Source organism: Equus przewalskii, chromosome 10 (genome assembly GCF_037783145.1).
Source record: "Equus przewalskii isolate Varuska chromosome 10, EquPr2, whole genome shotgun sequence".
NCBI lineage: Eukaryota > Metazoa > Chordata > Mammalia > Perissodactyla > Equidae > Equus > Equus przewalskii.
Window position 1 is genome coordinate 38,070,982 of NC_091840.1, and position 70,502 is coordinate 38,141,483.

The following is a 70,502-nucleotide window of genomic DNA, read 5'->3' on the forward strand; positions in this document are numbered from 1 at the left end:
TGTAGGCAGCAAGCCTGGGCCAAGAATCAGGTCTCTTGACCCCCATGCAGAGCTGTTTCTGGTCTCACTGCTGGGCACGCCCAGGCGGTACTCCGATTGTGGTTGTTCTAGATGGACCCTGGGCCCCCATGACCTTGGCACCCCATCTCTCTGAGAGAGGCAGGCCAGGTGCCAGGGTGCATGGAGCAGGAGTGCTATCAGAGTAGACCAGCCAGACCCACATAGGGGTTATATACAAGAGAGGAATAAGAAGTGGACCAAACCTTCGAGACTCACGCCCAGTGGAAGAGCAACAGAGCAGGCAATGGTCGGAAAGCAGGTGAAGAGCGGCCTAGCCTGAGAGGGCGAGGGCCTGGGGCCTGAGGGACGGAGGTTGGCTGACACCTGGGAAGCCCCCGGCCTGCGGAAGGCAGCAGTGGCCAGCCGAGAAGAGGCGAGGAGGCGTGGAGCTCCTCAGGGGTCCACCAGCTCTCTCCCCCTCGCTGCAGACGGACGCGCCTTGTGCTCACAGCAGAGCGGATGGCCCTGGTTCTCCCTGGCCTCGGTCACCAGCCAGCCCTGAGGCCTAGGGCCAGTGCTTCCTCGCTGGTCCCTGAGGTCCTGCAGGGTGGCCTCACTCTTGTCCCTTTGCCTCCCCACCCTGCCCGCTGGGGTGAATGGCGCAGGCCCGGCGCTGGCCGGTTTGACTCAGCAATTTCTCCATCTTCGCTTCTGGTTATTCCACTGCCCTAAATTGTCTTCCACTTTAGGAACTGTCTTTCTGTGAGCTCAGAAAGGCAGACTCATTTTGATCGTGGTTGGATTAAACTTTAATCCCGATTTAAAAAAATCTGCTGGTTCTAGGAAAATACCATCCCAGGCACCCAAGAGTGGAACGGCTTATGAATTATTCAGAGACTGCATTTCTTTCCTACAGACGAGAAACTCCTCGCGGGCAGGGCTGCGTCGGTGTCCAGAAGGCAGGGAAGAGGCCAGGAGCCCACATGCATCCAGGGCCCATTTGTGCCGGGCACGTGGCAGCTTTGAGTGTGGTCAGATGCCCCTGGTGCGATACAGTTTCCGTCTCCAGTCCAGAGCCAAGGAGCCTGAAGACCAGAGACAGGAGGCGTTTGCTGAAGGTCGCACAGCCTGTGTGTGGCAGTGGATTTGGAAGCTGGGCTTGTTGTGATGCCAAAGTCTAGGGGTTTTTCGGGCACTGCACAGGCAGGCGGGGTCCCCTGCTCCCTCAAGCTCTGCAGTTGTCAGCCTTGCCAAGATCCTCAAGGAGCTGGTGAGGAGTGAGGCCCCCAAGGCAGCCAGATTTGCCACCCGCAGGGGCTGGGGTACAGAGCAGCTCTGACACTAATTGGGGAGCAGGAGCCCCGACCTCTTTATTTCCCGTCTCGTCTGCTTGGCCCAACCAAAGGGCTTTGTCTTGGTTGGCCCACTGACAGCATCTTATCATGCTCTTCCTGCCTCCTTCAGTCTGCTCCTTCTCAGGGCTTTTAGCACTCCCCCCACTGCCTGTCACCATTTCATACAGAGTCACAGACAGGAGACCTGGGGGACGGCCCAGCCAGCCACCAACTAGCTGTGTGATCTTGAGCTAGTTGCTTAACCTCTCTGGGTCTCAGGTTCTCCACCTGTAAATTGGGGGTAGAGGATGGATCAGAAGGTTGCTAAGTTTCTGTGATGACTTCCTTCCCCTTTGGATGATTGGCATTTGGGAGGGCAATGGGGCTTTAAGGGCGGGGAAGAGGCGTCTTTATCCAGTCATGTTATTGTTAGAGAGAGACGCTATTTGTATATAATTTGCACTTTCTTTTAATGTCAAAATGCTCTGGAATACCCACCCCAATTTCTCCCTCCTCCCTCTCCCACCTCTTCCTCTCACCACCTGCTTTCTCCCCTTCCGCATCCCATCTCCCCCCCAACCCCGTCATGTCAGCCCCGACACTGTCTGGCTGGGTTGCCTTGCTCCAGAAGGATGACTGAGCTGGCTGGAGGGCTGTGCCTCAGCTGCAGCCCAGGCCTGACTTTCCTGTGTGACCGGGCCTGAGAGCATCCATGATATTCCTGGAACTGTGCAGGGGGGCCCTCATATTCAGCTCAGAGATGCTGAGCAACTGGTCCAAAATGCCACAGGGAAGTGGCAGCATCAGCATTCCACCCCCCCTGCCCGACTCTGGGCCGTGCTCTCCTTGCTGCTCCAGGCTGTTTGCCTGCTTGAGGACTTGTGACAGGGCAAGAGCGATGGCCTGGCTGTGGGTGATGCCACGGTGATAAAGTTGACATTAAGACTGCTGCTCAAAGTGTGGTCCATGCACCAGGAGCACAGGCATCACGGGGAGCTTGTTAGAAACCAGGTCCCCTGTGAGCCCACTGAATCGGGATCCACATTTTATCAGGGTCCCCAGGGTTCCAGCCCACTAAAGATGGGGAGGCACTGCTCTGAGCCACATCGGCGTCTGGGCTCCAGAGCCACTTGATGTTCCTGGAAGCAGAACCACGTGATCTCAGAGCCGGCGACCCCTTGGTCATCTTTCAGCCTGACTGTTTCGCAAGCCGCGCTCTTTGAAGCACCGAGGGTCTCAGAGGTGTTCTTGTGGCTTCTCTGGGGTGGGGTGGGACGACACCCAGCAGGCAGGACTCCCATGCTCGCTTGAACACCTCCCCTTGGACTAGGTTTATAAACTCATGGAACACAGTCTCACTGGAGTGGCTGGGATTGGTAGAATGTATTGACCAAAAAAAAAGTTTTAAGCAAGGTTTATTCCGTCCTTCTATTTTCTAAGTCAGGACATTGATACTCAGAGAGATGCAGGGACCTGCCCAAAGTCACACAGAATCTGGGACCAGAATCCAGCTATATCACTTAGGATTGTTTTTGGCTGCAAATAACAGCACTGTAAACTAACAGAGACTTACGCAAGTCAGGAGTTTGTTTTCTGTAACAAGAAGCTCAGGCACAGACTGCTGAGGACTGCCTCCATGATGCAGCAGTGGCCCAGGCTCTTCCTGTTTGCCGTTTGCACCTCCTTTCCCCAAGCATGGGGCTTTTATCCTCATGGCAGAAGATGGCTGCTACTACTCCATACCTTGCATCCATGTTCCAGGTGGGAAGAAGAGGGAAGGATGAATGGGCAGAGGGCATTCTTCTAGTTAGTTTTGTCTTTTTATTCAGTGAAGGATGCCCTCCCCTGAGGCTTCTGCCTATTTGGTTAAGGCCCGAACTGGGTTACATGGCCACCCCTATCTGGAAGATAGCCAGGAGAAGGGGAGTGGGGCATGAGCTTGGGTCCAACCATCTGACGGTGAGTGCCTCCCTCTCTAGGGTTCCTGTCCTGGTAGCCTGAGACTCTTCGGGGTCCCAGAACAGCCTTTGGGGTGGGGTGGGGTAGGATGAATCAGAGAGGCACCTGCTCAGGCTTCGGAGCTTGAACTGCCCACCATCGTAACGATCTCTGGTGGGCACCATTTGGGGTAGGGGGTGGAAGCTTTGCCAAATAAAGACTCACTTCCTTGGGGGCTTGGGGACAGAGACCCTGGATGAGAGTGAAGCCCGCCAGGGCGAGTGCTAATTCTCTGACTGTCTCCACCGCTCACAGCCCCTAATGAAAACATGTGTAGGAAAGCCGCGGGGTTAATTCTGCCGAAAACAATTCCAATAAGGCTCCATTAGATTTTTGCGTTAAATTAATGTAATGGATGCTTAAAAGGCATGCTAATTAGACTTTGTTATTAGCAGGAATGTCAGGTGGAGGGATCTGGCCTGGAGCTGACATTTTTTTTGGGCCGCCTCTGGGAGATGGATTTGTCAGGGGTCGGGAGGGACCACCCCATCTGGCCCCAGCAACCCAGCTCCCACCCCTGCCTGGGAAGGTCTTTAGTCCTTTAAGTTCACTTACCTGGAATGTTCTCTTCACCAAGATGACAGACAATAGACTCCATTTTCTGTTGGGTTTTATTTTTATGTTCTTGAACATTTCCAAATTTTCCCTTCTATGAGCCATCCTAATGGCTCTGATGGGTCCCTCCTGTGCGCAGAAACCTTTGATAGCTCCCTATTGGCTATCAGATAAGTCCAGAGTCCCTGACTTGGCATTCAAAGCCTTCTAGGACTTGGCCCCAGCCCACCTTCCTCGGCCCCCCATTCCTCCATGGGTGCCGAGGGATGGCTCCTCCCTGAGCCGGGCCCTCCCGATTCCCCTTGACTTCGGCTATAAGCCCCGAATCCCATCATCTCAGCCTCCCCACACTTGTTATTCTTGTCATTTCACAGCTGAGGAAACAGGTCCCAGGCTGCAGGCCCCCTGACCACGCAGACTTCCTTACACAAAGCACCTGGCCTATTTTGGGTGCTCAAAAGACTCCCGTCTCCCCCTTTTCTTGCTCTCCCTCAACCTCTCTGCTGGGCCAGGTAGGACATCTTCGGGGCGGCTGCCTGTCTGGCGCCAGGGCTTGGGAATTCTAAACACCACGTGGCGTTTGGGAAGAGGCTCTGTTTGGGAAGGAGAGATGCAGTACAAAGCCAGGATGAGCAGGAGAAGGGAGGGAGGCCCTGCTGCTCCCATCATCCGAGGCCGTCTGCACCCGGGCTACGTGTGGGACCCTGGAGGGGGTTTGAATCCCTTAGGGAGATATCGACCCCCCCACCCCAGGCTTGTCTACCTGCTTCTGGAGGAGAGAACCTAGACTGCTCGGCTCCAGGCAGTCTGGACGTGGGCACCCGCTGTTGGCAGGAGCCGGCCATGAAAGAGCTGCACTCCACCTGGGGCCTGGGGCCCATGGCATGTTGCAGGTCAGAGGTGGGCTGGGGGAGCCGCAGCCCTGCGGGAAGCTGAGCCTGCACGCAGCCGCCCCTGGGAAGAAGGGGGCCCAGCGTCACTCCCCAACAGTCCTATTCTTGCACCATGTCCACGCCCCGCCGCAGGCTCAAAGACATAAACCTCTTCTCCAGGGGCACTGGCCTCTCCAAATCCGGACTAGGACAAGCGAGAGCTCATTAAACCTCTTCTTTCTCTGTTCTTCGGGATCTGTCATGTTTATGTTCAGTCCACCGGGTTGGCCATTCCCCCTTGGGGGTGAGTTAGATCTTCCCTTTGGGGTCCCCACCTGCCAGGCCCCCGGGTTTGGGGTGAATCCTATGGCATCCGACAGAGGGCTGGGGAGCGCCTCTGTTGGGAGGGGTGAGTCTCTGTGGCTGGGAGCGGCAGGAAGGGAGAGGGCACGGATCTCGGGGGCCTCCTCAATCATCCAAATGCCTGTTTTTTGAGCCCTGAGAACTCGGAGCAAGGAGGAAGGGACAGAAGAGCCCCACACTCCCCAGGAGGCTGCTGGAGAAGCTTAAGCTTCAGAAACACCCAGAGGCTTTTCAAGGAAAATCCAGCCGTGATAGGGATGTGACAGCACAGGGGAAGGAGACGGGCCTCGTCTGGGCCAGCCAACATGACCAGGGGAGCGGCTGGAGGCTGAGACGTCCATTTCCATCCAGGCAGCCGAGGGAAACCCAAGGGCCAGCAGGCCGTGTGTGTGCACCTGCTGTGCGCGTGTCGTTATGGCAGGGCCTCCCGCTGTAGAGCAAAGTGCTGGACCGACCCAGGGCGGGAGGCAACCTGCCTCCCTTCCCTTGCACGGTGGAGGGGTCCCCAGGACCGAGCCGTCAGCAGCACTGCCTGAAATGCAAAGCCACACTGGCCATCCGTCGGTGGCCTGGGTCCAGTGCCCTGTCAGCTGAGGCGACAGGAGCAGAGACCCAGACCTTCCCCCCTGAGTCCATGTGTCGTCCCCCCCACGCACCCCAGAACTCTTCTTCTCTAACGAAGGCCACGTGGCCTTGTGGAATTCGCCGCTGAGCCTTTGTAGGACAGGTGGCACCCAGATGGGACCCACCTTGCCTGACACTCTTCTTCCTCGAACCTTCTTTAAACGCCTGGGTAACCTCTCTGCCTCACACATCCTGCCCAGATGGCAGGAAGGAAGTCCTGGCAAAGGTGCATGAACCCAGACGCCCAGGGTCTAAAAGAAATGAAGAGCGTGCGTGCATGTGCGTGTGTGTGTGTGTGTGTGTGTGTGTATGTGAGAGAGAGAGAGAGCGCGAATGTGCGGGGAACCTGGAAGCAGAGGGGGTGAATGGCCAGCCGGGCAGGGATGGAGGAGAGGGAGGGGCTCTGGGCACCAGGCCATGCCCTGCCCAGCCTGGCCCAGGCCGTCTGCACTGCCGCTTTAGTGCTGGCGTTGGCGCGGGGGGCAGGGCTCTGAGCACCTCTCTGAAAGTGGGGCATGTGGTCCAGCCACTGCCCGGGCACTCAGGCCACTGAACAGGAAGGAGAGAGAATGAGAACTGAGGAGGCCACACTGCAGGGTGTGCCCGGGCTGGCATATGGGTAAGGGGAAGAGAGCTCCAGAAGCGGAAGGGTGCCGGGGGTGGGGGTGCGCCTGCACTGTGTGTGAGTTAGAGGCCAGGCCACTGGGGAGACGAACCCTTCCCCTGGCTTTTCCTGGCCCCTGCAGCAAGGACAGGCAACAGGGCATTGAGAAGAGGGATGAGGAAGGTGGACTGTGCCTACTTCTCGGACCTCAGGGTGGCCAGTGGACTAAGAGTCCTAAAGTTCCATCCGTTGTCTTCCCAACAGCCACCCCTTTTCCCTACTTCTTTCTTGCTGTCAGAACTCAGATATTAGCAGCCCAGTTTTTCAGGGGAGGCTGGGACTCTCCCTCCCCAGGGATGAACCTGATTGATAAGTTAAACATGGTAATTCCATTTCGTTTGCTGGTGATCATGCATGGGCATGTCATGCAAATCTGGCCAATGACAGCTAAGGGGAAGAATGTTGGTGGAGAAAGGGTGCCTTCTGGGAAAGGCTTTCTGAGATATGAAAAACTGACTTGCCAGAAGCAGCAGCTACCCCTGCCCACCACCGTTGGATGTTGTTGGGTGAGGATGTGATGCCTGGAGCTTTGGCAGCCATGTTGAGATCACGAGGGAAGTAGTTCCAATGCTGAGGAAGGGAAAATGGAAAGAGAGAAAGAACCTGGGTCCTGAGTGGTATCCCAGGATCTAGCTGAATTAACCAAATGTGGAATTGCCTTACCTCTGGATTTCTTGTTATAAGAAATAACAAACTCATTTTTAAAACCACTCATAATTGAATTTTCTATTGATTGTTGCTTAAGGCAGCCAACCTGATTAAATTTCTGAAGTCAGTATGAAATAATTCGGATTATTTGCTATGATTCTCTGCTTGGGGGCAATGAAGGGATCTTGAGGTCACTGGAAGCCCAGCTTAGCTGGAACTGCTCCTTTCCCCTCTGGGCAAAACTTGCTGCTGAGTCCAGGTTTAGGGGCCAGAAAAACTGGGTTCAAATTCCACCCCTTTCTGTGTGCACTATGACTTTATGCTAATTATTTAAATGAGGGGTTGGCAAACTTTCCCTGTAAAGGGCCAGATAATAATTATTTTGGACCTGGTGGGCCACATAGTCACTGTCGAACTCTTCAACTCTTGTTTTAGTTCGAAAGCAGCCACGGACAACACACAAACGAACAGGCATGGCTGTGTCGCAGCAAAACTTTATTTTCAGAAACAGGTGGTAGGCTGGATTTGGCGCGCAGGCCATGGTAAACCAACCCCCAATTAAACTCCCAGTCTCAGCTTCCACACGAGAAAAATGAGGCTAATAATTTCTGTTTTCCTCCTGGGGCAAATCTGAGCATCAGATGAGTTGACTAAAAACTATCACCGCATAAAGGACAACGTCCAGGTGGCCCCATTTCCCCATGAGAACCAAAGATCCTGGCACTCAGGAGTGGCGAAGTGCTTGACTCTGCCACCTCCTATAGCTGTATGACTTTGGGAAAGTCACCTGACTTCTCTGAGTGTAACTTTTCTCCTCTCAAAGTGGGGATGCTAAGACCTACTTCATACAGTGTTGCAAGGGATTATGGGAATAGTGCGTGTAAAGTGCTGCACAGACCGAGCACAGTGAATGGCAGTGAGTGTTATTAAGGAGTAAAGCCCCTTCTTCTGACCCGGCAGCGTCCATTCTGTCTCACCCCACCTGTGTCCTGACATTCGGTAAATCCTGGTTTCCTCCCCCACTTCCCGTGGGCCCGGAGGCCCTTGGGGGGCTGCAAATCTCCCCAGGCCACGCACTCTCGCCCCCTCTCACCCACCCAATGCCCTCCCCACCACACCCGCTTCCCCATTTAACCGAAGGAGTAATTAGCAATGTTAATTCTAATCTCATTTGCTAATGAAGGCAGTCTAATTGCACCATAATTGGCAGCAGCAGCAGCAGAAAAACACAAAATAAACCCTGCGTGGGTAATTCGGTTTAACTCCTTTATAATTACCTTGCAGGCTGGGCCCCCGTGGTTGGGGGTGGGGTGGGGAGGTTGGGGACTCAAGAGAGATGGGAGCCAAGCCCTCAGGGTGGGAGAGAGGGTCCCACTGCCCTCCTTATCCCAAGACCCCCCAGACAAACTTCCTCCTCCTCTCTTGCCATCTCCCCCTTGGGTGGCGTCCGGGCAGACCTAGTCTGCAGGCCCACCTGCAGACATGCTCCGGTGAGGACATCCTGGCCCCCCGGGATCTTTATCCGCTCACCCTTCCCCAGCGACGCCTCTGTGAGATGGGAGTGAGGGCCAAGATCTGGTCCAGCCTATGCATCCTCAACGCACAGCTCTGACCTCAGGTTCCAGCCAAACACAACTGTTGCTCCTGCTTTTGCACAGGCCGGGTCCGGCCCTTGGTTTGGAATGCCTCCCACCCCCTCATCCGGCTGGAAACCCACCCATTTAAGGCCCTGGGAGGGAAGTCTCTCCTGCTCCCTAGGGGCTGGTTGCACCCCTCGTCCACTTCACGGGTAGGAACCCGCGTCATACCGCACACCCTGTTATTTTATGTGTGCCTGTTTACTGTTTACAAGCTTTCTCTGTCACTCGAGTGTGTCTTTTTCTAAGTACCCTCCGTGCCTGGCACAGAATAGGTGCTTGATTCTATTTTTGTAGAATGCTTGAATGAAAGCGAGGTGACCCTGCAGAAGGTTCTGGAAGCACGTGGTGAGGAGTGTGAGGAGCTTGCGTTCTGGTCTGGCTCACCTGCTGTGTAAAGTTGGGCAGCTTTCTGTCCAGCGGGAAGGCTCACGGTCCTTAATCTCCCCTTGTCCACCTGTTTTCAAAGTCGATGACTGCTTGAATTTTCATGGTGAAAATTCTTTCTCCCTTCCCCCAAATAAATACAATAAAAATACAACAAAAATAAAACAAGAAAAAGGCAGCCAACCTGGTCACATCAGTTCCAGGCCCTCTTTCTCGCTGGACGTCAAGTTCCCACCTGAACTTCTTGTACAACCTTCTGCCTCTCCAGCAGGTGACCTCAACCCTCATGATGAGTCCGTGTGAATAAGGAAGCATCTCCTCAGAACCCTAACAGAAGGTCTCCCGCATCTCACCCTAGGAAGCAATACTTCAATAGCTTCCCTTGCCTCGCTTTGTAGAGAACCAAGTGCCCAAGGTATTTGTTCTGCTTATACAGACAATCGTTTCCATAGCAACCGGCTGTGATGGAGGCTGAGCCACTGCCTTTGGTTAAGGGGTGCTAGGTGAGGAAATTTGGCATCTCAGAGTCTAAAGGAAGTGTGTGAGAAGAAGAGTCCTTCTTCGGAGCCTGGAGGCCCCACACGCCGTATCACATGTGGACATCCGCTCTCGGGGGAGCCTGTGGTCTCTTGGTTTCATTTTTCCCTTGGAGACTTCCCCCGGGGAGCCCTCCATCCTTCTCCTCCCGCCCTGGTGGATGCAGCTGCAATCCTGGGGCTCCTTCACCGCCACCCGGAAATCCCCTTGGCTTCTCCCCTGTCGGGATGTCACATTTCCTGGATGCCACACCTTCCTTCTTTCTTGGTTTATGCCCTGGTTTTGGTGGAGCGCAGGGGACAAAATTTCTGAGACTGTTTCTGGGGAGTTTGATGCCATGCAGCTTCTTGATCTTTTGTATGTCACCACATTCTTTTCTTTTCTCTCTGGTGGCTATAACACCTTTTCTTCATCCTTAGTGTTCTGAAATTTCCCCATGGAGTGCCTTGGTCTCAGGGGGCCCATTAATCTGGAAACTCAGATCCTTCAGTGTGAAGACGTTTGCTTCTGAGATAAGTGTCTCACTTCCAATTTCTCTCTTTCTGGATCCCCTATTAGTTACACGTTATACCTCCTGGACTGATTTTCTGAAATTTTAAAATCACTTTTCTTCTATTTTTCATTCTTATTCTTTTGGTTCTGCTTTCTAAGAGATTTCTTCAATGTTATCCACCAACCCTCCAGTGGAATTGCGTCTCTCTCTTTTTAATTCCAATGATTCTCTTTATTTATTTCCTGAATGTTCTTTTTCGTTCTTTTAATAGGAGACTGTTCTTTTTTCATGATGCAGCATCTTCTCTTATTTCTCCAAGGATAATTGTAGAGTTTTGGGATATCCTGCTCTTTCCTGCATTGCTTCTGTTTGATCTGAGCCCCTTTCTCTCAGTTTTTTGGGGGAGGTCTCCGTCTTGTGTATTGGATGCCCTGGCTGCCCGGAGGCCCCGTGTCTGGGGGCCTGGTGCGTGGCTAGAGGGTGGAGGGTGAACAGGGCGGGGGCCGTCTGGGGGACACAATCTCGGTGTGTTCTTGAGCGGACCTGTTCCATCAGGGAGGGACCGTCTGAGCTGCAGCCTGGGTGGTGGCAGCTGGGCTGCCAGAGTTCAGGAAAGTGAGCGGGACTAGGAGGCGTGTAGACCTCTGTTTTGTGCCAGCATCTTGCCCTCGGTGAGGCCTTGGGTTCTGGAGTCTGACGCCCTCCAGATCCACGGCTCTTCTCTCACGCCGGGGAAGCGGGTAGTATCTGGGGGGGCTGATGCTTCAGATGCAGACTTTCCGTGGGTGCCTCTCTTCGCAGCCTGACTTGAAGCCCCGCTCTGAGAAGCAGCTGCTCTCCCCTGCACTTGAGACTTTCTGGGCTTTTGCACCCGGAACCCGCCGGGTCCTGGCTTCTGCAGCTGCCAACTTCGATTTCGGCCTTCTCTGGCCCCCCAGCCAGTTATCCCTGCTCCGCTTCTCAGCGGGGACATTTCGTTGCTGTTGCCTTCTTCCTCTCCTCTGCTCCTGTCTTGTTTATGGCTTCAAACCCCTTCGTCATTTTTGTGCCATGTTGGGAGGAAGCGAGGTAAAGAGTGGTTCCTCACGTGTGCACAGCACTTTAGAGTTTCCAGAGCCCGTCCACATCCCTCCTCTCACTTTATCGGCACGAGAGCCTGGGGGGACCAGGCCGGGAAGGCGGTTTTCTCTGCTACATTTAACCAGAAATCTGAGCATAACTCCTCGAGCAGCATTTAGACAGAAGTGAAAGAGACTTGGAAACGGAGCTGAGGGGTGGTTTCACTGCTGTCGCCCTTGCGTCCCGTGCTCCCCACGTGGAATTTAATGAGAAGTGAAATGCCATTGGCGACACGGGCCCAGTGGGAAGAGGAATTTGGAATCAGAGCTGCCTGAAACAGCCTGGGTCCAGGGCACCTGCAGTAAAATTGCTTTGATGTAGTAGCTGATGATGTGAAAATTAAAAGGTGAAAATCAAAGGCAGAGCCTGGCGGTGATGGAAGGCATTGAGGGGGCCCTTCGGGACTTCTGCCCTCTCTGCTCAACTCCTGGTTTTCTTTTCAGGCCTATCGTTTCTGCTGGTTGGCATGGGGGTGTGTGTGTGTGTGCATATGTGCATGTATTTGCATGCATCCGTGTATGTGCATGCGTGCATCCATGTGCGTGAGCATACACCCACATGGATATGTGTACATGCACCCACGGGTGGGCATATGTGTATGTGTGTATCCATCAGTGTGAAAACATGTATGTGCGCGTGCATGCATTTGTGTGTGTGCAGGCATTTGTGCACTGGGAAAGAGTGACAGTTTGTGAATTTCAACTAGGTACAGTGGAGAGCAAAGGACGTAGACCTGAATTCAAGGACACCCAGACTCGTTTTATCTTAGGCAACTCTTTTGCTTTCTGAGTCTCCATTTTCTTATTTGTAAAATGAGGTTTATGATGTCGAAGCTGGATACCACATGGGAGGGAGGTTGCAAGAGTTCTTGGAGAGATATATGGGGACGTTGTAAAGGGTCAAGGATCAGGCAAATGTCATTCATCCATCCATCCATCCATCCATCCATCCATCCACCCATCCATTCATTCATTCATCTGAGACACACTCATTGAGCATTTCCTAACAGGACTCCTGATGTGAGGAATACAGTTTCTCTAGGGGGAAACAAAGACACAGGCACCTACGACACCCCGTGCAGAGAGCCTGGAGGAGCAGCAACCCCAGTGAGAGGAGGAGGGGACCCCTTAGAGGTGAAGGCAGGAAGTGGAGCAAGAGAAATTGACACTGCACAGGCAAAAGAAGGCAGGAGCCTGGGTTAAAACCCCTTTGGATGGAAGAACAGAAGCTCAAGTGGGTGGAGGTGGAGGGAGTGTGAGCTATCTGGTGATTTGTGGAGGTGGTCCTTAATGGGCTGGACACCATGATCCTCCGGTCCCCTGCCCGCCCTCCCAGAGGGCAAGATCTGGGAGTGCTCGCTCCTCTGCTTATTCTTTTATTCATAGTCAACTTTAACAAGCATTTATTAAGCTCCCACTCTGCTAACCCGGCTGCAGGCTCTGGGGATGTAGCGACGGCCCCACCCGGTGGCACTCAAAGCTGAGACCCCTGTTAGCAGCCCCACCTCCAGGTGCACCCTCCGGACTCAGGCTGTCTGCAAGGGTTCTCCCGGAACAATGTCACTGCGGAATTTTATGCTGTTTGTTCCCCTTCCAGGGGAACGTCTGCCAATGGTTTTTATGACGCCGAATAAAAAGGTTTTTTTTCCCCCTTTGGATATTTTTATTTCACCTTTAAAGGATGTACAGTAAGGGTGAGAACATCTCGATGAAATCTCTGCAGTAAATAACTCTTGGATCGCTTTCTCATGCAGGTGGAAGGACAAAAGGACAGGGCAAGCTGGAGATGGCCTCCTCACCTTCCTCTTCCTCACAGCAGGTGGGTGGCGGGGCTCAGCTGGGCGGGTCTGACCCCCACTGCTCTAGAGGAGGGGTGGAGGGCCCTCCCTGTGGCCCCCGGGGTCCCTGTGTCCTAGCCCCTCTCTTTCCTCGATGGGAAGGGGCCGAGGCTCCTTGGCCACCTACTGTGTGCGCCACAGGCTGTGCTAAGCACTTCGTTGGTGTGAGGGGCAGAGTGGTCGGGATGGACCCGGTCTGCTTGGCTTTGGCTCCTGCCTGCTCCACATGCCAGCTGTGAGACCTCGCCAAGTTGTTTGACCCCTCTGTGCCTTAGTTTCCTCATCTGCAAAATGGGAATGACAACAGTACCTACCTACTAGAGTTGTAGGGGTGAAGAAATACATTCATGCAGGTGAAACACATAGAAGAGACGTGGGATATAGAAAAATGGCAAGAAGTGTTAGCTATTTTATTATCATTATTTCATCCTTTTTGTCAGCTGAACTGGCCCTGGCTGTGTGCCTGTCTCATTTCTCAGCTGAAGGGTGTCCGTGCTCTCGTTTGAGCCTGTGAGGAAGGTGGAGTTGAGTGTCCTGCCATGGCCACGCAGTGGGAGATCAGGGGACAACGGATCTCAGGGGGAAGTCCCCTTCTAGAAAAAAGCAGCCCCCCGAGGCTTGTGCAGCCCCAACAAGTTCTATTCCTGAGGCATCTTTCTGAGATTTTCCTCTTGGAGCTGGGAGGCAGAAGACCCAGAAGGGGGATGACTTCTCCGAGGCCGACGTCACCCCAGCACGGAGCCAGGGTCTGCACTCAGCTATCTCCGTGGACTCCTGGGCCCAGTCTCCTTCTTCCCTCTGGGGAATCTAGAGACGTGGATCCATCCCTATGGGGGCCTCAGACTTAAGAGGTTGCCCCCTGCCGCCACGCCCAGGAGAGGAGGGGTCCATGGTTGTAACTGGTGGAGATTCAAACACTTGACTCTAAGCTGGGCTGTCCCATGCATTGTTGGTGGCTGGGCTGGGGAGGTGGCCAGGGGACGTGGGGTCAGCGATGACATGCCCACGGGCCCTGCTGAACTGAGAGGCACCGACCACAACCGTTTTTAATGAAGCTGTCAGCTGGGCCTCTGGGGCACGGGGAGCCGACTGGGCAGAAAATCATCAATTTACATAGATAATGAGTCAGAGGCTTGCGGGGGTCGAGGGCAGCAGGGTCAGGAGGGCAGCGCGGGAGGAGCTCTGTGGGGAGACCACGGCACAGACAAGGCTCAGCTCGGGTGGTCCCAACCAGCTCCCTGCAGGGGCTTCTTCGTGGCCTTAAGGTCAGTTCTGCAAACCTGTCCTCAGCATCGGCTCTGTGCCAGGGGCTGAGCTAGTGCTGGGAACAGAGACGGGAGCGATGCGCATCCGTGTCCTCAGGAAGCCGGTCCGAAGGTGGAGACAGACGCCAGGTGGTCAATTACACCATGCTGTGATATTGGCTTCAGAAACGCAGATAAGGGGCTGACTCGGGCACTGGGTCGCCTGAGTTTTCATCTTGGCTGGGCTCCCTCCTAGCTTCAGGACCTCGTGTGGGTTACCTCACCTCTCCTTGCCTCAGTTTTCTCGTCTGTAAAATGGGGTGGACTATAACAGAGCTGTGACTATTATTGCTGTGTGACAAACTCCCCAGACTCAGTGGCATAGAACAACCCCCATTTTGTTGCGTGTTGACGGGTTCTGAGGGTAGGAATCTGGCCAGGGCACAGTGGGGATGCCCTGTTCCTGCTCCACAACTGCTGGGGCCTCAGCTGGAAGACTTGAATGTCCAGGGGTGATGACTGTGGCCAGGGCTGCAACGGTCTGGAGGCATCTCCCTCACATATGACTCTAAGGCTGGCCTCAGCTGGCACTGTAGACCAGAGCCACTGGCGGCCGGTGTGCCGGGCTTGGACTTCTCATAGCATGGTGGGTTCTGCAAGGGAGCATCCTGAGGGGAAGTGCCCAGAGATGGGGAGACCATGGCAGAAGCCACAGGGTCTTCATCACCTGGCCTGGGAAGGCACATGCCTCGCTGCTGCTGCCCTCTATTGGCTGAGGCCATCACAAACCCACCTAGGTTGAAGGGGAGGGGAGGGTTTTTAAACTGTCACTCTACTCATAGCATTGGATAGTTAAATATGAGACGTGCAGTCAGTCTCGGACAATGCCCATAAGCACCCAATACATGTTAAGTGTTATTGTAATTAGTGTTGTTGGGGGAGGAGGTGGTTAGGAAAGGCTCCAGAGTGAAGGGATATCTGAGCAGGGTTTTGAAGGATGAATAGGAGTTTGCTATGCACCACCTAGGAACACAGTTCAGGTAGAGGAAACAGCTTAGGCAAAGTCAAAGAAGGCTTGAAGCAATGACGTGTTCAGGGAAACCATCATTTGGTGTTGTTGTAGCATTGAGGGCAAGAAGGGCACAGCTGAGGTTATGTTTGAGGGGTGGCAGGGTAACAGGAGCCAAAGCAGTGCCTGTGGGCCCAGCCGAGAAGCCCAGATTGTGTCCCAAGGGTATCAGGGAGCCATGGAGGAGTTCACGCAGGGGAGCGACACGGCCCTGTTTGTCAGAAAGATCATTCTCTCTTCTCTTTTTTTTAAAGAGCAGCACCTGAGCTAACATCTGTTGCCAATCTTTTTCTTTATCTTCTTCTCCTCAAAGCCCCCGGGTACATAGTTGTATATTTTTACTTATGGGTCCTTCTAGTTGTGGCATGTGGGACACTGCCTCAGCATGGCCTGATGAGCAGTGCCATGTCCACGCCCAGGATCCGAACCAGTGAAACCCTGGGCCACCAAAGCGGAGCACATGAACTTAACCACTCAGCCACGGGGCTGGCCCCCAGAAAGATCATTCTGGCAGCATTGTGGCGGGGTTGGAGGAGTGGGGAGGCATTACAGGAGGAGATGAAGAGGGCCTGACCTAAGTGGGCAGCGGTAAGGAGGAAGGGCGGGAGCTGGATGCAGAGCCATTTAAGCTGCCACCTCAGCTGGATGAGGGATGACCGGAGGTGGGAGGAGAGAGAGCGGTCCAGGGGAGGCGCAGCCCTGTGGCAGGAGCGTCAGGCTGTGTGCGGGTGGGTGGTCATAAACATCCACCTTGTTCCTGAGCAGGGCCGGGGCACGTGGCCGGCACTCAGTCCCCTCAGGGCCGGGCCTGATCCCGCTGTCTCGCTGGAGGATGGCTTCAGCTCACCTCCAAATCCTTCCACATTGACGTGGGCCACGCCACTTGGGGTCCTGTTGGCTGTGGAGGTGAGGAGAAGAGGAGTTGAGAATACCCTCCTTGAGAACAAGGGCAATATCTTTTCCCTCCAGAAGCCCAAAGTTTGGGAACAGAGGGGTCTCCATCCTCAGAGCCTTTCCCCAGGCTGAGGACCACGTGTTGGTGATCTTGGCTAGGGGGGCTGGGGGCCACAGAATGTCAGGATTCTAGAATGTTGGGATGGGAGAGCCCTGGGAGGAAGCCCTGAGCCCTCCCTGTGCCTCTTCCTGGCTGTGTCATCAGGACACTGCGCAGGACTCCTTGGGGGGTTGCTTACGGGGTTCGGGGGAACCGCAGACGGAAACAAATGAGGAACGATGTCTGTATCCATATCTATATCCGTCTCCTATTGTAAGGAATTGGCTCACACCATCACAGAGGCTGAGCAGTCCAAAATCAGCAGGTGGCAAACTGAAGACCCAGGAGAGTTGAGGGTGTAAGTTCCAGAGGGATGTGCCAGCTCAACAGGCAGGCAGAGGGAGCGCATTCTCCCGACTCCGCCTTTTTGTTCTACTCAAGCCTCCAACACAGTGGACGAGGCCCACTCATGCTGGGGAGGGCGCTCTGCTTTACTCAGTCTGCTGATCGACTCGATCTTGTCCAGAAACACACTCACAACACATCCAGAACGACGTCTAACCAAATATCTGGGCGCCCGGTGGCGCCGTCAAGCTGACACAAAACATTAACCGTCACACAAGAGATTGCTTAGGGCCACCCAGCCAGTGAGCGGGAGACCCAGAGCTCAGTCTATCCCAGGCAGAGGTGGGACGGCCAAGAGCAGAAGTTGCTGCCAGTGCCCCTAAACCACAGCAGGAGGCCAGAAGTGGCCTCCTCCCCAGAGAGAGGGCTGCGTCTGCGGCAGTGGACGTGGGTTCTGGTTCTGGCTCTGCTCCTTTCTAGCTGAGCGGCCCTGGGCAGTCACTTCTCGGGAGCCCCGGTCTCCTTCTTTGTGCAGAGAAGGTGTTGTGTGAGTCTAGGATTTGTCGAGTGCCCATGTTGCCGTGTGACAACATGAGGGGGTTTGGGGCAGGAGACTAACATTTAGCAGAGAGGACAGCAGAGGGGTCCAGATGTGGGTGCTGGAGCCAGCATCCCAGAGCCACCAACTCTGTGACCTTGCAGGAGTTGCTTACCTCCTTGTGCCTCAGTTTCCTCACCAGCAAGTACGGATCCAATGAGATAATGCATTCTAAGTGCAGAGCATCGTCTGGAGCTTGTGCAAACCCTCCAAGAATATCAGTCGTGAGTATTTGTCAAGGGCCCACCATATGCCTGCTGTGTTGGTTACATAAAATCCTCAGCTCATCAGATCATCCCAACGGCCCCAAGAGGTGGGGTGGCAGAGGCAAGACGATGTGCTCCACAGACCTTGACTCCTTTTCCTCCTGCACACACAGTGGACTACACTTCCCAGCCTGCCCTGCAGTGGGGCCACGTGACTCGATCTGGCCAAGGGAATGTGAGCAATGTAATGCACGCTGCCACCTCCAGGCTGGCCTCTCAGATCTCCTGCATGAGGCTCTGCATGTTCCCTCCTTCCTCCTCGGTTGGTTAACTGTGGAGGGTCTAAAGCAGTGGTTCCCAACCAGGGCGATTTTGCTCTCCCTCCCGCTGGGGAGACTTGACAACACCTAGAGACATTTTTCGTTGTCACAAGTTGGGGGAATGCTACTGGGGTCTAGTGGGTAGAGGCCAGGGATATTGCTGAAAATCTCAGAATGCACAGGACAGCCCCCACACTGAGGATTATCCAGCCCAGATGTCAGTAGAACTGACTGAGACTCCCTGGTCTGGAGGGTCCCTGGGCCCGGGGATGGTCTAGAAAGATGAGCCTGGGCCTCGAATGACTGTGCGGAGCACAGCCTCCTTGCCCCCAGGGTGTTAGACTGGAAGTAAGAAACATGTCTTTAAACCACGGAGATTTGGCGGATTATCTGCGAGAACAGTTGGCCTGCCTTGACTAACGCACCTGCTATTGTTAAGCCCATTTCATTGACGAGGCAACTGAGACACAGGTCACAGAACTTGTAAGTGACCGAGTGTGAGTTTGAACCCAGGTTTGCCTGGCTCTGAGACCTGCGCTTGCATCAGTATCGTGCAGGCTCTTTAAAGCTCCTGCTCCCAAGGAGAAGCCTCATCATCGTTTCTGTCCCCTCTGTCTGCATCGCCAAGGGGATTTTAGGTGGTGGCAGCTGCAGAACGAATCACCACATTGCTGCCGGGGCTCCCCTGCTCTGAGGCCTCCTGCTGTCGGGTGGCACATGCTCCCCAGGACAAGGTGGCTGTGTCCCCCCAGGTCCCATCCTGGGGCAGCCCAGGTTGGTTATCTGTGACACTGGCCCCATTAACAAGGGCTGGTGCGCACCCCCTGAATGTGTCCGCGGTCCTCTGCAGGGAGCCCCTCCCATCACATTCTCTGATCTCCTGAGCCAGCCTCCACCTGCTCCAGGTTTGAATTTCCGAGCAGGTGTCTGAAGGCATCTCGGCTCCCCGTTAATTTCCTGACTTGGCTTCCCGAAAGGCAGAGGGCTCGGAGGCGGCTGCCTGAAGCGATGAGGAGATAGCAGTGTCTGCTCTGGCTTCCAGCCTGTCTGCCGGGGCACCGCTGCCCATCACGCCACCTGAGGGCCCCTCCCCTGGCCGTCCCGCCACTCAGGGAGCTGAGAGTGGGGGCTGGTGAGCCTGGCTGTGGCTGGGCTGCAGAGCCTCATCAGGGAGAAACACATGTGTTCCAGCCCCCACAAGTGTGTGTGTGTGTCTGAATGAGCATGGTGGCGTGTTTACCTGCACCCATGATCCTAAGAGCTGGAGGAGCCGCCAACAGGTCATTTGGCACAGAGGATTTTTCTGTGTGTGCACAAGTTAGCACCCTGCCAATGCATTTTGGGGAGGGAGCCCCTCCTTTGCTTATGTAATTTCCAAGGGGTGAACTGAAGCCTGTACCAGTTTTCTGATGGGTAAGTCCTTCCTCCAGTCTGCTCAAAGTCCCTCTTGTTGCAGTCTGGGTCCATTGCCTCGATTTTGTGGAAATAGATGACATCTTTTTGCCTCTCTGATGTGAGCCCTTCAAATACCTGAAAACAGAAATTGAGCTCCTTGCTCAAAATACTTCCCAGATTCTCTTTTGCAGACCAGGCAAACCCACCTCCCTAACTTTTTTTTCACAGGTAAGGAGGACTGTGGGGGAAATGCACAGTAGGAAAAAATGTATCTGCAAGGTTCCTTTTTTGAGGGTCTTCCTTTCCTCCTTTAAAAGTTCCTATGGCTGCAGAAAAAGCACAGGCTATGGGAGCCAGGCAGACATGCGTTCCAAACCCTGCGTGGTCATTTATGAGCCGGGCAACCTCAGCCAAGTTATTTAACCTCTCTGAGCAAGGCTCAATTCTGGCACTTTGCACTGAGCAAGTCACAGAGCAGATGCTCAATGAACGTTTATTTTCTCCCCCTGCCTTCCTCCTTTCCTCCTCTCCACACTGACTCTGGGAATCAGGTGCCCGTGTTCTCCACCCCATCTCTCTCCCACGTTCTCTCTGACCCTTAGCTGCTGCTGCCTGGAAAGGATCAGATGTGCTCATGGCCTGCATCGAACCTGATCAGCTGGATGTGGGATTGGCACGGGCCACGTGCAAAGGGAAAGTAAGCAGTCCCGGTGGGACCCCAGGCACCAGCCACAGGGTGGGTGAAGGGAGAAGGCTTTCCCTGTTGCCTCTGCTCATGGAGCCCACTTCCCTCCAACCCCCCATCACTGAGTCCCTCTCTTGGCATCTTCTCTGTGGGTTTCCATCAGCGCCAGTGTCTCCTCTCTTAAAGCCACGACCCCAGCCCTGCTGGTCTTCAGGATGTGGTATGACGCAGGAGCACTTGACTCTGCCACAGCAGGATGCCCAGGGTTCTTAGAATCTTAGGGTATTGCAGGCATTTTCCAGATGGGAAAACAGGCTCAGAGTGGGGCCACGATCTGCCCAAGGCTTCCACCGAAGTGGGGTGAGACCCAGGGACCCTGACTCTGGGTCCACTGTCGTCTCCACTGTGTTAGTTAGAAGTGGAGCCCAGTTGTGACCTTACTCCCTGGGAGCTGGGAGATGCAAAGGTCCCTGAACAGAGAGGGGCGCGAGGGTGCTGTCGGGAGAGCTGCCTCTCTCCTTTCCAGGAGGAGAAAGGAAGAGGCCCAGGCTCCCTGAGGGAGGAGCCTCAGGAGGATGGCGGCTCATCTTCCTGAAGCCTGGGGCAGTGCTAAGTTCTTAGATCTGCCAGCAGCCTTTCAAATTGGCTGCTGCCACTGCCCTCAGCGTGTTGCACAGATCCTCACAGAGACAAGAAGCAATTAGGGAGTGGGGAGGAAGGGAGGGAGAGAGAGACAGAGACAGATTCAGAAAGAGATGGAAAGAGAAAGTGAGAGAGCAAGCGAGATGGTAGGACACAGAGCAACACATTCAGATACAGAGACAGACAGACAGCAAGACAGATGGAGAAACAACAGAGAGACTGAAGTGGAGAGAGACGAGGAAATAGATGGAAAGTAAGTGTGAGACGAGGGACACAGAGAGATGTGCAGAGTGAGGCAGAGGCAGCGGGGAACATCCTCACTGGGACAGAGAGCTGGAGAAGAGAGAGAGCTTGGATGGATACACGCACACGCCGAGTCAGAGAGAAAAAGAAATTGAATTGATTTAAAAAAAGACACAAACATAGACGTAAAGCAAGCAAGGGGATCCAAGGCATGAGTTTTCTTTTTACAGAATTTGGAGTTTTGAACTGGTCTGCAGGTGATGGGGTGTTCCTTCTCAGAATCATGAAATAATCAGTTTGGGTGAGAAAACTCTAGGGATCAGACAAATAACTGCGTGGAAGTTTGCATTTTCACACACACTTGAGCTTTGCAAAACCCCGTGAAGTGGGATGGACAGGGACCATTGTCACCAACATTTAGAGGTGGGAAATGGAGGGTCGGTGTGTTCTCAAGGCCCCCAGTGGGGAAGGGTCAGCGGCGTTTGCACCTCGGGAGCCTCCCTGGAGACCTTGCCCTCCTTGCTCTGGTGGTCTCAGCACGCCTTCCCGTGTTCCCAGGAAGTCTGCCCCGGGAGCCAGGAGCACATTCAGAAGCCGCCCTGGATCCTGTGCCCAGTACATCCCCCACCCCAGGGTGGCTGGAGGGCGCTGGGAATTACAGCAAACTCGTAATTCATTCCTGCCTCTCACTGGGGGCCGCCTGCGGTCGGAAACTCCCCTCCTCCCTTTAGCAAGTCAGAACTCCCACGGCAGGTCAGCTTGAGCGTTGAGGGCTCAGAAGGAACCACATGCTTCTTGTCTGCCTAGAATCCCAGCCACCATCTGACACCTGCCTTCGTCCCAAGGTGAGATGTCCAGCGTCTCAGAGGGCAACCAGGGACTTCGAGAAGAAACTTTCCTTCTTCCCTCCTCCCTTCCGTCTCCCCTCTCTCTTGCTCATTTTTCAAGTGTTCAGTACATGCCGGGCAACTGTTGTAGGTAGTGAGGAATATGGCACTGAGCAAAATCAATAAAAAATAGATTTAAAAAAACCCCTGCTGTTAAGGAATTTACATTTTAGAGGGGGTGACGAAAACAAACAGAATTTTAAAGATAGCATTATTGATGATGACATATGTTATGAGGGGAAAAAGTAAAGCATGGAGGGGAGATAGGAGCTGTTGGGGGTACAGTACATAGATGAGAGCCGGGAAGGCCTCACCTAGCAGATGATGGCTGAGTAAAGATCTGAAAGAGCAGAGGGGCATGTGAATATCTGAGCACGTGGAACGGCCCTGAGGCCGGAGCAGGCCCGACAGGGGTGAGGAATAGCAAGGAGGCCAGTGTGGCTGGAGCAGAAAAGACGCAAAGGAGAGTGAGTGGCAGGCGACGAGCGCAGAGAGACAATGAGGAGGAGCAGAGCGGGTAGGGCCATGAAGGCCACTGTCACGACTTTGGCTTTTACTTTGAGTGAGATGGAGCCATTGGGGGCGGTCCCGGCCTAACTCCGATTGTAACGGGATGGCTCTGACTGCTGGACTGAGCCTGCTGTGAAGAGGGCAAGCGCTGCCACAGGGAGACCAATTTTCCGACATCAGCGAGGTTCCGAGAGGGCAGAGGATGGAGAGGCACGGTTCCTGCTCTCCAAGCGAGTCGTACTTAGTACAAGACGTGGGGGTCACGGGGACAGGCCACCTTCACTTCCACGCTGTGCACCCCAGATGGAAAAAAGGGCTGAACTTGCCACGTAAGCTTCTGAGTTAGACACAGGAGGGAGGCGGAGAAGAGCAATTTTAAGTAGATGTTAGGTGCTGAGCACGGTTCATACCTGTAAGATTTAATTTAAGTCATCACACCAGCTTATGAGATATTCTTCCCTTTTTCTAGACAAGGCCCCCGAGGCGCACAGTGGTTAAGGAGCTTGGCTGAGCCTATGCAGACAGGCGGGAGCTTGGTGTCCAAATAGCCGCGGCCCTCTGGGAAAGCCCCGTCTAGCGCCTCCGGACCGCTGCCTCACCTGGGTACCCTCCCTCATCCCGCATCTGAGAGCCCCAGGCCCGCGGGCTGCTCTGGAGTGTCTTGGTTCCCTCCATCCCTCTTCAGGGGAGGCTGGCTGAGTCCTCGAGCGAGCGGGTGAGTCAGACTCGCGCAAGCTGTTTCCTCTACCTGGAACGCTCCTCTCCAATCCTCTTTCCTGGCAAACCCCACTCACCCTTCGAGTCTCAGATACCAGGTTAGTTTCTTGCCCACCCCTGGATGAGGTCGGCCTCCCGACCACGGGCCTTATCCAGCACTCAGGAATTTTCCTTCAGAGCTCATCTCGGGGCGAAGACGGGAGGGGAGGAGACAGAGATGCCCAGGGAGGGACAAGTAGGACGCTGGGCATCAGGGGCATGGGAGGGTCAGGAATGGCTGCTTCCACAGCTATGCGGAGGACCGGCCCAAGGACACGTGGACCTGCCGGGGTCAGGTGCGCAGTGAGCTGCGGGCAGTGCCTGGACGCTGTCCCCCTGACTGTGAGACAGGGAGATTTCCTTCATCCCTCTTGTTATCTTCTCTTCCTCCTCTCCCGCATTCACAAGCGGGTCGGGGGAGAAATCGAGGGAAATGGATGGGCCCCTGAGAAGTGAGACGTCTGTTCCCACACACACAGTGGGGCCTGAACCTGGGCGGAAACACCAGCACCCATCTCCCAGTTGGACCCCCTCCCATCAAGCCACAGCCCCTTCCCACATGTAGGGCCCAGCACCTCTTTGCCCTCCTCGCTCATACCCTTCCCTGCAGCTGGAGGAACGGAAGGACCCGCCCAGCCTGGGGTCTGTCCGTGGCCGCCTCTCTGCTGCTGTGGCAGGGGACGGGCTTTTCCCTCCCCTCCTTTCGCTCTGCACTTCCACTGGGGCCCACAGCTCCCTGTGGGACTGGCAGACACGTCGTCCAGAGGGATGGCTTAAGTGTTCCCGGGGTCTGGTGGGGCTGTCGCTGGCGGAGGCAGCGGGTGATGGTGACCATGAGTAACTTGGAGGCAGTCAGGGGTGCCCCCTGCATGCTCTCACTTAATCCTAGGGAGGGAGGATGTTGGGGACCAGGGCAGGAGACAATGGTTGTAGGTGACGAGGAAAGGTCCATGTTGGTGAAGATAGTTTTTTATGGCCTGGTCTCAGGCATTTTGGTTTTGTTTTCCCTTTGTCGGGAGAAGATCTGGTCCAATGTTATCCCTGTTATTTGTGTTTCTCCATCATCGAGACATCTGAGTAATTCATTTGGTGCTGGCTTCTTGTAGCAAGCTGCGGGAGTGGCATGGGAGAAAGGACACAAGCCAGGAGCTAGGAGACTGGACTTGCCCTGAAAGGCTGGGTGACCTAGGGCCTCACTTGTCCTCACTGGTCCCTGTGTTTGTAGGATTAGGTTTGACCGGAGAACCTCAGGCTCCTGGGTGGACCTTGGCAGGTCAGTGTGGCAGATGGATGTGGCCAGACCCTCTGGAAGGTGACTCTGGATTCTGTGGGAGGTAAGGCCTCTGGCTGCCACCAGGCTCTGCATGTCTAATGTCGTCTCATGCTGGGAAACTCCAGGCTGGCCTCCCCTTGCCTGGCTCATTTCCCTGCCTGGGCATCCTCAGTGAGGTTTTGACCCCCATCTGTCTCTCCCTTCCTGATGGAAATTTCCCGCCAATGCAGCCATGGCCTCCGTGAATCCCAGCTTCTCTGGGTCTGGGAACACTTCATTTAGCAGACGTGAGGCTGTGGGTCTCCGCCTCGTTCTGACCGTCCCCTGGCCAGGGAGGAGTGTGAGGACAGATGGAGCTGTCAGATGTGAAGAAGGATGCTTCTCTCCTGGACCTGGACATCCCTGCTTAGTGGTGGTGGTGGTGGGGGGGATGGGCTCCCTTGGGGGAAACAGGCTGGGAGGGACGCTCTCTGTTTATTCCCCCTGGTTGGTGGCAGGAATAAGCACCAGGGGCTAGAAGACAGGGCCCCAGTTTTGGCTTAGGTTCTAACTCACTCTGAGCATCTCTCCCTCTCTCTCAGCCTCAGTCTCCTTAACTGTAAAATGAGGTGGTTGGGTGATGTCAATATTCTCGAACGGTGGTTCATGGGCACCTGCATCAGAGCTGCCTGGCTGCTTGTTAAAAATGCGGAGGACCGGAACCCTCTGTAGATCTTCAGTGCCAAACTCCTGGGCAAGGGCCTGGGAATCTGTATTTTAGCAAATGCCAGCCAGTGCTTCTGATGCATGTGAAGGAAGTCTGAGCACAGCTGGAGCAGAGGACCCCTCAGGCCTTCGGGCATTAGTGCCATCCTAGCCTGCGTCCCTCATCTCTGGTGATCAAGGGCTTGGCGCCACGTGCCAATGTTATGTCACGTGAAGTAGGAGGATCTAGGGCAGTCTCTCTCTCTCTCTTTCTTTAAATAATGGCATGGCACTTTTTATTTTCTTTAATCAGAAAAATAAGCCGTGCATTTCTGGGAGGGAGACGCTGGGTGAGGACCAGAAGCCTAGAGAAGAGATTACTCGGAATTACATCCTCAGGGGATGCTGTAGGGGAGAGGGATCCACCTTAATCTGTGCGGTCCTGGAGGCAGATCTGGGACTCAGGGTAAATGCTGAAGGAAGCAAGTGCTTCCCAACAGTCAGAGCTCCACAGGCCGCCTTCAGCGGTGGTGAGTGCCCCGTCCATGGGGGAGTGTAAGCTGGTGTTGTGTAGTCTCTTGGGAAAAATGTGGTAGAGGAAGAGCCTCAAGCAGCTGGTGGATTTGAAGACATTTCTGAAGCTCCCTTCCAAGTCAGAGCTGCTAGGACTCCATTAAAGTCAGGCAGTTTTGCCCGTCCATGACTTAAAGCAACGTGTGCACACCCATGCACACGTGCTCGCACACATGTGCTCACACACATGCAAAGAGACACTCGTGCGTGCAAACCTTCAGGCACATGTCCATGCGCACACGAGTACACGTTAGCCTCCGCGACACACACGCATGTTTCCTTATGCAGTAAGTGCACCCAGGTCCCCAACCATGCGTGCATGCATAAACACACACGCATGTGCGTGCAGATTCCATCCTGCGGCCACCCGCCTCAGCCTCTGTCCTCCACCCGTCGTTCCCTCCCGTGCTGAGCCGGGGCGTCCCTGTGCAGCTTCCAGGCTGGTCTCTGGAGTCGGAGCCTTAACCTCCACTAGCTCTCTTATTTCCGGCACCAAATTAAAAGTGTGACCCAAAGTTAATTACTCTAATTGAATTTGGCCCTGATGCGGTACACGCGGTGACGGGAGGCCCGGTGGAGGTTCGGCCTGCAGGAGCAGCAGGGGACACCTGAGGATGTAATGCGTCCTAGGGGCTCTGCGGGAAAACGCCCCGGAGCCTTTTTCTCTGCTGTTTCCCTGCCGCGCCCCCGGCCCCGGCCTCCAGACTTCCTAGAAACCTCACGGTGCTTTGGGAGTGTGGCCCTGGGCAATATTTGAGGACACAGCAGGCCTCTCTCCGGAGGCCAAAGCAGAGGTGGAAAGGGAACCGTGCACTACGTGTGTGCTGTGCGCATGCACATGCGGATAGAGCCCATAGTCCAGACCCTCATGTCAAAAAGCCTCTGGGGAGCCGAACCAGAGCTTGTCTCGCGAGAACACGCTGTTGAAGTCTCCCTGAGCCTTCCTCCTTGGACAAAGCTGAGAGAAATGAGGAATACTGCCTTTGCTGGTCGCTTGGAAGCAGCCAGCCCTTCTCTCCTCCAGCTCAAATTGCTCATCGGCCTGCTAGTCCTGCCTTCACTGCCCCCTCAGACTTGTCTGTTCCTTCCCCACCTGTCCCGCTCAGGAATGTCGATTTTAGGGGCTCAAATCCACCTTTCCCTAGTCAGCAGCTCTTCCCCAAAAGCTGTCTCGTCCCCACATTTGAACATGGGGCCCTTGATGGGTGCTGGGGCTGGAGCAGCTGGGGTGGCATCTGAAGGAGAATTAGGATTTGTGCCCTGAGGGCTCTCACTCGAGAATCAAGCCCAGATTTGGGGAAATCCTGATGGGGGAGGCAGCATCTTAGAGGGGGATGATGGATCCTAAAATCACAGATTTTAAGGTCTTGAAAATAGCTCTAAAATATGAAGCTGATGTCAAGCCTCTGGCTGATGCTGGAGTAGCTTCCATAGCATTCCCACCTGTTTGCCCACCCCCAGGGATAGGAGCTCACTACCTCCTACGGTTGAGCTGTGATCTGTGTCCTGTAACTTTCCTCCCATTGGTCCTACAGCTGTCTCTGGGGTCACGCGGGACAACTCTGTCCCCTGACAGTGTGTAAAGTATTTGGGGATAATGTATAACGTTCTCCACTGGACTTGCTCTTCTCAGGGGAAAGTTTGTCAGCCGTCCCTCACGTGATGGGGATGTGAGTGTGTCGTGGCAGTAGGGGTAGGCTAACTGCTGTTGCATATCACGCCCAAATCTGAGCGCCTTCACTCACGTAGCAGAAGCTGACTTCTGACTCATGTAACTAGCTGTCCAGCGCAAGTATTCAGCAGGCGGCCTCCCGTGCAGTAATTCCACATCCCAGTTTCCTTCCATCTTGGGCTCTGCCCTCCTGGAGGAACTTTGAGTCCTCTCCTTTTAGCCAGTGGGTGGGTCCTGCCGGGAAGTGATGCATGTCATTGTTGCCCACACTCCATTGGCCGGAACTCAGTCACATGGCTGCCCATAACCGCAGGGGAGGCTGCGAAATACAGTCTGGTTCTGTGTCCAAGAGGAAATGGGAAATGGTTTGGTGAACTAGCCAGTCCCTGCCATGCTATCCTTAGGTCACCCTCCTCCACTCATTCTCCGGCTTGTCCATACCTCTCTTAAGTGTGACACTCGGACAAAAAAAAAAAAAAAGGGAATGGGCCCTGTGGCATAGTGGTTAAGTTTGGTGCGTTCTGCTTTGGTTGCCTGGGTTCGTGGGTTCAGATCCTGGGTACGGACCTGTGCCACTCATCAGCCATGTTGTGGCAGCGACTCATATATAGAGTAGAGGAAGATTGACATAGATGTTAACTCAGGGCTAATCTTCCTCAAGAAAAAAAAAAAAGAATGAGGAAGATTGGCAACAAGTGTTAGCTCAGGGCTAATCTTTCTCAGCAAAAATAAATAAATAAATAAAATGGGCTGGGTGTAGCCTGACCAGGTAGTAATGAGAGCTCACCTTTTCCTGGGCATCTAGTACAGATCTTCCTCGACTGATAATGAGGTTACACCCTGATAAACCCATCCTAAGTTGAAAACATTGTAAGTTGAAAATGCATTTGATCCACCTAACCTACCAGACATCATAGCTTAGGCTCCCCTGCCTTGAATGTGCTCAGAACACTTACATCAGCCTCCAGTTTGGCCAAACCATCTAACACAAAGCCTACTTTACAATAAAGTGTTGATTATCTCCTGCAGCTTGTTGAATACTGTACTGAAAGTGAGGCACAGCGTGGTTGTCTGGGTCCAGAATGGTTGTCAGTGTAATGGTTGTTCACCCTTGTGTTCACGTGGCTGATTGGGAGCTGCGGTCACTGTCACTGCCCGGCATCATGAGAGAGCCATCCTACTGTGTATCCTTTGCCCTGGAAAAGATCAAAATTCAAAGTTGGAAGTTCGAAGCATGGTTTCTAGTTTCTATGGAATGCACATCACTTTCACACTGTTGTAAATTTGAAAAATCATAAGTCAAACCATGGTTAAGTTGAGAACTATCTGTATGTTCTAAATGGTGATGTGCTGGGACCCCTACCAGCTCCTGAAAGCCACTTTGGCACATCTCTTCCAAGTTCTGTTCTCAGTGAGGTCCGCTTGGTGGCTGGAAATGGGCCGTGATGGGAGTGTTGAAATCAAGGAAATGGGCACATGCTACAAGCCCAGGCTCTGTCTCCCCCTAACCTGATGTCGGCACCCACTCCAGCTTCACCTGTCGCATCACAGGAGCCTCACAGAACCCTATGGGGTAGCCTTTGTTGTTTCCATTTTATAGTTTAAGGAACTGAGGTCGTGGAACTGGCCGAGCCGCACAGTCCAGACACGATGGAGCTGGGGCTCCCACTCAGTGGCAGCTGCTCCGAAGCCTGTGCAGAGAGGGGCCAGCCGCTGACTGCCGACCTCAGCACTGCCTTCTGACGGTCGTTAGCATCAGGAAAGTGGGCCCAATCTCAGCTGCTGGCCTTTTGGATGGGATGCCCCTCCTCCTCCTTCAGACTGGCAACTCCTCACACCAGGACCGGATCTCAATATTTGTTCCGGAAAGTATCTGGCACCCAGTGGGGATAACGTAAATATCTGTTTAACTAGATCCAGTAGATGGTGTCTTCGGGGAGCCTCTGGTCTGTGAGGGAGAACAGACCTATCCCCAACACAACTGCCAGTCTGATGGGGGAGGTAGAGCCCGGTCCTGGGGGCGCCCCAGTCTGGAAGGGGATAGAAGGGCTCCACTCCCAGAAGCTCCAATCTGAAGACAAGAGGAGTCTTGGCCGCTGTCCTATGGGAGCTCACATTTATTGGGGAGCCACAGTTCTTCCCCGTAAGGAGCTCCTAATCAGATGGGGAAGGAGTTAGATCCAACTCTGTCACCACTGTGTACTGGTGGCTATGGGGAATTCTGGCTGGGAATCAGGGGAGAGAAAGTTGTTAATATATAGGGGATGCTGATGGAATCCTCCACCCCAATAGCCAAGAGCTACTTGAGTCTGTACGTCCCAGCACAACATCTTCCCCTCCAGGAGCCCAGGGACCTGAGGGCAGGTCAGAGGAAGTAAATGGTCCACAAAAGAGATGCTTGATGCCTCTCTTCTGTCCCCTGGAGACTGAGCCTTCATTCTTCTGGCTCCTGAGTGCATGTCCTGGATGCAGGGCCCAGAAGGGGGTGGGCACGGGGGCCGGGGACGCCTGGCTAAAGTGGGGTGCTAAGCCCCCAGGTGCTGCCTGCTGGCGTCCCTGTGCTCCTGCAGAGCAGGTGCTGGGTGTAATCACTGGGAGCGCTGATCTGCAGCATGCATTAGGAGGAGAAGAAGGGAAATTGAATTTTGCTCTTAATCCAATTAGGGAAAAATACCAGGGATGGCAGCTTTGTGTGTTTGTTGCTCACTGGTTCATCCAGCCATTATCTGGGCGTTCTGTTCAGCTGCATCACTGAGTGAGCACTAGGCACAGGGAGTGTTAGTGCCCTCTGGGGCTGATGGATGAATCTGGAAGGAGGGTCAGTGGCGCCTGGCAGGGGGGCATCTGGGATGAATGAGAGCTGGCCTGAACTTCACCTTTCGCTAGGTGACCCCGACACTGGCCGGCCCACTGGGCAGTGGGTTTCTAGATCCCAACCAACAGGATGGAATTTGGCAGAGTTTTTCTATGTCCTTGATGGTTGGGCTGGATCTACGTTTTCTAGTAATCCTTTCTCCTCTTCCACTTATTCCTCTCTCTCTTTTCTTTCTCTTCTTCATTCTCTAGGAGTTACAAAGATGTGAGGAGTGAAGCAGAGTTCCCAGCAAGGGATTAGTATAAATAAAATAGGAGAGAGGGAGAAGGCAAGGGAAGAGACCGTCTTAGCTGGAGGAGAGTTGGGGGGAAGAACGGGGGTGCTGGAGCAAAGGCAGGGAGCAATAGATGTTTGTTGGGAGGGGCAGTGAAGAGACAGATCCTTCACATTTAATAAGGTCCTAGAACTTGAAAGACTCTTCATTTTTTCCCCCCAGATCAGCAAACTCAGACTCAGAAAGGGTAAACAAGAAGCCCAAGGTCACACAGCAAATGCTAAGAGTACTAGATATGTGTGTGTGTGTGTGTGTGTGTGTGTGCATGTGTGATGCAGAGGTGTCTTGGTTGGGGGCAGAGTTCTGACTCAGTTTGCCATGTGGTAAGCTTGAGCATCTGTCCGCTTGGCTTTGACCTTGACCATACAGGTAAACGGTTCTGCACGGGGCGGGCTCACTTGCTCCCAGACCGGGATCTCGGGGCTTGGGCTGGAGCTCTTTGTTTGACCTGTTTTTTCTTCTTTTGCGGTCAAAGTCCTCCCCGTAATGATGGCTTTGGGGAAAGCTGTGCTTTTCCTTCAACCGACTCCCTGCTGGCTCCGACTTCGTGGTGCGCGCATCAAGTTTCCCAGGGTCGACTCTGGCTTTGTTTCTGGGACCTCTGCTGTTTAAAAAGAAAAAGAACAAAGTTGTTCTTTTACTTCCAGGGAGTGAGTGTCTCCAGAAAGACAGCTCAATGTAGAGTGATAAGGACAATCTACGAGGGCCCTGCTAATTTTCCCCCGATAGTGTAAGAAAAATATCAGAGTCGGATCCTGCCACCAACCGTCTGTGTGACCGCCTTCTCTGAGCCTCGGTTTCTTCCCTGGGAATGTGAGATAATTAGACTGGAGTTTCTCTAAAGTGCATTTTAGTTTTAGTCACCTAGAATTCCATGTTTATGCCTCAATTTCTTCCTCGGTCAGAGATATTTATTGAAAACTCCTTTTGTCCAAACGCCCTGCCTCTCCCACCTCCCCATCTCCATTCGTGGAGCATCTTAAAGCACAGCTGCGAAGTAATGCATCTCATTGCACAAGCAACGAGAGGAGATGTTAGCACGGGATCTTGCTTAAGGGCGTGGGCTCTGGAAGCTGACCTTTAGTTAGAATCCTGGCGCTGCCACTTATTAGCTGTGTGACCTTGGGCTAATTCCACCATCTGCCTGGATGTCAGTTTCCTCATCTATAAAAGTGGGGATGCTAGTAACACTCGTCTTACTGGGTGGAGAGTCCATGAGGTTATCTACGTAAAATGCTTCATGCCAGTCTTGGCGCATAGGAAGTACTCCATAAATGTGAGCAATTGGTGTAATTACCATGCCTGCTTTGCTGTATATGACAGTAAAATCCTGCCTAAAATTCTTCATCCCCACCCCTCTGTTGCCCATAGCTACAGTCCAGACCCCTTAGTGTGGTTCACCGTGCTCCCTCTGACATGGGCCCCAATTGCGTTTTGAGTTTCCAGTCCCTCTTTCCTCCAAAAACCTGTGAGAACTTTGTGCTCCAAGAATACTCAACTGCTAACAATTCTCTGAAATTATGACACTGATTCACTGTGAAATATCTTTGTATAAGTGAGTACCCTTGCTAGAAATGTCTGTCCTCACCTTATCTTCAAAACCTGGTCCACATGCCCCCTTGTCTGTGATGACTGCTCTAACCCTTCAAGCAGGGGGAAGCACTTTCTTTGGGGGAAATAATGCACCCAGAACACTCTGTCACTGGATAGAGTCCCTGCGAACTGACAACGTTTCTTTACTAATCTATCTTCATTGCTGTGAGCTACCTGGGAGTGGAGACAATTTCATTTTTATTTCTATCCCCAGTGTCTAACCCAGTGCCAGAGTTAACCCTGCTCCCAGCCAAGCCATCTCTCCATTGCTTGAGCGTAGAGTGGGTGCCAATGAAATTTTCTGAGTTTCCTGTGAAAATGGATGTTGGGGATGTCAAGAGCAAAGAACAAATTGGATGATGTTGGGGTGGGGATGCAGGAATAATTCCAGAAGTTTTCCTGAGAAGGTGAGTCTTGAGCTGGTTTTGGAAGTTCAAGGTCTCCTTCATGGGAGCAGGTGCCTTTGGGGACCTGGTACCGGGTATCTCCATCCCTGCTTAGGAGGAACAAAGAATCAGAGAATCTGCTCATGCAATCTCCATTCCCAATCTAGGTCCCACCGCTACTCCTTTCCTCGTGCCTGGAATGTGGGCATCACCTGGATTGCTCTTTCTCTCACCCCACATACATCTCCACAGACACCAAGCCATAGATTTAACCTCCAAAATATTCCTCCAATCCATCCACTTCTCTCTGCTTCCTCTATTCCCATCCTGGTCCAAGCTGCCATTACCCTTTGCTTGAATTGTTGCAATAGCTTCCTAACTTATGTGTTTGCATTCACTCTAGAGCCTTGTATCAGTTAGAATTAGGTTAGAGTGTGAGTAACAGAGACTCAGAATTACATAGAAAAGTCTAAGTGAGCAGCTTAGGGCTAGCATGTTGGCTCTGCTCTATGGCATTGTCAAGTACTGAAACACCTTTTTTTTAAAAAAAATACTTTGCCCTTTTTACCTTGCCATCTCATGGACCAAGAGGGCTGCTTCAGCTCCAGCTATTACACCTACAGTCCAGCTAGCAGGAAAGAGGAAACTCCCTTTAAAGACACTTCCTAGATAGTGCACCCACCAATTCCACTCACTTCTCATTGGCCAAAATTGAGTCATATAGCTACACCTGGGTGCAAGAGAGATTTGGGCTGGAGTCACATGCCCATTGACCAGGCACTGAGGAAGAAGGTGACTGGTGGCCTTGGGGGACAATTAGTGGCTTCTAGTACAAAGCTGTGACAAATTCTTCATCATTTCACTCCCCTGCTTGAAACTCTTCAGTGGCTGTCAAATTCTCTCAGGGCAAAATTCAAAATCTGAACATGGTCTATGAGATTCTTTATGACCAGATCCTGCCTCCTTTTCCCCAGACCCTTTGTGCTCTAACCATCTTCCCTCTCACCTATGGGCTTTTGCAGATGCTCTTCCTGCTGTCAGGAACATTCTTTGTTGCCCACACTTTCTCTTTGATATAACATCAAACCCTTTCGGCCCAGCTGATTTCAGTGTAGCTGTCATGGACACTTCCAGGCATTCCATCATTGTCCCACCTCAACCATGGGCTGCGTTGCCTTCTTGTTTTTCTAATGCTGGGCTTTCTGCAAAGCTGTGGAAACCATGGAGCCTGTGCACAGGCTGAGAGGTAGGGTAGTTTAAGCCCTTGGGGGTACCCACGGGGGCCAGGAGTCAGTGAACAGATGTGCCCACCCTCCGTCCTAGAGAAACCATGCTAAGGTGCATTCCTAATGGTTCTTTGGAGGGTCCCGGCAGGACTGAGACCCGGTTGCCCACAGTGTAGCCAACTCAACCATGTACCTTTATTGGTTTTTCTCCTTCCTTCTTCTTCTAACTGTCCAGCCCTGCTTACTCTGATTTCCTGGGACCATCTCCCAAGTAAACTACCTGTGCCCAAGATCTTGTCTCAGGTTCTACTTTTAGGGAAACTCCAAGTATGACATTTTTTTTTTTTTTTAAGATTTTATTTTTTCCTTTTTCTCCCCAAAGCCCCCCCGGTACATAGTTGTGTATTCTTCATTATGGGTTCTTCTAGTTGTGGCATGTGGGACGCTGCCTCAGCGTGGCTTGATGAGCAGTGCCATGTCCGCACCCAGGATTCGAACCAACGAAACACTGGGCCGCCTACAGCAGAGCGCGCGAACTTAACCACTCGGCCACGGGGCCAGCCCCTCCAAGTATGACATTTGATGCTAGAGGTGGTCCTAGAAAGCCCATCCCCCTCACGGGATTCTAGAACATCCTCACCACTCAGAGGGTAAGAGGGACTCAATTGCAGGTGGTTAGTCGGGTGTGATAAACTCTGAAGTACCGAAGCATCTCAGTTACTGAGACTCTCGCTTAGCGGATTGCGTGAGGTCCGGTTAGAAGGCAGACAGTACTGAAACCTGGACCCAAGAGTTAATGACAAGGGAGGCAGCACTGAAAAGGAGATGGAATGTGCAATCTCCACACGTCTCCTGGGCTCAAGTCAGGTCCCCGATAGAGAAGGAATGGGGCCCTGAGAATGGGACATTTGGTGATGCACCTGAGAACAGTGAACTCCTGGGTTCCCCGGAACCGTCCTGGCTGGCCACAGCAGCCCCCTCCCTGCAGTTAGAGCACTCCACTCCATCAGCTTCTCCTTGCCTGGAGACCATGCAGAAACCTCTCCTGAGGTGACTGCCTTGCAAGATGATGCTTGTCCAACCCCAAGATCTGTCCCATGCAGATCAATAACCAGAGGCAGGTCTCAGCCTAGCTCAAGTGAAGAAGCATAGTCCCTGCGATGGGAGGAAACAACTTATTCTCTGAAAGAGTTGCAGGAGGACCTGGCTAATATATGACAGTAGGAACTGGGAACTCTGTATGGGAGTGGAATTTGAGGGGTTAGACTCGGGGTGGGGTGGAATATAGACTAGAAATTGGATATTCATTGACATGAGGACACTCTCCCACGGCTCAGGATTTAATGCTCTGGCAAGGACTCCTGGAGCCAGTCCTAATCTGCTGCTGGGATGACTCCTTGAAGATATCAGAACCTTGGCAGAGCACTGAGGAAGGGGTCAGAAGGCTCAGAGAAGTGGGTGTAGTAGAATGTATTTATTGTGTGAAACCAGGAAACCTACCACCTAAATCTGTGTGCCCTGGCTGGGGGCGCTGATAGGGTTATCCACCATGAAACCAACGAGGAATACACTAGCGAGGGAGGCTCCAGCATCGCCGAGCAGCTCAGGGGTGATGGTGGGAGATGCAGCTGTAGAACTGAGTTCCGTTGTGTCAAAGGGCATGAGAAGATTCGGGACTAGCAGAGGTCTAGTGGAGGCATCAACCATCAGAGGCAAGGTAGTGAGAAGCAGGACCAAAGTGGCCATCGGGATGCCCTGGCACCCAGGGAGCTTGGGCGATGGATAACACACTATAGTGTTCCCAGGGACTAGATAGATAGGCAGCCAACTTGGGTATTCCAAGACTTGTATAAGCAGGAAAAATAAACTGGTTTTCTAATGGCTGATACCAGCCACTGCAATAGAAAATCATGATTCCTCATCCACTTTCCACGTCTGAGCTAGTTCTCAGAGCAAAGTCCATCAACTGGTGGAAAGACCGGGTCCTCTTGAGGAAGAGTCTGCATTACCACCACAAGTGTGTGCAATAAATATTCTCTACTCCTTTCCCAAAGGGACCCGTGGCCATTCACCAAAGAGAGAGGAATACCCAGACCTTTTGAGGGCTATTGGAGACAGGGTCTGAGCTATCACTGATGCTAGGAGACCTGTAATACCATCAAAGTTCCCCAGTTAGACTGGCAGTGTGTGAAGGCCAGGTGATAAATGGGGTCCTGCCTATGCTCACTTCACTGTAAATCTAATAGATCCATGGACTCGCTTGCAGAATTTCTTTAACCCCTGTGTGCATTATTGGGATGCATATACTTAGACATTGGCGGAACCCTCACATTGGTGCCCCTACCTGCGGAGTAAGAGTTTTTATGGTAAGAAGAGCCAAATGGAAGCTCCTGAAACTCCCCAGCCCTCAGCTAAGATAGAAAGTCAAAAGCTATCCAGGTGGAATTGTAGAATTAGTGCCACCCTCAAAGATCTAAAAGACGCAGGGCAGTGGTCTCCATCACATCCCTATTCAGTTCACCTGTTTGGCCTTTATCCTCACTGGGTTTGATTTTGTGTTCCTGTTTGCAGTGCCTCTGTTTATATTGCTCTCTGAGGGATTAAAGCGTGCCTGATTTATCAGCGTGGGATCCCACAAAAACGTCATCTCGGACCAAGGGACTCATTTCACATAAAGGAGGTCAACACGGTCATGAGGCATGTAATTCTCTCTTCCTACTATATAACACGTCGCCTGGAAGCAGCCGGTCTGATGAATACTGGAACAGCCTATTAAAGGTCTAGAGAAGGTGCCAGTTTGTGAAAAACTCTTTGCAGGGTTGTGGTACTGACCTCCAGGGTATGGTGTGTGTATTGAATCAATGGCTCATGTATGGGCTAGAATATATGTGTCTGGGAAACAAGGGGTGGAGATAGGATTGGGTCCACCTGTCATCATTCCTAGTGACCTTCATGGAGAATGTGTTCTTTCTGTTGCCACAACTTTAGGCTTTGGTGCAGTAAAGGTTCTGGTTCCTGTGGGAACATTTCCACCAGGATGTACTGTAGGGTTCCACTGTGAGCGACACTGTGAGCGTGCCTGGTCACTCTGGGTTCTTCATGTCAGTGTAATAGCAAAGAAAAGGTGGAGGGGATTGATGATGATTTTCATAAAGAGCTGGGGTTGTGCTCTCCAGTGAGGGCAAGGAGGACTCTATCAGGAGCTCAGGGGTTCACTGGGATGTCTCTTGATGTTCCCATGCCTGATGATAATAGTGAATGGGCTGTTGCAGCAGCCGTAGCCCGATGAAGGTAAGGCAACCAAGGGCTTACACCCCTCAGGGAGCAGGCAACCCAGGCCAGCTGAAGCACCGACTGAGGGAGGAGGAAGCAAAGCATAAGTGTAGAGGATGTAAATTATGAATATCAACTGTAGCCTCAGGACCTGCTGTAGCAGTTGGTTCTTCCACCTTGACCCACTCACCTTCCTGCCTGAAGAATTCTTCTTTTTAGAGATTAAGACCAGCGACAGCTTGAAAATTCAGTGACCAAATGCACTTGTTTTGGGTCACGAGCAGATCTGAGCACTCCAAGGGGTGGACTGTAGCAGCCACTTTCTTTGCCCCATGCTGCATTCCCTCAGTTGACCTGATTTCGGTGCAGCTCTGGTGGACAGTTCTGGGCGTGCTGCCAGCATCTTCTCTCATGCATGCAAAGTGTTGTCTCTGCTTTTCTGACTCAGGGCTTTCTCTGAAGCCCGAGAAGGCTGTCAGCCTGCACATGTGCAGCAAAGAAGTGTAAAAGATGAATACCGCCCTCAAACAATGGCGACAGGAGTCAGAGGTGAATGCTCCAGCCTCCTTCCTTCAAGGGGATAATTCTGAGGTTCATTCTGCATGGTTATTCAGAGGGTCCTGAGCTTTCTATAGAAGCAACTTCAATAATCTGCCCTTTGTTGTTTTTTTCTCCTTCCCTATCTCACGCCCCTTACAACCTTGCTCTGGTCCCCAAGATTATCTCCCAAGTAAATGACCTGCCCCCAGGACCTTGTTTCAGGCTCTGTTTTGAGAGGAAGCCAAACTAAGACCTCATTTTCTCCTTTGAGCTTGTATAATTCCTATTCAGATTTTCACTTATGTCTTTTCCTCCCCCAAATCTTCCCTGACCGCCAGGTCTGAGTGAGGTGTCCCTTTATTATGGCTCCACTCCCAGCACCTAATAGCGGGCCTAGTCTATAAAAAGCTCTCAGTAAATATTTGCTGAACGAATGGCTCCCCTAGTGGACTCTTCCCAGCGGGAGAAGAGTCACTGAAGACAATTTGAGTCTTGCCACCCTCCGACACGATGCTGCAATCCCGGAATACGCCAGTGCTGGCTCCCTGTGTGGGACAGAAGTCCATTATCTGCTCGTATCAGACTCTAATACACCTCAGCGAGGGGCCTCAGTAACTAGGCTGGATAAGTGCTGCACAGAACACAGTCTCCCGCTCCTGTCCTCCTCCTCTGCTCCCCCTCCCCCGGCCAGCCACATTAAGTGAGTAAGTAATGAGAATGGCTAGAAATTGAATTTTATGAAAAAGTAATCTGCAGCTTAGAGAACAAGCAGGGAGGAAGGGGGAGGGATTGGATGAGATGGGGGAGATGATTTTAAGGGCCATCAGAGGGAATGAAGGAACATGGGAGCCGACAAGGAGAGTCAGGCAGGAGAGTCATTCAATTAGAGAGGCTGAGATGGTGGCAGGATTTTGTCCCCCTTCTTCTGTTCTTTTATTTTTTTCTCTGTCTTTTTCATCTCATCTACGGGTATTTTGTCTTCATGTTCACGGGGTGGAGAGAAGGAGGACTAAGACAGAGACGGCAGCAGGAGAGAGCAGTAGACGCTCAGACCATGGAATAAATTACTCTGCGTGCAATCCAGAGAACTCTGGCATCTAGGCTGAACAAGGAGGAGATGCATGGGGCTGGAGGAGGTGTAGGGACAGATGAGGAGAGGGAGTGTTAGCATGGCCCTGACCCCATCCCATCGTGACCTCCTAGATGGCTCCCTGGTGGTCCTGGGCCCATCACAACGGGTGAGCCACACTGTTGATGAGTTGTATCGAAGTAGGGAGTCAGCAAGGCTAAGTGCTTGTTACAGGGAGGAGAACACATTGATCACGCATCCTACGATGTGTGAATCCCCCACTGGGTGTGTATATGAGTATCACATTACATCCCAACAGCAACTTTATGAGGTTCCCATTTTCAAGATAAGCAAAGTGAGGCCCACAGCGGTTAGATGAATTCCTGGGGACTCACAGCTGGTGAGATAATCAGTCCACTCACGGAAGACTGAGAGTGGCCTGGATATAACACAGGAATTGTACCGAGCCTGTGCTGACTGATGTCTATGCTGGTAATTAGAAGGTGCTCAATCTAGGGGTGTGATTGTGGGCAGGGCACACCTGTACCCTTGGTGCCGTCCTCATGGTCAGCCAATCTTCCTCACATGCCTACACGCACCTCAGCTGCCTCCCCAACAGTCCCCCTACCTTTGTGTCTTCTCACAAGCCCCTAGGCTCCTGCCCTGGGCTTCAGGCCTCTCACTCACACACTCACGTGCCCCCCACTCCCCATCGCCATTTGCAAACAGCTAAGTGGAGCACAGCTTGAGCTTGCTGCTTGGTGGTGATGAGTTTCCCAGCAGGGGAATGGTTTACTTTGCAGAGACAAAGACCAAAGCAGTAATGTTAAATCTTCCTTCTCGTCCACACTCAGAGCTGCAAGGAGGCCCAGGCAGAGACAGGGCAGAGCCAGAGCAAACAGAAACACTGGGGGGCTAAATGCAGCAATAGAGATGCCCAAGCAGGGCTGATGGGATAATGGAGGTGGGTATGTGCATGGACATTAACAGGCTGATGAAATGACAGAAGCACAGAGAGAAGAGGAGGCTGGACTGGGAGGCAGGGGCACTGGGTTCGGGAATGATTTTACACTTCAGAATCTTAATTCAAATTTTTTTTATGAGAGGAGAGGTTTGGGTTACTTTTAACTCCAGTTAAACTGGAGCTTAACTAGCCAACAGAGTCATAAGCTACTCTAGGAAAGGGACTGTATTTTAGCACAGTTCCTGCAGACAGACGGGGCTAGGTGATTTATTCATCCCACAACTGTGTAACCAGGCCTTATGCTAGGGGCTGGGTATACCGTGGTGGGCAAAACTAGTCTGAGCCTGCCTCCTAGGGCTTCTGTTCTATGGGGAAGGAGACGGTAATTAACAATCACACAAACATCCATATCATTACAAACAGGCAGTGCAATGAAAGAAAGGGGTGAGGTGCTATGAGATGGCATTATATGGAGATTTCATTTGGACTGTAAGTTTGGGGCAGCTCCCCCTGAGAAAGTGCTGTTGAAGCTGAGGTCTGAAGAGTGAGCAGGAGTTAGCCCCATAAAAAGTAGGGGAATGAAACTTCCAGGGGATGGAACCAGAAGTGCTCTGAGATGGGGAAGAGCTTGTATAGTTTGAGGAATGGACGCAAGGCTCACCTGGCTGGAGCACAAGGAATGAGGGGTCGCTACTGAGGAAGAGGAGGCTGGGCCTCTTGGCGGCAGCGAGGACCATGGTGGAACTGTCCATGGTGCTGATCGAGAAAAGCGTGCTGAGGCACCAGCAAGACCTTGGTATGATGAGAGGGAAGATTTGAATGGGTAGGTGGGCAGTGGTTCCCCTCTTCTTACAATTCCCCCAGATTATTCTTCACCTGACCTTTGTGCAATGTGACACTTCAGTGTCCCTGACATTTGTCATTATTCTGAATATTTTATAAACTTCCCTTCACCATCATCTGAGGGAGCTAGGGACAAGAAAGATACTTCCTGCTGTAGGAAGGCAGAAAAGTGAAGAACTTAGTGACTTTTCTCATAAAGAAAGTGAGGAGCTTGGAACCCGTCAACCAATCATCTCTTTCCATCTATTTCCTCATTTATTTGCAGAGTCCAGAATCACAGGACACTGGGGGGCTCTGGCAAGCTTGTTGGAAAGAAACCTAAAGGCCCACAGGAAGGTAACAGAAATGAGCAAAGTGGGCCAGGTGTAAGAAAGCTGAGGGATACACTAGGGAGAGGTAAGGTCTGGGGCAAACTGGAGAGTGCACATCCTGTCTAAAGGAACAGTGGTGACATAGCACCACATAGTTGTTGACATGGAGAGATGAGGGCCCAGGGATGTCCTATCCTCTGATTTTTAAAGAGATACTGGAAATTTGGATTTTTAGATGAAATTTTCTGTTGTATAACTATCACCAAATAATTGAATAAAATAAAACCCCAGTCTTGAGAACCACACAAAACACATCTGCAAGGCCAGTGGGCCTGCAGTTTGCAACCTCTGTTGTGGTCTACTCCCATCATTTGATAGTACCTGGGTCTAGAGAAAGACACAATTTCCCCAACGTGTCAGGGAAGGCACGTTTTCACAGACTAGAATGTACGTGCTCTAACTTGGAGTGTCTACAACATGCTAGGCCCAGTGGACACAAAAGACGTGTTCAAAAGACATGGCCCCAGCCCTGGGCAAGTTCATGGTATAGAGGGCAGCAGGCCCATCCTCTCCAGGACACAGCATGATAGCTGTTAGAGGTTGGCACTGAGGAAGCACAGAAGAGGCACCCCAGAACTTTCTGGCACAAAAATACCAGTGGGTTGAACCTATTTAAAGAATTTTCCAGTTTCCTGCAGCCCCAACAGGCAGCAGGCTTTCTGGTGCTCAGGGCCCCAACCTCTAGGGAGAGTCTCTGTGCAGGCAGGGGGTCCTGTGGCCAAGGGTCACCACCACTCATTGCTGGACACGGGAGTGCAGGCAGGACTCCTCAGCGGTGCTGGCAGAGGCACGGCTGCGCCCACAATTTACAGCCTGCTCTCTGCCGCCTAATTGCACCATCAGTGCTTGGTGTCGCAGGGCAAGCATGAGGATGGATGAGCCACAGTTACAGGCCTAATGGCCGCAGTAAAGTGTGGTGTCTACAGTGTTAAATAGCCCGGCCCACCCATGCTTGGGGCCACCCTCCAGCTCCACGTTGAGGCTTGGAGCTCAGTGCATCTGGGCTGGGTTTTGAGGGTGGTTTGAGAAGGGGCTCCCCAACCTGCTCTGTCCCCTGCATCTCCTCCCCAGCCTGGGCAGTGGAGCTCTGCGTCGGAAATATGGGCCAGGTGCTGGTCCTTTTCTCCTGCTCTCCCTGGGTCTCTGAGCCAACTGGCAGCTCCCAAAGGATAGGGCCTGTGTCCTTACCAACAGACTAGGGCTTCCAAGGCAAGAGCTATATCTCCCCCATAAGACTGGGAGACTCCCACAGGGCAGGGATTTATACCTGTCATCCTATTGGGGGCACCCCCAGGAGAGAGCTATATCTCCCTCATCAGACTTAAGGCTCCCTGAAGACGGGGCATATTCCTCCTCCATCAGACTGTGATTTCTCTGACAGGATGCGTTCTGTCTCCCCACCAGAGTCCCTGCAGGGGAGGGCTCCATTCTTTGGTTCTTTACCCCTTCAAACGTCAGCTTCCCCATCTGTAAAATAGACTCTTCACACCCTTCTGCAGGGTCTCTCTTTTTTTTCTCAGATGGGGATTCATCATTGCTCCTCAAAGCATGGTCTGCAGACCAGCAGCACCTGCGTCATCTGGGAGCTTGTTAGAAACACAGAATCTAGGGGCTGGCCCAGTGGTGCAGTGATTAAGTTCGCATCTTCTGCTTCTCGGCGGCCTGGGGTTTGCTGGTTCAGATCCCAGGTGCAGACATGGCACCACTTGGCAATAGCCATGCTGTGGTAGGTGTCCCACATATAAAGTAGAGGAAGATGGGCATGGATGTTAGCTCAGGGCCAGTCTTCCTCAGCAAAGAGAGGAGGATTGGCAGTAGTTAGCTCAGGGCTAATCTTCCTCCAAAAAAAAAAAAAAAAAACACAGAATCTCATGCCCCAGCTCACACCTACCGAATCAGGATCTGAGGTTAACAAAATCTCAGGTGGCTGCTGTGCACACTGAAGTTTGAGAGGGGCTGCTGTACAAAGCACCTGAGACAGTGCCTGGCTACAGTGGGCCTCAATGCCTTTTGTTTCTGCCCTGTCCTCCTGTTTGGTTTTCAGCGTGAGTGTAGAAACATTGTAGCTGTCATGAGTGGGTGGAGATGGGGAACCAGTTCCCAGGGCTAGTACACACAGGAGGTGCTCAATAAATACTTTTTGAATGCAAGAAGGGGTCATTGCATCTGAGCTCTGTTGCATCCACCCTGTTCACTGGACTTTGCCCTGTATCTTTTTCTCTCCAGATTTCCCCCTCCCGCCAAGGTTAAATCTAAGAGCCAGCAAAACTTCCGTGTCACACTGGATGGTGCCGCTCAGGCCACGTCCCTTGGGGATCTGGCAGAGAAAGGGTAGTGGACAGGCACGGTGCTGCCCCCAGAAAAGAGACTCTGAGCCCCTGGACACAGGCTCAGTCCACTCCGGTGGGAATCCGAGGCCCGGTACCCATCCCCCTGTGAGGACTTGCTGTGCAGCCCAGGGTAGGTGGCTCTTCCTCTGTGGGTAAAGAGAGACTAGCCCCTGTAACATACACGGGCTCAGAGGATGTGCCTCCTGACCTCACGCTCAGTTCAAGAGACCCCTTGGCAGGGCCCCTGAGGAGGGAATGCCAGTCTCTGCTGGAGCCTTCCCCGTGCTGGGAGTTCCCACCTCACAGGGCAGCCTCTCCATGCGTGGACCGGAACGCTCTTCTGGTTACCAGGTGCCGAATGACAGCCTCCCTGAATTTCTGCTCAATTTGCCTCAACAAACAAAATCAAGGCAGGGGGCTAGACTCTGAGAAGATGAGATATTGTCCCTGTTTTCAGGGAGTATTCAGGGGAGATGGGGCAAGATAGACTCCTCGAACACGGGGCAGAATGTGATTGTGAGTTTGATGGAGGTCAATGGTCTGGGAACACAGAGGAAGGACACCGTTACTGTTGTGGGTGTTGGAGGAAATCAGGGAAGCTGCATGGAGGAGGCGGGTATTTGAATTGGGCTTTGAAGACTGGGTAGGATTTCAGGGGATGTGTTGACTGTCCTTCGCTGTCTCTCAGATCCACCCCTCCTCACCATGCTCACTGCCCCTGCCTGGTTCCAGCCTTGGCCCCTCTCACCTGGACGAGGCCAGCGGCCCCTTCATACTTGCTCATCACTCTGTCTCTCGCCCCCTCTAGCCATCCTTCATTCGGCTGCCAGAGCAGGTGTTTGCTTGCAGCTGTCAGAGACCTGTTGCATCCCCCTTGGCCCCAGGAGACCCTGAGTTTCCATGTCTCACCACTACTCCCCACTCTTCACAGCCCAGCAATCACAAACTGCTCCAAGCTCCCCAGATGGCTGTGTTCTTTATGACTCTGAGCCATTGCACATGGTATTCCTTTGCTTAAAAACCCTTCCCCTAGCCTTGTTATCCACCTGCTAAACTTCTCTTTATCCTTCAGGGCCCAAGCCTGGGCTGCAGGCACCCTTTGTAGTTCTCTCTCTCTACCATCACACCTGCCATGCTATATTTAAATTGCTTTTTGGTGAGGTGGTCTTCGCCTGTTATATCAGGCAAGGGCTTGTTAATCTCATCTTATTCAGTGTCTTATTAGTAGTGACAACAGTAGGTGCTTAATGCATGTTGAAGGAATGATGACTGAGTTACTAAGTGGCATTCCAGGCAGAGAACACAGCCTGGGCAAAGGCGTGGAGGAGGGATAGCACAGTGAGTTGCTTACTGTGGCTGGAGTGGAAGGGGAGGAAGGTGAGGTGCAGGTGGAGGCTGCAGACCTCTGGGTCCTTATCCTACCCTCTGGGGAGGGACCTTCAAGCCCGGGGTCCTGGGCTGGAATGGGTGGGAGGGGCTCGGAGCCTGCCCAGGATCTGCCAGCCTCCTTGAGCTTTCCTTTCCTCATTGAGATTTCTCCCCAGAGACAAGGGGGGAGAGGAGATGACTTAGGGGCGGCAGCTCGCAGATGCATCCTTATCCAGCACAGGGCGCCCGCCCGCTGCCCGTATATCAGGGGCCATGTCGTCTTGTTTCTCACTGGGAAGGGAAGTGGGGGAGATAATTGTGTCTCCTTGGGAAGAAATACGGGCGCAGATAGCAGCATCTTTCTTTCAGCTTTGGGAGGAGAGATGTGTCTACTCAGCATCCTTCTCCGGAGTGGTGGGTAGGGAAGAGCGTTTAACCCTTTCTTCTTAAATATCTGCTGCAAAGTCAATTTCCAAAGGTGAATGATGCCTAAGGAATTTGGATCATTCACAGAGGTTGGTTGGGGTAGAGTTCTCGGGGCTAGGAGGGCAGGGAACAGGTGAGGGAACCAAGGGGTTCGAGGGGGCAGTTGGCAACTGGGAGCTAGTATCAAGTTAGAGAGGGGCCATGGTGTCCGTTTTAGTCTTTCCTGTCTATCCCAACATCTGTCTAAATTCTCCTGTTTCACCCAGCCTGGGGCATCTCCTGGCATCTCCTTCCTGTTTTGCCCATGGGGAACCTGATCCCTGGTCCAAGGCCAGAGGCAGGCTCAGCAGGTAGAGGAGGGATTCTTGCTCCGGACCATGCAGCCAGCCCTCTCCATCACTCTACTGACTTGATTTCCAAATGAGCTTAATCATGCCATCCTCCTTCACAGCCCCAATCTGCAGTTTCCACTAATTAATGATTGCAAATTGCTAAGTAACAAACCACTGATGGTGCTGTTATTATTAACGGCTGGGAGTGGACGCGGGTCAGAGCGTGGGGGAGAAGGGTCATTAGCCTTGTGTTGAGGGAATGTGTGCTGGGGACAGGGCTGATCGTCCATGGGGAAGGCATGACAACCCCCGGGTCCTATCTGTCCCTCACCAGCTTGGGCGGTAGGAAGGCCTGGGGCTAAATGACACAACCCCAGCGGTGGCCCCATGATCCTGGCTATCATAGTTGGGGACTGAGGGAGGTGGTGGTCAAAGCCATCCTAGAAATGGCAGATTGGGAGATTGCCTAGGGTCTGGCCAGGTGGAGCAGTGAAGTGATCCAGCAAGGTAGCTAGTGAGGGACGGGGGAAGAAGGCTGGACCACCGCACATGCTGAGAACAGAGTCCAGGTGCTCAGAGCTGGTCCAGCCATTCATGACCCATCCACAGAGGCAGCTTGCAATACCTGCGTAACGGGAACATGACTATAGGGCTCCTGGAGGCTGAGGGGATGGAATAGTTTATTCTGTCTGGATGTTGCTTCGCAACCTCCTTAGGAGCTTCCTGGGTGTAATCGGAAGCTGGCCCCCATACGCAGAGGGCAGGGATAGACCAAAGAAAGAGGCAGGCCACTCCAGATTGCTAAGTGGCAGTTTTAATGAACAAAGGTAACTTACTTACGAGGCTCGTCTTGGGTGGGTGCAAGATGGGTAGTTATTTTGCACCCACTTGCCAAATCTTAAAAGTTTATATATAGAGGCCTTAACTGGGTTCGGTCACGTACATGGTCCAGATATCTCAACACCACGTTTCTATCTCAAGGCTGCGTCCCTGTGCAGCTTCTAATGTGAGGCAGGCAAGAGGAGCTCCCACTCCAAGGACAGGGAACAGGGTGGGGAGCCTCCAACTGCCCGGGTCCTGGCTCGAGGGTCAAACCGGTGGGCCCATCTTCTTGACGACCTTCTCCAACCCTGGGAAAAGCTTGGAAGTCTCACGGAGAAGGCACTATTTGAGGAGGAACTTCCGAGAGTGGGAAAGACCTGACTGATGGTGAATGAAGGAAGGACAATTCAGGAGTTTCAGCAGAACGAACACGAGCACGTCCAACATAGCTGGGGGGGTATGTGTGTGTGCATGCAAGTGCTCGAATGCGTGTGTGGGACAACTGATGAGCGAGGCGCGAGCAGGTGAGCTGGGGGAAGTGGGCCGCAGCCAGCTTGGAGCTGCAGCCTGTTGGGGGATGGGGTGGAGTGTCGGCTCTGGAGTCACGCCCGTACAGGTCTGAATCCCAGCTCTGCCACTTAGCGACTCTGCACTGGGCATGCTGCTTCACTGCTCTGAGCCTCATTCTCCTCAGGGGGGACAACAGCAGCACCCACCTTACAGGAAAAGCTGCTGTGAGGATCAAATGAATGAGGACATCAAAGCACTCAGAACAGTGCCTGTCGCAGAGAGAGCGCTCCGCGGATGCTGGTCCTTCCTGTTCTGTGTTCTGTAAGATGTAGCAGCATTGCCAGGTTTTCCAAGAGAGGAAGATGTGGTAAGAGGGACTGGGGACAGAGTGTGCAGCAGGACATCCAGAAATGGGGGTTTGGGGTTTTCACAATGACTGGAGGCCTCTCCAGGAGGGAGCCAGGAGTGCAGAGTATCTTGGGATGCGCAGGATATCCCAACCCAGGAAGAACCACGTCCCCCTATGTGCCAGTGGTGACCGTGTGGGAAATCAGCTGGGACGGCCAGCCCTGCCTCGGGGTGCGGCTGGCCTGGGGATGATGGAGGTCGGCTTCAGCCCGTGGTACACGTGAGCTTGTGCTGCGCTGGCTGTCTAGCAACACAAACCCGCCCATGTCACTCCTGCTTTCTTCTTTTCCTCCTCTCTCCCTCGCTCTCTCCCTTCCTTTCTTCCTCTCTTTTTTTCTGCCCAATACTGTCAAATTCTGGGGATGAAATGGTTAACAGGTAGCATCTCATGACGCTTCGAGTTGAGAGGGAGAGAGACAAGACAAATGGGATCTGATGGGGAAGTACAGGATGGGAAAATTTAGAAGGGCATCTAACCCAGTTCTGGGCTCTGTGTTCAGACCTTTGGACTGCAAAGAGCAGAGACGTTCACTCGAGTTTCTTCAACAAATGGAACTTACTGTAAGGCTACAATTACAGGGCTGACAGGAATCCCATGGGGAGTACAGGATTCAGACGTCACAGTCATTGGATCCAGGAAAAAAATTTAGGGTCCAAGGCAATGGTTGGATCTGGTTTTCTTGTTCCCCCTGCAGCATCGAGTGTTACTGGGTGTCCGTCTACCGAGACATCACGAAGATGGCTCAGCTGTGCCCACGTGGTGGCTTCTCTCTGCTTCTCCTGTTAGCAACAGCTTCCTTCTCCTTCTCTCAACATCTGAATGCCTCCAAGTTTTTACTTACTCATAACTTTAAGTCCCTCCTGGTCCCCAGCAGCCTTGTGGCCTTACCGACTTTATGTATTTTCTAATTCAGATCCTGCAAAGAGAATCTGGCTAGCCCAGCCCAGTCCTTTTAGGGAAGGGCCTTCTCAGGTCAGCCACCTCCGAGGAGCCCACATTTTGTCCAATCGGCTGTGACCTGGCCACATGGCATGTGCTGCCCCAGCCCAGTGGGCTTCATTGGTTTGTCCGAGATGCTGGACCTTGTGTTTCACATCCACCCACCTTCTTCCTAAACAGTCAGTCCCAAAGCAGCCTCACAGGACCCTACAACCACACACATGGTGGTGAGCGCTTTCCGCTCTTTCCAGGAATGATGGCCGCCCAAGTGTAAGCGTAACCAGAAGTGAGTTCAGGTGGCCGTTTACAGAGCTCCCCTTGGAAAGGTTCTTTTCCCTACAACTCGTCTAATGCCTGCTGTCCCTGATGGTGGAACTCTGGATGGTTACTCTTGCCATATTTAGCCTTCATTCAACTGCCACAAAGGCCTGAAGAAGTGGGACATAGCATGATGTCCCCAGGACCCTGCGTATCCCTGGTGGGGCTGTTTCCTTTCCTGGAATGTGGTCTGGTGGGAAATACAAGCGTTGGGATCAAGTGGTGGCTCCATCCTTTACCGGCGTGACCTTGCATAAGTCGAATAGCCTTCCTGAGTCTCAGTTTCTCCATCTATAAAACAGAGATCACAGTACTGACATCACAGGTTACTCTGCGGGACCGGCTCACAGGGCTGCTCCATAGGTCGTTGCTCCCTCCCCTGCTTAAGGCCGTGGGTCCTCATCGGTTTGACACGGAGGTGGTGGTGGCTTTGGAGGTGGTGGATCCTGTGATCCCACCAGACTCACAGCCATGAATTTTGGGCTGATGAAGCTGGGAGGAAGGAGCTGAGGGGGCTGCTGGGGCTGGGTCTCTCTGCCTCAGAGCTTCCCGCAGTCCTTTCCTCTCTTCTTTTGTGTTCCATCCTCAGCTCAACCAAATGCCCGGCAACCACTCCTCCAGTTCCGCTGCAGATGCGGTGCCTCTGCTCAGCTCTGCAGCCTGCATATCTCTGCTCACACCAGCTCCCTCTGCACAGACGGATTTTCAAAATTCCTCCTGGGCCTGGAACGAACCGCGCTTCTAATTTTCCCCAAATGCACTCCCACAAAGCTTCATCTTCACCGTCTCCTCCCCAGTTTCTCTGTCTCTCTCCTCGTTTCTCTGTGGGTTTTCCTCTACTTCTCTCTTACCTCTGGTTCTATTTCTGTCAGGATTCATGGCTGAGATGCTTCCATGGTGCCTATTCTCACTTCTGTTACAGTCTCTAGGAGATGGCTAGACATCTGGAAGAGCTTCCTGACATCACGCGTCACTAAAGCATCTTGTTGAGCATCCTTCTGAAAAGATGGTTTGAAGGAGACAGATGCTGACCTGCACACATGTCTCCAGGGGAGCTGGGGGTGAAGGCATGGAGGGGGGCCGAGCGGGATTTAGGACTCTGCTTGGCAGATTTGAAGGCAATATCATTCTCCAACTGTAACTCTCTGTTACTGTTGGGTAACTTAAAAATCTTTAAAGATTTTTGGACACTAAATAACTCTCAGGGGAAAAACCCAGCCCAACTGAACCATAAGCCACTTCCCTCTCTTCCGTCTCCTCAGCCTTTGTCAACACACACACTTGTTTTGTTTGGGTGTAGCCAACGTGCAGAGATGCTTTCTGCTTTTTCCATTTAACAGTATTTTACATGAGCGTTCCTACTGTATCCACTTAGTCTACAGAGCTGTCATTTTTAATACCCACCGCACATTAATATGACCGCCCTTTGCTTACTGCTATTGTTGGGCATTTGGGTGCCAGCCAGATTTCCAATCCTACAAGCAGTGTTGCCATGAACGTCTTTGTCAAACGACTTCCTCTCCCCTTTCCTTTGGATTATTTCCCAAGGATGGATTCCCACAGGAGAACCACCAGGCCAGGGGGCACAAAGGGTTTTGCAGCTCCTGTTCCACATCATTGCTTTTCCCGAGGACAGACTGGGGTTGAGGCACTATTAGCAGTGCGCACAGAAATGGAATCGTGTGGTGGGGACGAGGACTTCTGTTTCTTGAGATTGGCGTCTGCCCCCAACTTGCTGTGTGACCCTGGGCAAGTCTGTTCCCCTCTCTGGACCTAGGTTTTCTTGTCTGTGAAATGAAGGAACTGGGCAAGATGAGCTGTGATGACGGACACACCAGGCCCCTCCACCACAGGCTGGTTTGACTGGGGGTTCAACCAACACGGGTCTCAGACTCATCGGGATTCAGTGCCTTTCCTCAGCAGGGAAGACAATGCCTGGACGGTTTGCTTGTGTCTTGGATGGACAGCGTTGGGAGTCTGTGTGTGGGACGGGGGTGGTGCTGGGTGTGCGGAGGTGCAGCATGGGGAGGCTGTGCCGTGGTTGCCTGGGGCCCAGCTGTCAGGCTGTGTGAACTGCTTACACTCAGCATCTGTGGTTGCCATGCATGCCGTGCTGGTCATTCAGTCTTTCGAGTTTCAACCCTGAGCATGTGCGAAATGTTTGGGAGTCAGATAGAACTGGGTTTGAATCCAACCCTGACACTCACTGGCTTTGTGGGATTTGAGCAGACGACTTAATGTCTTGGAACCTCCGTTTCCGCATCCGTAAATGAGAATAAAAATCCCCACCTTATATGGTTGTCCCAGACAGTTAAATGAGATAATGCACGTAAAATGCTGTGACAGTGCCTGGCCCACTGGAGCACTCATATCAGGGATATTGTCCGAGGCCCTGGTGCCCTCCCAGCCTGGTGTGCTGCTCTGCCACCCAAGTCATTGCTGCTGCCTCTCCTCTGAGGAGGGCAGATTGCGCAGGGTCCTCCAAGGTGCCTGGGAAGGGCCTTAGCTTCTCGGGGGTGGCCCAATTCTGGCCTTTTCTGGATTCTGTTCATCATGGTCCTAGCTGGGCTGACCCTGCTTGCCCTCCTACCAGCCTCCCTTCCCTCTGCACTCCCCAGCCCCTCGCAGAGCCCCCCGGCCCCTGGGCAGCTGGAGGAGGCGCCCAGGCAGCATGAAGGCAGCCTGTGCTGGATTCTCCCCCGTCTCCAACTCCCATTCCAGCCCTGGGTCTGTCTTCCATTCGTGCCTCCTCCTTGTCCTGGAGCCTTTCCCACAACTTCTAGCTTTCGGAACTGGAATCCCTTGGAACTCTCCCCAGACTCCTGGAGAGCCCTGAGCGCGTCCTCAGAGCCAGGCCCCTGCCACTTGTCACTCGCCCTCCGTCCCACCATGGCCACAGCCTGCAGCCGGGCTCCGCAGGGTCCGGGGCCTGGGCTTTCCCCTCCGTCCATCCCCGTCTGCAGATTTTCCCAGGATGCTTGCCCTGACAGCGCCTCTCACCCTCCCTTCCCCTGCCTTGGGATTGTCTGCCTGGGGAGAGAAACCCATGGGAGAGCCTCCCAGGGGCAGGCCACCCACTGGCAGATCAGGCCAGGGCCCCAGGCTGAGAAGCTTTCAGGCCTGTGGGCTTGACAAGGCTGATAGTCTCACTCTGGACAGTAAACCAAGGAAGGTGTTGGGGACGGTGAGTGGGGAGGAGCAGGGGGGCTTCTGGATCTGGGGTCTGTGGTGCACTTTACCGGGCTCTGTGGCAATTCGCCAACAGCACAGTCCCTCTTATGCTCTTCTAACGCCCACACAGCAGGAACATTTGGTCCCACATATCAGGAACGACGCTAAGTCCACGGATGGACACCCAGGGGAACATGAGGGGCATCATGGCTGCCCTCTTAGACCTCACAGTCTAAGATCCAAGCCGTCCCTCTCCTTCCCACGTCTTCACCGTCAAGCCCTCTTTTATTTTCTCCTGCTCGTCTCATAGACTGAACGTTCGGGGAGCAATTCGAGCCCCCTTCCTATTCAGGCACTTGCTGGAGACTGGCTGTGAGCGGGTGGTCTTGGGGCCGCGTGTCCCCAGAGGGCCAGGCTGGGACTAGCAGCCCCAGTGCAGATGCTCAACCCCTGCTGCGTGCCAGGCTCTCCAGGGAGGTGGCAGACCCCAGGGTGCAGGTGGCAGCCCCATGCACGGACAGTGGTCCCCTGGGAGGTTGTCCTCACTCTCCACTGGAGCCTCGGGCCTCCCCTGCCTCCTTGCACACACTTCCTCCTCCATAAACCCGGATAGCTTTGGGGAAGACTCTGCTGTAGTCCCGCCCGGTCCTTTCCGCCCTCCTTGTAGGATTGGTGGCGGACAGGAGCACCACGGAAAGGCGTCCATGCTGCCGAGCCGCTAAATCCTTGTGTCCTTTTTGGTCTCAGTTTGTCCATCTGTAACATGGGGACAGACGATTCCCGGGCTCTTGGCTCTCCCAGAGGAAGACGCAGACCTGCATCCTGCTGTCAGGATGGCGGTCACTGCACGTCTTCTGTCGGGGACGAGGGGCAGCAGGGCATCTTCACCCGGAGACCCGTGGTTTTCCTGCAGCGAGCCCAGGGCGGGAGATGCCCCTTCCTAAAAAGCGTCTTCCCAAGTCACAGGAACAGTGCAATTAGAAGCCTCTTTGTTCAGAGTGTTAATTAACTTGTTTTCTCCGAGCACACCTTCTTCCAGGTACAGCCCATCATCTCTGGGGCGCTGGCAGGGGGAAGGCAGTTAGATCCTCGTTACCGCCCAGTTAATTATGGCCTGAAGCCTGCTCGAGGAGGCTGGGAGGAATTCCTCGACAGCACCCACCTAGGGAAGAGGACTGGCCTAGCAGTGGGTGCTGAGCTGAGCTGTGTTTGGGGGACTGGAGAAGAGGTTGAGGAGCCCAGTTCAGGGTGTTGCACAAAGGCAGGTCTGAGCACCTCACTCCCCTGCTCAAGAACCTTCAGTGGCTCCCTAGTCCCTACCAAGTCAAGACCACACTGCCCGCTTGAACATTCAAGGCCATCTATGATCTGGCCTAAACCATCTTTCCAGAGTCATCTTCCATCACAGCTACACATAGTCCATTTCCCAAGCAAACCCAGGACTCAGGCGGCTTGAATGCCCTTTTGCCATCCTTGCTCACGCTATGTCCCCACCTGGGATGCCTTCCCCCTTCCAGCTCTGCCTGCTGGAAGGCTCTCTAGCTTGAGTGGCACTATCCATGATCATCAGCACAGATACCCACTCCTCTCTGGAGCCTTTGCTGAGGGCAAGAGGGGTCTTAGAAAGAGTAAGGGCTTAGGACTTGGATAAACCTGGACTCCAGTAAAACCTCCTAGAGCTCCAGTCCCCCCACCACACCCCAGGACTGGCCTCACAGAGAGTGTCTGCCATGTGTCCAGCTGGGGCAGTCTCCTTTGCACCCCGCGGTGCTCAGGCTGCGGCCGCCAGCATTTGCCTGTGTGGGAATGACCGCACCCCACTGGGTCATAGGATCTGCTGTTTATGCTAGTCTCCATCCTTTGTCCTCTATGTCCTTCACCTTGGTGGGCTGAGGTGGGCAGCTGCACCCTGGACACAGCCTCAGAGAGCTTCCAACGCGGTGATTCTCTGTAAAAGCAGTCACGCCCCCTAGGGGGCATCGTGGACCGCCACCATGATTTGAGGGTGCCCCGGCATAGTGGGCTGGACTAAAGATGCTACAAGTCCTGCTAGACGTCACGTAGGTGAAACACCTCATTGCATTTGTCTGAGGTTAGAACTTAACTCCACGTTACTTGTGTTTCTACTGTTTTGGGGCCTGATTTTATACATATATTATTTCATATGTCATATATAACATCTTTCAGGAATGGAACCACCAAGGAAATCGAAGGAAGATTGGACTTTGTTTTAATGAGCATCTTACCAAGAATGTTTAGCAGCTGGAAAACCACATCGTGGATGGCAATGCTGCTCTTGGTGTCTCAGTTCCGAAAAGACGCCGCCAGGTCCCTCAGCGTTTGTAGGTTCCGGGTCCACGATGTGTTCAGGTGTGAGTGTTTGGCTCCTTCCTGTGTCTTCACGGGTGGTCGTGCTCAAGGATTCACGTCCTGAAATACATATTATTTTGTTATAATCTTTTCCCTCACTTATTTATCCTTTATATTACAATTAGGGAACTTAAAATTTCGTATGGAAGTAGGTTATAGTCTCTATGAATTTCATTTCATTTTGAGAGGGCATTCCAAGATGTTACTAAAAAGGGTGATGATAGAGGCTGGCCCCGTGGCCGAGTGGTTAAGTTCGCGCACTCTGCTGCAGGCGGCCCAGTGTTTCATTGGTTCGAATCCTGGGCACGGACATGGCACTGCTCATCGAGCCACGCTGGGGCAGCGTCCCACATGCCACAACTAGAAGAATCCACAACGAAGAATATACAACTATGTACCGGGGGGCTTTGGGGAGAAAAAGGAAATAATAAAATCTTTAAAAAAAAAAAAAAAAAAAAAGGGTGATGATAAACCTGAGATTGGCCCAGCCTAGAAAAATTCCAGGTCAGGCACATCCCAGCTTGGTCGGGTCCAGGGACCAGGTGGCAGTCCCGGGGGCTGCTGGGGGCCGTGTTGTTGCTTCGGGTCTCCACCTCCCTCAGCCCCTGCACCTCCACCACTCTGTGTGAGTCGGGGGGTGGGTGAGGAGGGGGACATGACTGTCATGTGTGGACTTCTCAAGTGTCTGCTGGAAGGCGAGCCGGGCTGACTGTGCTCCTGAGTGGCAGGAGTGTGTCTGTGCGGGTACAGAAGGCCCGCCCCCACGGTGCACCTGCTTCTCGGGATACATGTGGGAGCCAGGCTGTCAGCAGCTGTCAGCCGCTCCCACCCGTAGCCTTCAGTCTTTCAAACAAGGGGGAAACATTTGTTCAGCTTCACGGGGAGGCTGCTTCACAGTCTTCCTAGTCTTATCCGGAGATGTGACAGCCATTCCAGCTAAGAGGAGGCCTCCCTCCATGCTCAGCCCTGCTGCCCCCGGGCCACCTGGCCAGGTCTGGTCCATTCCTGTCATCACCTCCCCTTTCCACCCCTCCCAGGATAATCCCCTTAGCCAGATAGGGGATCATCAGGGCTCCTGGCTTAAGCTGAGCTAAACCAGGAGGGGCTTCCCCACCCCCACAACATCTGGACTTGGGGCAGCTCCTTTCTCTCGCTGGGCCTTAGTTTCCCCACCTGCACAATCCAGGTCTTCCTCCCGCACTCGCATTTCTCTAGTCTACAATTTTTTTCTTCCATCTCAACTCTTCCTCCCACATCCTTCGCCCCTATCTTAAGCTCCCAGATTGGGCTCCCTGCAGAGTTCAGAGTGAATTAATTACAGTTAATAAAGGGCTTCCTAGGCCTGTTGCTTCTTCTCCCACCCCAGGCCGGCCCCACCCTGCCGGTCCTTCTCCTGGCTCTGTCTGTTTCTGCGGTGGGAGGGGACTCCTGAGGGAAGCTAATGTCCCGGAACAGCAGGGCCCGCCTTTCTCCCGAGTGCAGGGCCCTCGCTGCCCCACGGGTGATTAGCTGCTGGCTCTGGGTGGTGGTGCTGGGGGACGTGGGAGGTGCCAGCAGCCTCATCAGTTACCAGTTTTCAGTCTCCAAACAGTGAGGTGTCTGTCTTGGCACTTGGGAGAGCAGGGAGCCGGGGCCCTGCTGGGAGCATGAGTATGTGTGTGCATGCGTGCATGGTGTGGGGGGTGTGTGTGTGTGTGTGTGTGTGTGTGTGTTTGTCTATTCAGGGATAGCTATGGGATGACAGGGATTTATGAAATCACTTATGGATGGTGATCTGGAGCTCCTTCTCTTGCCTGGGCCTGGACTGGGTCGGGGTCCTGCCCTGTGGCCCCTCATCCTGGGGGTGGGGATCAGCCAAGGCAGGGGTCCCTGAGGGACTCCTTCTCCTCTGCCCAGTGCTCCGGGGCCTGGGTCTGCCAGCTGGAGCAGGTCCTCTGTGTCTGTAGCCTGGCAGCCTTATCCTAAGCAGCTGATCTCCCCACTCAGCCCCTCCCTCTCTGGAGAGTGCTGAGTCCTGCTCTGCTGCTGGGGCCGCTGGGGCCTGGGGCTGGTGGTTTGGGGGTGATAGAGAGGTTAGAGATGATTGAGTCCATGGCGGGTCCCTAGGGGCTGGTGCTTAAGGCTGTGGGAAGCTGAAGCCCTGGTCCCCTTTGCAATCTCCATGTATTTCAGTCTGAAACAGCCTCTCCCTGTCCCCCTCTCAGGATGACGGGAGAGCATCCCAGAGGCTGAGAGGTCCTTTTGTCTAACTGTTGGGCATATTGAATGGCACATGCTTCCACTAAAAAGTTATTTGTTGTCTGCTGGAAATTCCAATTTAACTGGGCATCCTGTGTTTTTATTTCCTAAACCTGACAAACCTCTAAGGCCACCTGGTCCATTGAAAATGGGCTCACTGGGGTGACACGCTGTGCCCTCGAGTGTGGCCAGGTGCGCTCCCGAGCTTCCTCATGTGTGAATGGGCCCGATGACCAGATGGGAGGGTGAAGAAGACCACGATTTTACGACTTGGGTTGCACAGGCTCCGAGCCTCCTCTCCTGCTCCTGGTGCATCCCATAAACTCTGAGAAGGTCGGGCTGAAGAGGCTTCAAAGGTCACGCAGCTCGCTGCTTCCCGAGCCTGGCTGATCCCCGTTCTCAGAAGGATTGATTCCCCAAGCCGAGGCTCAGGCATCTGTGTGGTCGACAAGCTGTGAGGTGACTCAAGGGCTTAGCTGGGACAGGGAAGGACAGATTCGGTCCAGCGTCTCCAGCGCACCGAGGACGACAGGGAGGCAAGGCCACACCAGGAGCTACGGCCAAGCCAGCCACTAAACCCAGCTCTCCCGCTTTCAGGGTGAACTTACAAAGCCTTGTTCCCACACCTCCATGCTGGGGCAGGGTGAGCCGTGGGGAGAGGTGACATGCAGAACAGAGCCTGGTCATTGTAACAGGGCTGCTCAGCGTCCTCCCAGGCTTTTTTGCTTGCAGTAGGGCCAGGTGGAGTCATTCGTGTTGTGGGAAGATGAGGCGTCTGGGTCTGTGAGGCCAGGGCTGTGCACAAAGCTCACGGCCTTCATCTCACTATTGCCCCACCTCCTCCCAGCCTGGACGTGCTGCCCCCGCGAGACCTCACCCCACCGCCTGGCTCCCACCACCAGGTCTTGTTCTTACCGTTACCCTCCTTCTTCCTTCCAGGCCCCTTTTTGTCTTTAAATCCTGGACATAGCGTGTTGGAGCTCAACCATGCATCCTCAGTGCCTAGTGCATTGCATGCAGTAGGTGTTCAATAAGTGGCTGCTGAATGGATGGATGGCTGGGTGAAAGGACACTGGATACAGAGTCAGGAGACCTGCATTCTTGCTTCGGCTTGACCACTAACTGAGTGTGTCTTAGGGCAGATCACTTAACATCTCTGGGCCTCATTGTCTGCTCCCCAGAGCTGTCAGCCAGATTAAATGAGATAACATTTGTTATTCCCTTATTAATGTGGTCTCCTTGGCCCTAAATCTGCAGGCCATTCTCTTCCTCTCCCCTAACTGCACATAACCACAGGAGAACTTGTGGTCACAACCTGTGTGTGCCTCGTCTTCCAAAAAGGCAAGGTCCAGGGCTGGCCTGGTGGCATAGTGGTTAAGTTTGCGTGCTCTGCTTCGGTGGCCTGGGGTTCATGGGTTTGGATCCCAGGTGTTGACCTATGCACCACTCATCAGCCATGCTGTGGTGGCATCCCACATACAAAATAGAGGAAGATTGGCACAGATGTTATCTCAGGGCCAATCTTCTTCACCAAAAAAAAAAAAGAAGTGAGAGAGAGAGAGGAAGGTCCAGAGACTCTGCCGCTCATCCCCACTGACCACTTGTCCACCAAAGTCCCTGATCTGTGCCTCCAGCCCTGCCTTCTCTCCTAAGCCGTCTGAGGCCCATCCATCCATCCTCTGGAACTCAGCACGACAGGATTCAACTTCCCCAAACCTGCTCTCCACCCCTCTGTGCTCCTTCTCCTCAAAGAACGGCCCCACCATCCTCCCAGAGGCCCCATCAGAACCCAGAGGCCAAATTTCCCACTCAGTCTTCGGCACACGCAGTCCCCAAGTCTTGTTGACCTCACTTTGTCATCTCCTGTCCACCCCCTGCCACGGCTCTGCTCCATCTCCCAGGCCTGGGCTGCAGCTTCCTGTCTCCAGGATCAGCCCCTCTGGCCTCACTCCTGGAATGCACATCTGATTCCATCACTTCCTCATCTGGAATCCTTCAGTGTCTCCCTATGCTCCTCAGGGCCAGGTCCAAAGCTTTTCAGTGTGGCTTCGTTCAATCCGACATGTTCTGGCCTGTGCCCATCACTCCAGCCTCAGGTTTCAAAACCCCACCCACTTCAGACTCCTGACTCCACCACTGTTCTGAATGGACTGCCTGCAGTGTCACGAATTCGCTGTCTACCTTCCCACCGCTGGACCTTTGCACGTGCTGTTCCCTGCCTCTTTTCCTGGCTAACCTCGATTCCAACATCGGGTTGCTGATTTCTGGAAGCTTTCCCTGACTACCTTAAGATCCCCACCCCAAGGCTCAATTAGGTGCTCCTTCTGTATGATTCTACACCACCACGTTCTTACCATGATCTGTCACATCTTATCTTACCAACACTTATCATATTGTGTTGTCAAGTCCCTGTATCTTTCTCAGCAAACTGTGGGTTCCTTGAAGGGCCTGTGCCTGGCTTGTCTTTGTTTCCTGAGTGTCCAGCGCTGTGCCAGACCCAGGAGGCGGGGGCAGTAGGGCACAGTGGTTAGGAATGCAGACTTGCGCCCAGTGCCAGCCAGTACAGTAGCCATGTGTGGCCACCGGGCACTTGCAGTACTGAGAGTCCACACTGAGAAGTGCTGAGAGTGTAAAATGCACACTGGGTTTCGAAAGCTTAGTATGAAAACAAGAATGTGAAGTATCTCATTCATACTTTTTTTTATATTGATTATGTCTTGAAACAATATTTTCGATATATTGGCTTAAGTAAAATATCTTATGAAAATTAATCTCACCTATTTATTTTTACTTTCTAGCATGAGCTTCTTAGAAAATTAAAAATTACACACACAGCTCATGTTACACGACAGCACTGCCCTGAGCCAGACCCCCTGGGTTCAGATCCCGCTCCGCTACTCACTGGCCGTGTAGCTCTGGGCAAGATGCTTTGATAGTCTGTGCCTCAGTTTTCACATCTGAAAAATGAGAATGGTATTAGAATCCTCTGCACAGGGTTTTTATAAATATTAAATGAGTTAACTTGCGCTTTTCAGATAGGAAGTCTAATACAAATATTAACCAACATTCTGATTAGTTACTCAATTAATATTTGTTGGATAAAGCATTGAGTTCCTGAATCCTAACCTCGTTTTCTCCAGCCCATCCCTGCAGCTACCACTTATCTGTCATTCAACATTTATTCAGCAAATATTTATTGAGAAACTACAATGAGTCAGGTCTGTGATCGACACTGCAGGCAAAGAGGAACATTTAATCGATCAATTAATTAATTCAGTGAATCTTCGTGGGGCATATCTTTTGTGCCAGGTGGTGGCTGGGCTCTGGGACACACAGAGGCCACGCACTGCCCTCCGGGATTCTCAGGCGCACAGGAGAGACAGATCTTAACAAGGTCATGGCCGGCACTGCGGGCTGTGTTCTGGGACAGTGGGTGCACGGGGTGATGGAGACAAGAAAGATGGACCAAACCCAGTCTGAGAGAGGAGGAGGGCCTCGGAAATGCTGCCTGGAGGGGGCGAATGATGCATGAGCAGGGTCTGGCCAGGCAGAGGGAGGCCACGCCTGGGAGAGGAGAGACATTTCCTCCATCATCCATCAGACGCTGAACAGAGAGAAGCAGGGTCACAAAACTTAACCCGAACGCGCAGCCACATCAATATCAGTCGAGGCTGCTGTTTGTTCCTAAGTGGACAAGCCAGCTGGTTGATTGAATTTTTCACTCATCATTAGGATGTTGAACAGAATCTAGAAAACACAGCCCTCTAGCCAGGAGCCTTTGGCATCCCTGGGCTCTAGCTCAGGTCCCCAGAGGACAGCACCCCTTCTAGCCCCCCACACCCTGGAGCCAGCCTCCTCTGCTGTTTAGTGCACAGCTGGTAAGTTAAAAGCAGTTTAGCGATAATTCCACCTCCGCACTGAAGACTTCCAGCGACTGTTAATGAATTTAAATGCTGGGGATTTTCTCTGATGCATCATTGCATATGCTCCTCACATTAAGATGCTAATGAGGGATCTGTTGGACGAAGGCGCTGGAGCTGGACCAGGGATGGTGGTGGCTGGGTGGGGTTGCCGGCTGGTCAGGCCTTTCCTTATTTCCTATCGGTGGCGCTTAATCAATGAACTCTCCAGACAGGTTAACTGGCCTGGGCCTCTGTGGGGACCGAGATTCAGTCAGCAGGGGCTGGTCACGCCGCCTCAGAGGCCTTCTCTTCGAGCCAGAAGGCCACTGGGCACAGGCCTTATCACCCAACAGAGGAGTTGCTGTAAGACTCTAAGGCCTGGGACCGCCTCCAAGAGGCTGCGCCTTCCTCAGGGACTGAGACGGCCAGTGGGGAAGGCTCGGACCGCACGTCCACGTTCTGGGGGAGGGCTCCCATCTCTAAGGAAGCCCTGATTTTCATCTGCTCCGTCACTTGGGCTGGAGGTGGCATGGGAGGTGGAAGGGGTGGGTGGAGGAGGACAGGGAGAGGTAGAGAGGAGGCTTTTTCCCTGGCGCTGAGTGGCAGAGGTGCTCCGAGGCCGGGGGAGGCCAGGATGATGCTCGGTGCTCCCCCGCGGGGCAGCATGAGAGGGAGTTGGCCTCCCATCCCCACGAGGATGGGAGGAAGGAACCTGGGTCTCCTTGGTCAGAAACCAAAAGGAAAAGAAAGAGAGGCAAAGACGAGTGATGTAGAACAACAGAGAGGCCGAGAATGCCGACTTCCGGGCATCCTGGGTTCGGATCCCATCCTGTCTCTACCACTTACGAGCTGTGTGACCTTGGGCATTAAGTGACTTAAGCACTCTGTGCCTCAGTTTCTCCATTTATAAAAAGGGCATCATGATAGCACCTGCTTCATTTATGAAGATGAAATAATCAGTTTTACCTGTCAATTATACCTCAATAAAACCGCAAAAAATAAAAATGAAATGAATTAACATACGTTCAGTGTGCAGCATGCTGGAAGCACTTACACGGTGTCTTAAAATGATCTCTGCTAGTGGCCGACGTGGCTGAAGTCCTCCCTGACCGATTTTCAGGGGCCGCTTCCAGAGAAGAGACTGAGAGGAGGGATACAGGGGAGTGGGGGCCCAGCCAGGAGGTGCTGGCGATGGGCCGCGAGATGCTCCCTGCCCGCTCCCTCCCGTGGACGCTGCCAGCTCCCCCCAACGCTGCTTCCCTCGGCTTCCTGCAAATCCTCTGACAATTTTGTAAATTTGCTTAAGGATTAAATTAATAAGCTGCTCTTTCTTGGCTCCCACGGCTGTGCAGACTGGCGCTCCCGTGCTCTGGGAAATGCCTTCGGAGGCAGCGTCTGGAGGAAGTAAAGCCACTTCCGAGCTTGCCTCCTCCTCCGATGGGGCCCAGGATGGACGGGGTCCTTCCTTCCGCATATCTGCTGCTCTTCTCAGGACTGACCCGTGCAGGGGTGACGGAGGGCAGGGAGCCCTCTCGCTGTGGGAGCCTATGCGAGGCCCTCTCTGCGTGTTTGTCTTCCTCCCTCAGACTGGGTTCTTGACCTCAGAACACTGTCTCCTCCATCAGACTAGGAGCTCCGGCAGAGTGTGGTCTGTGTCTCACTCATCAGACTAGGAGCTCCCTCAGGGTGGGGTCTGTGTCTCCCCCGTCAGACTGCACTTCTCAGACGGGTGCCTCCCATGCTGCCTGGCAGGTAGGTTCAAGGCCAAGGACCCCTGCCCGCCCCTCGAGATCTTCTGAATGGGGAGGAAAATCAGGGGGCTGAGGAAGGAGGGCCGGCAGGACTCCCAGACCACCCCTTACATGGCAGCACTGCCAGTGGAATTCCGAAGGTGGGAAGGCTCATGGGGCTGAGCGTGGGCTGCTCTGTCCATGGCTCCCTTCCTCCACTTTTAGGGCTGGCTGCTCCCAGAGGGAAGACAGGGTGATGTGGTTGGGTGGAATGGGGATAGGAAGGGTCCCCAGGGTGGACAGGAGCCTCCCCCACCATCACAAGACGGCCCCTGTGTGCCAGCCCTAGACCCCAGAATGGAGGGTGTGCTTGGGGAGCAGCAACTTTTATGGCCCCGATGGGCCGCGTCCCCAGTCCCACCAACACCTGGGCTGCCTGTGGTCCTCAGTCTCCCCTCTCCCTCGCCACAGCACCAGGCCTCTCCCAGCCTGGCCAAGCACCGCCCAGGTGGCCAAAGCGCTGTGAGCCTGGCTGGAATGGAAGGCGCCAGTGGTCGGGGATGGAGAAGGAGAAGACCCCCCTCTCTCTGCCGCCAGCCCCAGGTGGAGGCCATGGCTGTGGTCTCCCCTAGGACCAGTCCATCTCTGCTGTCTCCGCCTCCCCGTTCCTGCCTCTTGCCACCAGATGGACTTCCTGTGGAGTAATTGGAGCTGGGGAAGCGGCTGCCTCCTTCCAGCCGCTGTGCTCTGAGCCTTTGATTAAGGGTCAGCGGGTTAACTAGTTGCCATTCAGCCTGCAGGCGGGGCTGGGGCCTCCGGATCCCTCTCTCCCCCAGCCACCGGCTCTGCCAGGAGAACAGCAAATTAGATGAGGATGTCTGGAGGCTCTGAGAGGGCGGGGGGAGAGAGAGACTGCGGCACAGAGCCCCTCCATTAGTCACCAAGTCTCCCCTGCCCCAACTCTGTCCCTGTACACCAGGGGCACCCCAGCTAGGGCACCCCAGCCACTCCCAGAGAACCTCAAGCTCCCAGAGACTGCACACGACCCAGGTCTAACCTTTCTATAGAAATTCTGCTGGGGAGCATCCAGGCTGTGCTTACATGCTTCCAGGGATGGGAAACTCACTACCTCTCCATACAGCCCATTCATTCCAGAGTAGGACAATTCTGTCTGTTAGAAAGTTCTTTCTTACATCAAACTGAAGTCTGTCTCTTGATACCGTCCACTCCCTGGACTGGTTCTGGCCTTTGGAGACATGCAGAAGGAGACGTGTCTCTTTCCTGTGACTGGCCTTCAAGTATTTTAAGGCAGAACTGTGTCCTCGCTTCTGGAGGGGATCCTCCCTTCTGGAGGGGGTCCTCCCTTCTCTTTGCAGTCTAGACACTTCATCTTGCCTGCTGCCCTCCTCTGGACGCTCCCATGGGCTTTGGAGTCAAAAGGCCTCCATCCCTGCTCTGCCACCTGGCAACTTGGTGCTCTTGGGCGTAGCATTTCTCGTCTCTGAGGTCAGATCTGTAAAATGGGGACAGATTGAGTCAGAATGGATGTGAAGCGTCTAGCACAGTGCCTGACGCAGAGTAGGTCTTCAAGACTCAATGGTCCCTTCCTCTCCCTTATCCAGAAGGTGCCCCCCTCCCCCTCCCCAGCCTCATGCAGACACACAGCACAACCAGAGAGCCCTTCTTTCCTGCATCCTCCACCCTCCGTGGGCAGAGGAGACAAGCCTGTGTTGTGGTCTAAAAACGGCCCCTGGTGTTCAGAGAAGTTTTCCCTGACATTGAATATCCTGCCGTTGCTGCCGTTGATGTTCGCTTTCTCTGGCCAAGGACTCCTGGAGAGAGTTCTCCGAGGACTGCTGGCCACCTCCTCCCCACCCCCAGCTCCTCCTCCCACCCTGGGGCCGCCACCCCCGGTTGGGTGGGCACCCCGGCACACCACTGCGGCGCTATTTCAAGACTTCCTGTTTCCGGAGGAGATTTTAATTACCCCAGGAGAGACGGCTGAATTACAGACCCCCACGGGCGCGTGGCACACGCTGTTTATGTTCTGCCTTAAGTAATTGTATCTTTGGTGAATTACGCAGTCTTGTGGAAAAATACAAGTTTGGCGGTGGAACAAGAGATGCTGAGGTCTCCCCTGCCTCCCAGCCTGTGTGTCCACGAGCTATGTGCCCAAGGCAGCCCCGGCGGTGGCTTGGCTGGTGCTTGGCTTGGCTTGGCTTGGTTTCCCTTGTTCACTTTGTCGCGCCAGCAGACGTTTATCTGCTCGAGTCATTGCTCGACTCAGCTGATGTCTTGACGTGGACACCCCCACTCCTGGAAACAGACCTCGAGTGGAAGATTATTTAACGGACCCAAATCCCTCCCATCCCTGTACGCATACTGCCTTATGGCTACTCCCATGCATAGAGGAGTCTGTTCTCCATCCGCTGGGTGGCCTGTGACTCACCTTGCCCTAGAGAATGCATTGGAAAGGGTGTTGTTGGTGACCCGTAGTCTAGGCCCCCTGAGGTTTGCAGCTCTCTCCTCTGCCCTCTTGGGGTACAGTCCCAAAGGGTCAGCTGGGAAGCCAGTCCTGCTACTGCAGGATGAGAAGCCCCGAGGAGGAGAACGGAGTCTCCCTGCCCGAGAGCCAGCACACCTGCCCGCGATGTGGGGGAGTCAGCTTCAACCTGGCAGCTCAGTGGACCCTCCAGCTGAGTGCAGCCACGTGAGGGAGACTTGGTGACACCTCAGAGGAACCACCCACCAACCCGCAGAATCAGGGGAAATAAGGAATCATTGCTGTTTGGAACCATTTTGGGGTGGTTTGTTAGGTAGCGATAGTACCTGAAACAGCATCTGGGCACAAGTAGTGTATTTGGGAGGTGGTCCCAGGGAGCACTGAGGAGTGGGGACGTGAGACAGGGGAGGGGGCTGCCAGGGGAGGGGTGTCACTGCAGGTGATCTCTGTGGGCAGCCGGAGCTCAGTCTCCTGGGGACCCTCTGAGACTGTGTCCACTGTGTCTCAGATGGGTCCCATGGAGGAGAAGGAAGGTGGGAAGTTTAGACCCATCCGTGGTGGGTTGTCTCTGGGCTGCTTCTTCCCTGGCACTTTGGGTTTGCCCTGAACATGGGCTGGCACCCCTCTTGGGGCAGAAAATGCTTGCAGGCTGAGGCCCAGGGGGCCGTTGACACGTCCGTGTGCAGGTGACCTCTGGGGTTGGCCAAGGGGATCTGGGCAGGGTACGACCACAGATACTTCAGCGATCAGTATTTATCAAGCACCCGTCATGTACCCAGCTCCTTCAAGGTTCTAGGAACACCCCGATGGACTGGACAAGTTTGTCTGGCCTCTGGTGGCTCATAGCTGGGTGAAACAGACAGACCACCTAGAACAAGAATTCTCCACGGGGACAGAGCCATCCCTTAGGGAGAGTTTTGGGAACAAGCGGGGCATTTTTGACAGTCACAGTTACTATAGGGGATGCTCCTGGCACGCAGTGGGAAGGGCCAGGGGTCCCTGAAGTCCTGCAACACACGAGCTGGTCCTGTGGGACGAAGAAGCACCCGTATCCAGCACGACTTTCAAACATCCTGGCTGACATTCAAGTAGGTGCAAAACCCTGTTGAGAATCATGTGAGTCTGGAACCTAACTCCGTTTCATATGTAAACATAAAGCATCTGTGTCCTGGATTTAATATACACTGAATTTTCCAGGAATACAACGACTGCGTAAATTGAAGGAGGATTGTCCTGTGTTCTGTTGGAAACGTTAACAAGAGTTATTCATCATTGTTTTGGAAAAATCCCATTTCCGACGTGGTATTTGAGTCCCGGACACAACCCCGGCGTGTCAGGCTGCATCTGAGGCCGCGGCCTGGTGATGAGCCGACGTGTGGGTCCCAGGCTCTGACCTCTTCACTATGGTCTTCCAGTGTAGTCGAGCCTGAGTATTTACACATTGAAATACATATTTTAGTATAAATTATCTTCATTGCACTTTTCTTTTAGGTTACAGTTAGGGCATTATGTTGATTTATTTTCAAAGGATCTGTCTAGGTAGGTTATACCATCTATGAATTTCATTTCAGGAGTCTTTGCAAAGTGCTTGTTCCAGGAGCAGGGGGCCTCTGAGAGGGCCAAGAACAGGTGAGCATTTCAAGCCAACAGCAGCACCACGCAGCGGTGAACCCCGGGCTTTGGGAACCCGAAGGAGGAGAGACTTTGGGTGGCGGGGGCTGTGGGGAGGTGAGGATCAGGGAAGACTCCACAGGGGAGGTGACATGTCAGTGGGTCCGAAAGGCTGAGTCCACAGAGCTCCTGTTATCCCCAAAATGGTTCTGAAGAGTGGACAGCTCTCATGGAGCTCTCGGTCCGTGTCGGTTGCATGAATAAATATTTATGCTATTTCACAGATGAGCAAATTGCAAACTGAAGCTCAGAGAGGTTCAATAACTCACCAAAATTGTCCAGCTCGTAAGTCCCTGAGCTTAGCACATGCTCACTCAGCACACGTTTTTGGACCACCTACTGCCTGTTGAGTACATATAGGCCCTGCCAGTCGACGTGTATTTCCTGAGCATCTGCAAGGTGTTGGTACTGTGGACATAGGAGAGAGTAGGACAGACCTTCTCGTTGTGGAGGACACAGGAAATAAACACGCAAACCAGGGTTTCTCGGCCTTGGCAATACTGACGTTTTGGGCTAGATAATTCTTTGTTGTGGAGAGGCTGCCCTGTGCGTTTTAGGTGTTTAGCAGGGAAGGGGGAAGAGGGTTTCCTTCATTATCATCATCACTGTCATCATCATTATCATCGTAGTCATCACTTCTGATAGGCACTGCTCTGTACATACACGGACTCATTTCCTCCTCTCAGCCACCCTATGAGGTAGGTGTGGTTATTTTCTCCATTTTACAGATGGGGAAACAGACACAGAAGAAGCAGCAAGATCAGAGTTCTTGATCTTGGCATGTTGTAGGGGCCCAATGCCGGTTAGCACAGCTGGAGCATAGTACACACGGGAGAGAGTGGTGGGAGAGGTGTCGGGGGTGAGGAGGCCAGATCATGCAAGGTCTTGTGGGCTGTGTGTAGGGACTGCTCTCCTCCTCCTCCAGCAGCTGGGAGCTCTCAGCTGAGTCCCTCTCTGGGAACCGCAGTCTGCTGAAGAGAGCTACCTGGTCCCTTCAGGGTACCACCCCATGCCTCAGGGAAGACAGCCTACAACCACGACAGGCTGGGGCAGGCGTCTAAGGCTTGACCACCGTGTCTGAGACAACTCTGAGGGGCCATCCCTGCTCCAGAGCTCCTGTGGGATGCTGAGGCCTCTGTCACATCTGCATCGCAGTTCAACGTTTCCCTCCACCCACCCCACCTCCTTCTCTTTCCCCATGGGCAGGATCCCAACATCGCGCCCCAGCAAACTTCCACTGCGCTGCTTTCCATCTCAGGGCCCCCAGGGGAACCTGATCTGCGACATCGTGGTCGGGTATTGGTTTATTCTGGTTGCAACAGGAAGCCATTGGAGTGGTTGAGCAGGGGCCCAGCAGGACCCGATTTTCACTCTGGAGAGTTTGCTCTGGCCGCTGTGTGAGCAGCAGGGGTGGCCGCGGGAAGGCGGGGGACAGATGCAATAGTGCAGGTGGGGGCTTGGTGCAGGGCTGCAGCAGCGGAGGCGGTCCTAGATGGCCAGTTTCTGTCTATGCTGAGGAGGTGGAGCCCAAGGACTGTGTGACGGAAGAGGAATCAGGAGTCACTCTGGGCATCTGAGCCCCTGGCGGATGGAGGTGCTCCTCCCGAGATACAGAGGCTTGTGGGGGGAAGGAAGAGTGGGCTTGTAGGGGAAATCAAAGGGGCTTTTTGGACCGGGTGAGTCTGAGATGCCTCGGGTGTTCAAGGGCAGGCGTTGAACGGGCAGCTGGAGACACGAGTGTGCAGGTCAGAGGAAGGGTCAGAGCTGGAGGTGCGAGCTGCAGGTGCTCAGCCAGCGATGAACATGAAGCAACATGAGCGGATGAGAGCCCTGAGGAGATGGGGCTTATACAAAGCCTAAGGGGCTGGGGCACCCCGAGATTCAGGGCCCAGGCAGAGGAGAGCCCTGGAAAGGAGGCAGAGAAGGGTGGTCCTGAGGCAGGAGGAGGACGAGGTGAGTGTGCTGTCGGGACGGCCGAGAAGCAATAGTTCAAAAGGGAGGGAGCGGTCAGCAGTGAGGAACACTCCTGAGAGACGAAACAAGGTGAGGACAGAGACGCGATGCTGGACTTCTGTTAACTGTGGGCTATGGGTGACCTCGACAACAGCTGTTTCCGTGGGCAGGTGGTGATGAAACCTGATTGCAGGAAATGAAAGAACGGGGGCGGGGGGGGGGGGGAAGTGAACGTGGGCAACTCTTTGCAGGCTTTTTTCCATGAAGGCAAGTAAGAGAAATGGGGCAACAGCAGGAGGGGATGCGCGGTCCATGGAGGCATTTTTAAGGTGCACTGTATTAAGGCATGTTTGTGTGGTGATGGAATGTTCCGGCAGACCAAGGAAGGATGATGGTGCAGGAGAGAAAGGGGACAATGATAGGAGGAAAGTCCTTGAGCTGGCAAGAGGGGATACAGAGAGCTCCGTGGCAGAGGTTGGCGGCAGACGGTAGCAGGGACTCTGCTTGTGTTATTATGGGAGAGAGGACGGGGTACCTGGGTCGAGATGCAGGTGAGAAAGAGGGAAGACAAGGCGGAGTTTTTCCCATGAAATAGGAAACAAGATCATCAGGTGAGAGTAGAGGAATGTGTTAGAGACGAGGAGAGAAGGGAGAGATGACTGTCTCAGACGGTGGGACAGGGAGCTTGCCCGGGAACTCGAGTGGAATCGTCCGGTGGTTTCAAGTGCCCATCAGTATGGAGCAGGTTCAGCCATCATGATTGCCCGACGTCCCTCAATGGCTTTCTGCTGCTAGGTGCCGGCACAAAGTGGGTGGATAGTTGGGTTTCACCAGAGTCAGGGTCTTGCCAGGTAATGTGCCAAAGGCAGAGAAGGACAAAGATGTTGAGGGCCACTGCAGTGGAGTGGCTGGAGTGGGGACCATGGCATCCAGGCTGGGTGAGGGAGTGAGTGTCTGGGTGAGGACTGTGAAAAGGTGGAAGGTGTCTCAGTAAGGTCAGGGGACCGCTAGGATGGGTGTACCGAGCGGGTGTGGTGGGAGGAGAGAGGGATGGTCAGAGTGGTTCACAATCGCGATTTCAGAGGACTTACAGACATGATGACGTAAGGTTGAAAGAATGAGCATATGATGGGGTGAAGGAAAATACTGGCATTAAAGGAGATCGAAGGACTGAGAGCCCAGCATATTGACTGGACCCCCTTCACAGATGCTGACTAACGACAAGAGCATTGATGGAGAAGACGGCAAGGTGAGTGCTCCCCTCATCCGTAAATGAGGTCTGTGCATGACTGCAATAAGAGGGAAGGCAGGCGGTAGGCAGCTGATGCTGTGCCCTTCAAAGAAGTTAAAGCAAGAAGGCAGGGCAATTGCTAGGAAGTGAGACTCCGGAACAAGGAGGTATATGCAGTGTGAGAGAAAATCGACGCCACTTGAAAGGGCTGTGGGAGAAGCAGGTTCTCATCTCCTTTGAGGAAGAAGGTGGAGGGAACCTTCAGAGAAAGGTGGAGGACTGGATGCATTTGCTAGTGACTGATGGGGTATCCAGGGGGCTTGGAGGAGGGTCTGGGAGTCTGGAAAGTGGGGGAGATGGGGTCAGGCCAGGGGATGTCAGGACAATATTGGGATAGCCCTGGGGTCAAGCTGGATGATGTGGGAGGTCTGGCTTCAGCTGGTGACAGACTGGATCAGCAGGGGGATGCTGGGTGAGATGGGGATGGGGATGAGACCTAGGGTGGAATTGGTCCTGGAGGCCCAGGGAGCTGTTCTGTCCTGTAACAGGCCTTTGGGAGTCTGGGGCCTGGACAGAGGCCTCCCCGGGGCAGTCCCAGTGGGCTGCGGGAGGGGCTTCCTCGGAGAGCGTGGCAGCTGGGAGCCACAATTCCTTTATCTTCTTGCCTGAACTGAAGGGGTTTTCTCCAAGAACACTGATGCCACGGCAGCCCTTTCAAGGGGAGGTGGCCTTTTCTTTCCGTCACTCTGTACCTCCTGGCCTGGGAGTGGGGTCCTTTCCTCCTCGCTCGAGGGCTTCAGGTTTCCAAGCCCCCTCCCCGCGAGAGAAGGGGCTGCACCAAAGTGCTCAACAGCTAGAAGCTGGCTCTCCTTGCAGTGGCCTGCCTGTCCAGCGCTGAGTCACTGAGAGAGGAAGTGGGGTCCCTGCCTGCGAGGAAGGCCTCCAGGGTCCAGGATGGAAGCTGTTCAGGTGCAGGGGCCCCGGTTACCTGAGCCAGCAGAGAAGACTCCTTGGAGAGCTGAGGGTGTGGAGTCCAGAGAGGGGACTGGCTGGGCAGACCACTAGGCTCTTGGTGACAAGGATGGGGAGGAGCAAGGGTCAGAACAGGTGACCCTGACATCAGCCACACGGTTCACTCACTGATCTGCAGGTAGTGGGGAGTCACGAGAGTGAAATGGGGATCACATGGTCAGATTTGTGTTCTAGAAGGTTCATCCCAGCGGCAGTGCGTGGATGAAGGAGCAGGTGTGGGTGGGGGAAGGGGACAGCCCAGCCTGGAGGGAGGGTGCCAGTTAGAAGACTGAACTCAGAGCTGGGAGCGAAGCTTTCAGCTCCCAGCCCAGGGGGCTTTCCACGCTTCATGGACTGGGGGCTAGAGAAGGAGCCCCATTTCCTACAGAGCTGCTTCAACTGCCTCCTGGCTTCTTGCCTGCCTTCTCCTAAGATTCCTACCCCAGCCCGGAGTCTCACTCCCTGGCTCCCCCCTGCCCCCAGGAAGGGCTAGGAAGCCGGAGATGGGTGTTGCTATCCTCTTCACCACTCGTGGAATCCTCGGGCTCTGTCTCTCTGGTTTTGAGATGGAAGAGAAATGGGGGTGTTGCTTGGGAGCAGGTCTCTGGGCCCCTGGGCTCCAGAGTCAGGCTTGCTGGGGGGACCTCCTGTCCAGGCTCCAACCCACTCCCAGTGTCCCTTGATCCCCAG

General features: G+C 53.5%; 1 long non-coding RNA gene across 2 annotated transcripts; it reads left to right on the forward strand.

Moving 5' to 3' along the window:
• Nucleotides 1-9,516: 9,516 nt before the first annotated feature.
• LOC103559492 (uncharacterized) lies at nucleotides 9,517-36,313 on the forward strand. 2 transcript variants are annotated; one of them, XR_011523486.1, is made up of 5 exons: nucleotides 9,532-9,585; nucleotides 12,985-13,049; nucleotides 19,842-19,936; nucleotides 22,676-22,921; nucleotides 36,090-36,313. It is a non-coding gene; the product is annotated as an uncharacterized lncRNA (long non-coding RNA). The 2 variants fall into 2 exon arrangements; XR_546994.2 differs by lacking the exons at nucleotides 22,676-22,921; nucleotides 36,090-36,313 and adding an exon at nucleotides 21,617-21,840 and having other exon boundaries at nucleotides 9,517-9,585.
• The last annotated feature ends 34,189 nt before the right edge of the window (nucleotides 36,314-70,502 follow it).